The 72089-nt window shown below is 33.4% G+C and overlaps 3 protein-coding genes and 1 non-coding gene across 8 annotated transcripts; 1 reads left to right on the top strand and 3 right to left on the bottom strand.

Moving 5' to 3' along the window:
• Positions 1–2896: 2896 nt before the first annotated feature.
• On the bottom strand, positions 2897–3004 carry LOC141723069 (U6 spliceosomal RNA). The gene has a single exon (XR_012576062.1). It is a non-coding gene; the product is annotated as a U6 spliceosomal RNA (small nuclear RNA).
• A 13026-nt stretch (positions 3005–16030) lies between these two features.
• LOC141719444 (peroxidase 51-like) lies at positions 16031–17697 on the bottom strand. Its single transcript, XM_074521824.1, has 4 exons — positions 17227–17697; positions 16885–17085; positions 16612–16777; positions 16031–16540 (listed from the first exon to the last, which is right to left on the bottom strand). The coding sequence occupies exons 1-4, from the start codon at positions 17449–17451 to the stop codon at positions 16128–16130; spliced, it is 1005 nt and encodes a 334-aa protein (XP_074377925.1). The 5' UTR covers positions 17452–17697; the 3' UTR covers positions 16031–16127.
• Positions 17698–35627: 17930 nt separating this feature from the next.
• On the top strand, positions 35628–37708 carry LOC141719442 (uncharacterized). 5 transcript variants are annotated; one of them, XM_074521819.1, is made up of 3 exons: positions 35628–35960; positions 36860–36971; positions 37063–37708. In XM_074521819.1, exons 2-3 carry the CDS (start codon positions 36891–36893, stop codon positions 37576–37578), a joined length of 597 nt encoding a protein of 198 aa, XP_074377920.1. In that variant the 5' UTR covers positions 35628–35960; positions 36860–36890; the 3' UTR covers positions 37579–37708. The 5 variants fall into 5 exon arrangements, with proteins under 5 accessions (XP_074377920.1, XP_074377922.1, XP_074377921.1 ...); XM_074521821.1 differs by lacking the exon at positions 35628–35960 and adding an exon at positions 36431–36745; XM_074521820.1 differs by lacking the exon at positions 35628–35960 and adding an exon at positions 36431–36754.
• Positions 37709–39603: 1895 nt separating this feature from the next.
• LOC141719439 (uncharacterized) lies at positions 39604–42095 on the bottom strand. The gene has a single exon (XM_074521815.1). The coding sequence runs from the start codon at positions 41791–41793 to the stop codon at positions 39841–39843; it is 1953 nt and encodes a 650-aa protein (XP_074377916.1). The 5' UTR covers positions 41794–42095; the 3' UTR covers positions 39604–39840.
• Positions 42096–72089: the final 29994 nt, after the last annotated feature.

The raw sequence follows: 72089 nt of genomic DNA, 5'->3' as shown, positions 1-72089 counted from the left end.
CACGTATATATTAGGGCGTCCGCCCTTGTGCTTCACTCCTACTAGAGTGTCCACTCCCTCCAACTTTGGGGTATAGAGGCATCCCGTAAGGGGGTTAGTAGTCACAATTGTCGAGTACTTATACCAAAGGGGTTGGGAGTTCACAGGTGCATGCAGCTGCTGAAGTTGGGGGTTCGTCCCTTGAGGAGCCGGGGAATTCGTCCCTTGAGGATCTGGGGAATTCATCCCATGTGGCTGAGCCTCAGTTGCCCCTACTAGGGTTCCTCCTTGGGTGGAGGCATAAGTTGAGTGTGGTGGTACTTCCACCGCTGATGCGATTGTTCGCGATGGGACAGGAGTGTCTGTCCCACTAGTGTTTCTACTCCGTGTGTTCACCATGGTTGTTGTAAGTTTCCCACAGACGGCGCCAAATGTTGTAGAATAAGAACCTCAGTACTTTAATATCTAATGCTAGGGTTGGTGAGCTTCAAGCTTTAATGGCTGCTCTTGCGTTCGGGACTATCGATCCTTGCAAGATACCTACGTATCTCTGTGTTGTAGAGAATCAAGCCAAAAACGTAGTTCTAGATTGAGGGGTAGAGCCCTTTATATAGAGGTGAGTCTAGGGTTACACTTCTATTGGGAGACTTGGCGGACAAGTCTCCAACTTAGATGGTGATTAGGAGTCCTCGTGGAAAAGGAGATCTAGAACCTTCTATGTATGACTTTGAGTCTGTTTAGAACACATGTCTCTACTCTTCCAGCTGTATTGGGCCTAGTCCGTGAACAACTCATGTTCGTGGACTTGGACGACCTCAACTGGTGGGCCTTGGTTGTTTGGGCCGTTATAGACCTATTACGAAGCTTTGGACCAGACAGGCCTGCTATGAAGCTTGGACCAGACATGTCTGCATTGGACTTTTCGGACAAGAAGCCCAACTGCAATTAATGCAACATTTAATGTGTCTTTAGGATATGTTTTCTATCCATATCAAATCTGTTTTAGGAAAAATATTTTAAGTCAAGATATCTACAAGTCACAGATTTAGTGTTATAGAGAAGTCAATCGAGAACTCAAAATGACTTATCGAGAAGTCAGGAAAGGCACTAGAGAACTCATAGATATCGACAAGCCAAAGAAAATTTATGGAGATTGGAGATATCGACAAGTCATTTCTTCACTAGAGAACATAGAGTTATCGACAAGTCAACATTTATTAGAGAACTCTGAGTTATCGATAAGTCAAATTCCACTAGAGAACTCAGAGTTATCGATAAGCCAAAATTCACTAGAGAACTCTGAGTTGTCGACAAGTCAAATTTGACTAGAGAACTCTGAGTTATCGATAAGTCAATAAACCATTAGAGGACTCAGAGATATCGATAAGTCAAATTAAAGATATGAAGACTAGAGATCTCTACAAGCAAATTCTCTTATATAGAACTTAGAGACCTCTACAAGTCAAATCTACTATGGAGCATTAGAGATCTCAATAAGTCAATATACTTATCGAGGAGTCAAGTTCTCTATAGACCAAATGGAGATCTTGAGGTAAAATTTCAAAGTACAAAATTGCAGATGAGTTCAATATCCAAGATCAACAATCAACAAACAATCCAAACAGCTGGATTGACAAGTCTACAAAAAGCAGCCTGAAGGATGTGCAAGATCAATGGTGAAGATTAACTGACAAGGGAAGATCAAGATGATCACAATGCTAAAGATATGTTAAGCCATAAATAGAATATATACTTTTCTATAAATGTAAATGACAAGTGACTGTTTACAAATGCTAATAGCATGTCTTATTGTACACTGTGTAAACCAGCAGTTAACTGAATTATAAAGTTAACACTGGTCCTTTCGTTAGTTATAAAAATTTAGATAGAAAATCTTATAACTCTCTCAAGGAGACGCTAAGCTCTTTATCAATAAAGAGCCTAGAAATTTTGTAGCAAAACATTCTTATTTTTAATATAAAAATTAAGTGAGTTTTGAAATAATTGTGTTCTTATTTATTGCAAGCTTGTTCACTGCATTAACACATCTTCCCTACAAGATTTAATTTACTTTTTTCAACCATAAACATTCAAGAAAAGCTCAAAAACAGTAAAACACATTCACCCCCCTGTGTGTTATTCATTTCCTAACAAGTGGTATCAGAGTAAAATCTGAAAGTAAACAGATTCAAGATCTTGGAAGAATGAATACACAGAAAATCAGTAGCATCAAAATTCCTACCTTTGACAAAGCTAACTACACTCTTTGGAAAAAGAAAATGATGCTGTTTATCAGGATGGCCAATCCACTCTACATTCAGATCCTCAAGAATAGGCCCTTCACCCCTATGGTTAGAGTTGAGGAATCTACAGATGGAGACATGGTTATCCCAGCTCATTATGCTCCAAAAGATCCTTCTGAGTATACTGAGCCTGAAAAAGAGAAAGTTTCTCTGGATAGTGACTTGCAATTAATATTAATTGAGTCACTTAACAATGTGATGTATAACAACATTGTCAACTATGACACTGCCAAGCAAATATGGGAAAAGATTGAGATACTCCGTGAAGGAACTGAGGAAGTTAGATCAAATCAGAGAAGGATACTAATTTCACAGTATGAGGGTTTCATGGCTAAGCCAAAGGAAAGTATTACTGAAGTATTTGAAAGGTTTAACAAGCTGATAAATGACTAGCAACTTCATGATAAATATTATGAAGTAGAAGAAGTAAACTTAAAGTTCTTGCTTACTCTCCCTGATCATTTGGAACAGAAAATCTCAGCAATCAGGGAAGGAAGGATAAGCATAATATTTAATTCAAAAGAGAGAATTGTATAATTATAGTTTCATATTGAAAATACATCTCCAAAAGAAAAAGGGTGATTGTCAACTGCACATATAGCTCGTGATTTGATATTTAATGCATAAAAGTCTTGATTTGTGTGTGTCATCCTTGCGCAAGGGCCATGCTAATCTTCTTTTATTTTCAAAAAATGCATAAAAGTCTTAATAGATAGCTAAACTAGATCTTAGTCCTCATCAAGTCGAAGAGCAGTTTCTTTGGTGTTCTTGAATGTGAACTTGCCTACCATGGCAAGTCTTCCACTCTTCTAGGCTGGACTTCATCAGAAATTGCTTGCCTCCTTGGTTGCATAAAAGGAGACCTAGATGGCCTTCTTAGTTGCACTCCATCAGACCTTGCTTGCATAATAGTGGGTCCATTCCTTGTGCTCATTGATGTGTAAAATAACTGCAAGTGCACAGCGGTTAATTGTAGAAAATACAGGTCGATCCACAGAGACTATGAATTTTCAAAACCCTAACAATTTAAATCAGGCGAACTAGATAATAAGATTTGAGAGGAGTTTGAATTAACCTAATTAGCAAATAGATCAAATAATATAAAATACCTAGGAATCCGAATCCGTTAATCAATAACAATTAATATCAAACCGCCCTAAAATCGATTCTCTTTTCTTCATAAATAAATTTTAATTAATGAGACAAGCATATACTATAAAAATTGTTATCTAACAATAACCCATCAAATCTTCATGGAGCAAGCATAGGCTATGAAAAATAAATTAGAGAACCGTTAGCCTAGTCACCAATCCAAATTGTCCAGGTAAGTGATACACTTGCCTTGTCACCAAAAGTTCGAATAATTCAAAATTTACTTCCTCTTTTAGGTACCTTCCTAATTGGGCTCCAAATCCTATGGGCCAACGTCTACTTAATTTTATTAAGGTGGGTGAATGCAAGATGAAGGAATTAGTGATTTGTGGGCCAAGGAAAGGGTGATGAAATCCCTCACCTTATCTTGTAATGAGGTGGCGCCCTTAAGATTGATTAGATGATACAACACACAAAGAACAAGATAATAAACACTTATGGATGCACTACACTACGTGTATTATTCTAAATTGTACGTACCTTTTTCCTCCAGCAATCACCACAATTGTATAAGATGGAAAGCAATAAATACAAAAAGAAAATCTAGATGATGTGATCTTACGTGAGAGAATGAATGATGCAACAAATTGGTTTTTAACAATTAACTAACTAATATTTTTGAATTTTTCAAATTTTTTTTTGGAGTTTTCAATAATAAAAGTGAGAAGAAAAAAAAATAGAGAGGTGATACGGAATACCGAAAAGTGCTTTTAAAAATTCCAAATGAGACGGCGAGGCCTCCTAGAGATCTTCTTGTCCAAACTTTCCTCCGCTTCATGATTCCCTCAAAAACAAAGAGAAGACAAAAAACTAGTCCGAAGAATTAAATATCAAGGAGTGAAAATTAACAATAGTCCCCGGCAGCGGTGCCAAAATCTTGATGTGTAAAATAACTGCAAGTGCACATCGGTTAATTGTAGCAAATACAGGTCGATCCACATATAAATTTTCAAAACCCTAACAATTTAAATCAGGCGAACTAGAAAATAAGATTTGAGAGGAGTTTCAATTAACCTAATTAGTAAATAGATTAAATAATATGAAAAACCTAGGAATCCGAATTTGTTAATCAATTACAATTAATATCAACTTGCCCTAAAATCAATTCTCTTTTCTTCACAAATAAATTTTAATTAATGAGACAAGCATATACTATGAAACTTGTTATCTAACAATAACCCATCAAAACTTCATGGAGCAAGCATAGGCTATGAAAAATAAATTTGGTAACAATAATATATCAAAATCACTTTGTCAATTAAACAATTAAGCACCAAAAAAATCATGAGAATCAAATAATAGGAACGAGAAGATATCAAAGCAATTAAATTAACTTCATCTTCATCCTAGGGAAGAAATTTAGCTACACAGGATAAAAAGATGAACAAAACAAATAACTAATTGGGTGTCTTGGGTGTGTTTGGTGTTGGATGTGTAAAATACAAGAGGGGAGACCCATATATATAAGGAAAATATGAGGGTTTGGGTCTTGGAATACAAGTAGGATTCTTAAAGTAAATTCTTCTTCTTCTCCAATAAGGATTCTATTTATCTTCCAATTCCCTTGACTTCTAGAATAGTCCACCTCCTTCCTTATTTGCACATTTTCCAACTCAAATTCTGATTTTATTTTCCTTCCTATAAAACAAAGTAAAACAATTTATTTATTAATAAAATTACAAAAATGGATATAAAATTGGTATTAATAATATGCAATAATATGGACCTATCAAATGCCCCCATACCTATATTTTGCTCGTCCTCGAGAAAATCAAAAAGAAAAATGCCAACTAAGAAAAGTTCTATGCTCCTTTTCGTAGGCGTGACGGGAAATTTTAGGTTTATCAACCCGTTAAACTCATATACGATCTCTACAAGAGGAGTGTTGTCTCCTAAGGGTTTACAGAAGATATACCCATAAAATCTGTGAAATACTCTAGCAAGTGTCCAGAATCTATCAATAATAACATTCATCGGTGTCAACACAGGAATTTTTAGGAAAATACATGCCTTTAAGACTGTTCTAATTATAGCCAAGATGTAGGTATCAATAATTCACTTATATCGACTCTAAACCTTTACAAAAAATCCCAAGGTGTGTCGTGAAAATAGGTCACTAAAGAATCAATTGAGTACATACATTTCCTCTTTTTCAACCAATATTGAACGGACCCAATCTCTATCAAAACAAGTATCTAGCCAAAATTCACAATTTTTTCTTTTTCTTTTTTTATAATTGACTGTGCAATGTCCATTTTCTTAGGCTTTCTATGTTACCCATGTAGCGAGCTTTGTGCCAATGACTCCCAAACCAGATGGTCTTAGGGCACTAGGTTTTGAAATACCCCTATGGACTTAATTACTCGAGTAACAAAGGCCACAAAACAAGACTAGTCAGTTATACTACTTGTGCCCCTCATCTCAATTTTTTTCTTTTTTTTATTTGTAAGGAATATTGGGTATTGAAGTAGTTTATTCAAGCATCTCTTCTTTTTTTTTTTGCTTTTGCTTTTCTTTTTTTTTCTTTTTCCGTAAAAAATTGATTCGACATTGTTTCAACATGTGGGCTCTATCTCAGATATCGAAAACTTCCCTAAACAATCTTTCCTGCAAAGATTTTGTGCAAATGTGTCGTCTTGGACTCTTAAGCAAAAATTCGTTCGACACAAGTTTCATGAAGACAACCTTACTCAACTACGTTCAAATCATCTCAAGGCATTATATATATATGTTTTAAAAAGCTGCTAACACTAACTAGTATTAAAGTTCAAGAGTGGACTGGACAACTTAGATAAAATATCTCTGATTTTTTTGGATTTTTTCATTTTTTGAATTTTTTTGGAATTTTTATATATATGTAAGTACAACTAAACCCCTCCCCCATACCTAAATCATGCACTGTCCTCAATGAATGCAAATGAGAGAAAAATGACAAAGTAAAAAGACGAGAACACCTGATAAGGGCATGATGAAGAATCATAATTACCTATGACACACACAAATTCACACACATTCACTCACACATACATAATTACTCCCCCATACCTACACTTTATTATGGGAGACACACACAAAAAGCCGTTTTTAACCAATACCAGAGTGTGGGGAAACTACTTTCGTAACATAATCAACACACAAGTGAAACTCACTCATACGAACAATATTATCCACTAGAGAGATAAGATCATGCATCAAAATAAAAACTCATAGAACTAATATCATTCATGAACCAATTAGACGCTTCCTTATGTTGTTTAAGCAGATTAATGACTTGAAATTCTTGGTTATGAACTTTTCCACTAGAAATAACAATATGATGAGTTTTATTATTAACTACGAAGGATTGGTCAAGAGTGGAAAATGAATGAATAGGATCGAGTGTGGGTGGCTCACCAACAGAAGTATTAACAACGGTCTTAGGATCAAAATAACTAGCCTCAAGTTAGGTTTCATGATTAGAAAAAATGGCATTTATTTCCTCAAACATCTCATCACAAGTGAAATTCTTATATAACTCATGAAGTTCTCTATTGCTTTCATACTCACGCGAAACATCTTCCTCAAGAAGAGACTTAATTGCACTATCCTCAAGATTCGACCAAGACACAACCTTATTTATCAAATTAACTCCTACAGGTTGTTCAAAAAGCTCATTAGGTTGAGTTCCTACATTAATGATATTCAGATGTATCGACATGTTCCCAAATGTGAGTTTCATCGAACCATTTCTACAGTTAATAAAAGCATTAGAGGTGGCAAGAAAGGGCCGTCCTAAAATGATGGGGATTTGATTTTTGAGATTTTTGGCTGGTTCTATTTCTAAAACAACAAAATCAACGGGGAAGATAAAATCACCAATCTTAATCAACACATCTTCAATTATACCCTTAGGAGTTTTAATAGAACGATCAGCTAATTGAAGAGTGATACTAGTATTTTTCAATTCACCTAAACCCAAGGCTTGATAGACAGATAATGGAAGAAGATTCACACTAGCTCCTAAATCGAGTAAAGCGTTATCAATGAAGGTATTACCTATGACACAAGAAATGGTAGGACAACCAGGATCCTTATACTTTACAGGGATTTGATTTGACAATATAAAACTAACATGAGAGGTTAAGAAAGATTTTTTAGGAACATGAGTGGTTCTCTTATGAGTACACAAATCTTTTAGACACTTAACATAAGAGGGAACTTGTTGAATTGTATTTAAAAGAGGAATGTTGATCTTGACTTGCTTAAAAACTTCCACAATCTTATATAACTGAGCAGATTGTTTGTTTGAGATAAGTCTTTGAGGAAATAGAGCTTTTGGCTTAAAGACTTTTTTCGCTAGACGCATCAGAGTGGGGTTTTGAAGGTGGTTACTTGGATGGTGATGACTCATTAGATTCAGAAGTTTCAGGATTTGGATTGGGAGGTTGTTGAAGACTGTTGGGCTTGCTGAGCAGGCCTAACTCCACATTAGTATGATATTGTCCGCTTTGGGCCGAGCCCGCACGGGTTTGGTTTTGGGCACCTCCCAAAAGGCCTCATATTGTTTGGAGTTGTCTGGCTACATATATTCTAGCAAACTACCCCTCCCACAAACGATGTGGGACAACTCCTAACAATCTCCCCCTTCACACATCGGGCCCGACACCTGTCGATTCTGGCTCCTGATTTTGCGATCTGACTCCCCCTTGACCCATACTGGAAGTCCATCTGGCTATCTGCTCCCCCTAGGCCCATATTAGAAGGCCCGTCTTCCTTTTCCTTGAGCCCATTCTAGGGCAAGCCCATCTGCCTCTTCCTAGGTCACTTCTGGAGCCCACGGGAGATTGTTATGGACCGTCTCAACCATAGCTCTGATACCACTTTTTGGGCTTGCTGAGCAGACCTAACTCCACATTAGTATGATATTGTCCGCTCTGGGTCGAACCCTCATGGTTTTGGTTTTGGGCACCTCCCAAAAGGCCTCATACTAATTGGAGTTATATGGCTGCTTATATTCTAGCAAACTGCCCCTCCCACAAACGATGTGGGACAACTCCTAACAAAGACTAGGATTCAAGAGTAGAGGATTTGGTTCAGATGTTAGTTTATCTTCCTGATGAGTATTAATACTAGCATGATTGTTAAATTGATTGCCAGACCTTAGAGAGATGACAGAGTTTACAGTTTCATGAGAGTTTTGGTTTTGATGAAATTTAGGATTAGCCTCGGGTTGACTAGGGAAACGATTTTCTCTCTCGCACTGATTGTGTTTTCCAATTGACTAACTTGGACCTCTAGCTTAGATATGGCTTGTGTGTTTGAATTTAGTAACTGCCTATCTTGGGTCATAGCTTGCATGAACTATTGTTGAGATTTAAGTAAAGCCTCCATACTTTTTTCAATGGAATTCAATTTCTTATCAGATTCACTAAAGCCATGAGGGTTTAAGGGGACTGAGTTAGGATAATGACCAAGATTTTGAGTTGGGTATGGACCACGATTGGGCTTTTGAAAAGCAGGTTGAGAATTTTGATTAAACTGATTGTATTAACCTTGGTTCCATGAGAAATTTGGGTGATTCTTCCAACCAGGATTGTATGTGGGTGCATATGGATCATTTCTAACTCTAGGTTGAAACATAGCATTGACTTGTTCAATTTCAGGGCAATTATCTATGGCATGATTAGGAGAACTACAGTTTGCACAGATAGAAAATTGAGAAGACACATTGTTGGTTTCTAAGGCTTCTAGACGTTTAGTGAGTGTAGCTAACTTAGCTTCGTTTGCAATAGAATTACCAACTTCGTGTAAGCCCTTAGATCTTTCAGGTTCTGGATTAGGTTCCCTAGTTGACTCCCACAATGTTGTTTTTTTCAGCTAACTCCTTAAAACATTTCCAAGCTTCTTCCTCATTTTTATCCATAAATTTACCTTGGCACACAGACTCTAACAAAGCAGTGGTTTGACAGTCTAAGGCTTCATAAAGAATTTTACAAAGTCTCCATTTTTCTATACCATGTTGAGGACACTTAGACAAAAGCTTTTTAAATCTATCAAAATACTTCCAAAAAGACTCATTTCGATTTTGTTGAAATTGGTTGATTTCATTCCTAAGTCTGTTTGCCTTATGGTTTGGAAAATATTTTTTAAGAAAGATAGACATAAATCCATCCCACGTGGAAATAGAATTAACGGGTAGACTATACAACCATTGTTTAGCCTCTTCTTTTAAAGCAAAGTTAATAAGTCTGAGCCTAATGGAGTCTGAGCTAAGTTGTTGGAGTTTTTGTAAAGCACATACTTCCTCAAATTCTCGAATGAAAAGATATGGATCCTCTCCCTCTATCCCAGAAAACCTAGGCAACATGCTAATGTGGTGATGTTTGGTTTCAAAATTGTTTGCGGTTACTTCAGGTAGGACTATGCATGAGGGTTCAGGGGAACGAGCGAGATAACAACGGTCTTTAAGTGAGATAGCCATGATTACAGGTGGAATTTCTACTTCTTCTTTTGACTCAATTTTAGTGGGTAAATTGAAGTTAGTGGGTGAAGAGAAGTCGAGTTGCCTTACTACTTTAGGAGAAGAAAGGTTAGAGTGTCTTATTAATCTAGATGAATGGTCTCGAACCCAATTACTTTGCATGTAAGACAAGTAATCACGTAGCAGATAAAAGAAATTAGAAAATAAAAAAAAACTTAGATCTATGGGTAATCTCAAAAATTATCTAGACAGCTCCTAACTTTTGTACCACCAAAAAGTCTATAAATCTAGATTTATTCAAACCGATTGGCCAGGTAAGCGGGGGCACTTCCTTGTAAACAAGGCGTTGAATTAGAGAACCGCTAGCCTAGTCACCAATTCAAATTGTCCAGGTAAGTGATACACTTTCCTTGTCACCAAAAGTTTGAATAATTCCAAATTTACTTCCTCTTTTAGGTACCTTCCTAATTGAGCTCGAAATCCTAGGGGCCAACGTCTACTAAATTTTATTAAGGTGTGTGAATGCAAGATGAAGGAATTAGTGATTTGTGGGCCAAGGAAAGGGTAATGAAATCCCTCACCTTATCTTGTAATGGGTTGGCGCCCTTAAGATTGATTAGATGATGCAGCACACAAAGAACAAGATAATAAACACTTATGGATGCACTACACTACGTGTATTATTCTAAATTGTACGTACATCTTTCCTCCAGCAATCACCACAATTGTATAAGATGGAAAGTAATAAATACAAAAAGAAAATCTAGATGATGTGATCCGACGTGAGAGAATGAATGATGCAACAAATTGGTTTTTAATAATTAACTAACTAATATTTTTGAATTTTTCAAATATTTATTTTTTTGGAGTTTTCAATAATAAAAGTGAGAAGAAAAAAAATAGAGGTGATACGGAATACCGAAAAGTGCTTTCAAAAATTCCAAATGAGACGGCGAGGCCTCCTAGCGATCTTCTTGTCCAAAATTTCCTCTGCTTCATGATTCCCTAAAAAACAAAGAGAAAACAAAAAACTAGTACGAAGAATTAAATATCAAGGAGTGAAAATTAACAATAGTCCCTGGCAGCGGCGCCAAAAACTTGATGTGTAAAATAACTGCAAGTGCACAGCGGTTAATTGTAGAAAATACTGGTCGATCCACAGAGACTATGAATTTTCAAAACCCTAACAATTTAAATCAGGTGAACTAGACAATAAGATTTGAGAGGAGTTTGAATTAACCTAATTAGCAAATAGATCAAATAATATGAAAAACCTAGGAATCCGAATCCGTTAATCGATCACAATTAATATCAACTCGCCCTAAATTAATTCTCTTTTCTTCACAAAATTTTTTTAATTAACGAGACAAGCATAAACTATGAAACTTGTTATCTAACAATAACCTATCAAAACTTCATGGAGCAAGCATAGGCTATGAAAAATAAATCCGATAACAATAATATATCAAAATCACTTTGTCAATTAAACAATTAAGCGCCAAGAAAAATCATGAGAAATAAATAATAGGAACGAGAAGATATCAAAGCAATTAAATTAACTTCATCTTCATCCTAGGGAACAAATTTAGCTACACATGATAAAAAATGAACAAAACAAATAACTAATTGGGTGTGTTGGGTGTTGGATGTGTAAAATACAAGAGGGGAGACTCATATATATAGGGAAAATATGAGGGTTTGGGTCTTGGAATACAAGTAGGATTCTTAAAATAAATTCTTCTGTTTCTTCAATAAGGATTTTATTTATCTTCCAATTCCCTTAACTCCTAGAATAGTCCACCTCCTTCCTTATTTGCACCTTTTCCAACTCAAATTCTAATTTTATTTTTTTTCCTACAAAACAAAGTAAAACAATTTATTTATTAATAAAATTATGAAAACGGACATAAAATAGGTATTAATAATATGTAATAATATGGACCTATCACTCATACTTCCTCCTATATCCTCAGGTCTAACCCCTCAAGCATAAGTGGACATGCCACCTTTTAGTTTAGCCACCAGTATTTTACCATCATCACCAGATAAGCAATAAGGTTTTTCCTTGCTTTTGTTTTCAGAAATCACTTATTTTCCATTATTCTTTACAACAGGTGTTTGTGATGCCTGAGTTGTCACAATTCTGTCAACAGGTTCTCTAATAACAATTTCTTGTGCTCTCTTGATAGGCAATTTTGGACTTCATTTCATCTTTGGAGCATTTGCTTTCGCTGGTGCTTTTTCACTTGCTTTTTCAGGTGCTTCTTCACTTGGTATCTCCCTTGGATCATGATTGAATGTATCAGCCCCTCTCTTTCATCAGCATTGGTAGTGGTAACATTGACTTTGCATGTAGTCCTCCTATGTCCAGCTCCACCACATTTGCTACAGTGCATAATTCTACCATGATTGAACTTAATTTTTGAAGTGATTTGAGATACCTTTTAAGCTTGACTACCTCTACCTCCTTCCCATTCCTCTTTTCTTCTAAGCTTTTTTGGTCGACCTCTCAATTTTTTAGGCATGTCAGGTGGGAGTAATGGTTCTGTAGACTGCACCTCCCAATACTCTTCTTCTTTAATGGCTTCAAGTGAATACTTATAAGCCTTCAAGTACATATCATTTTTGTAATAATGAGATACATAGTCTATAGGCTACTGTCGTCTGTCGTGGATGGCTGCTATTGCGTGTTGACATGGGATTCCAGTCAAATCATAAACCCTACAATCACATAAACCCTTAACCAAGTCAACAGTTACAACTTTTGTACCTGACTTCACCTGGAATTTTTTTTTACCATCCCAACAGGCTTGCCATTCTCTAGATGCAGTTATAGCAACATCTAGTTTCTTTTTAATCACTGGACACAAGATCATATCAGTATTACTCATAACCTCCTTCCTTTTCTGCATCATCCTCTTCATTAATTTGAAGTGGAACTTCTTGAAACATGGTCAGGATAGGCATATACCTAGGTTATAATATCTATTAGCATTCTCACTTATACTAAATGGAAAAAAATATGAATTACATCAATTAAGGTAAATTTACCTTTCAGTAATAATCCATGCATTGAAGCACTCTAACATGTTATTTTCGATATTGTCAGCCTTTGAATATTCTTTAAAATAAGCTTTTGACCAACATTTAGGATCTAGCTTACTCAGGTATTCATGTCCACCTTTGGAACTCTTTACAAGTTGCTTCATTGCTCTGTTAAATGCCATTGGATGAGTAGAACAGGTTGCTGACCAAAATAATCTCTTTAACAAGTCAGATGGATACATGCACATTAAATTAAACACATGATATTACTGGAAACAAATATTGAATCAGTATTCTCAGAAATTTTTAGTATCTTACTTTTTCCTGAAATTTTTGTAGAGATGTCGTGTGAAAAACCTATGTTCAACCATAGGTAATAACTCCTTAACAACATTCTCTAAATCCTGGGAATAATTAAAAAATACACAAGTTAAAAACATTTATAAACTGCACAAAATATTTGACATATTCAATTACATACCTTCTATTAATCAGATATTATTATGTATCCACCTCCATCACTTAACTCTAAATCATTCTTAACCAAGTCTAGGAACCATCTCCATGAATCAGTGTTTTCATTCTCCACCACAGCATATGCCACTAAAAATATTGCGTTGTTACCGTCTCTCCCAACTGCAGACAACAGTTGACTCCCTGTGACAGTTTTGAGGAAGCAGCCATCCAGTCCTATTATTGGCCTACAACCCTCTTTCCAGCCCTTTTTTAGAGCATAATAACAAATATACATCATTTTGAACTTATTGTCATCACCTTCATTCAGTCTAGTGCTTCCAATGTTCACTGTGTTTCTTGGATTGGAGATTAGAATTTCATAACCAAAGTCTCTGACCTTTGCATAATGTTCCTTCAGCGTATCATGCACCCCATCTATAACAGCTTTTCTAATCCTCATTATCTTGATTCTTGGAACTTCAATTTATAATTCTTCTATCATCGCTTCATGAATTTCTCTAACTGTCCATGTGGGATTCTTTCGCAACCTTTCACCAGCTAAGTATTTTATAGTTGCCATCTTGTTTTTATAAGGTTTGGTGCATAAATGTTCATTTTTAAATGACCTTATCTGAACAGTTTCTGAACCTTCTATCTTTCTTGCCCAAATATAAAAAGGGCATTTATCTTCACATCTCACCTGACACCTCCTCCTATCATTATAACCAAAGCATATAGCCCTCCTCTTTTTCACACCATACTCCCTAACAACACTCCTAAACTAATCCATTGACACAAATTTCATACCAGGGGAAAACACAATTTCAACTTCTTTAGTGTTGTATATATTTGATTTTCTCTTTTTTTTTCTTGACATGTGGTGGTCCAACATAGCCTATACGATAATTCTCATCTTCACTGGATGAAGAATATGACCTCAACTCATCACTTCCAAAATCTGATTCTGCATTATCATCACCATCCATGTTATTTAGCTTAGACATTGCCTCATTAACTGCTTTTCAATGTTTCCTACATTCTAGCAATTCTTCATTTTCACTCTCACCTAAATAACCACCAACACTCTCATTTTCATCAGCTGAAACATCATTATCCTCACTGTAATTAAGATCATCACTATCCCAATCCTCAAATTCATCCCCCCTAAAATCAAAATCCAACTCATTCCACTGATTTACATCATCAACCTCATTCCCCTGATTCACTTCAGGCCCCCCCCCCCCCATTCCCCTCACTATCCTCATTATTAGACAAATTATCGACATAAACATCAATTCTACCAAGACTTGCAGACACATTAACCAAATCCATAACCAAAGCATCATCTCAAAGAAGCCTAATTCCTTATTTAAAAATACGACCATCATTTTTAAATTAAACTTTATCATTTTTATCATAATCAAAGTCTTTAGCATAATCCTCTAAGTCACGAAAACTAAATATATCTGGGTCTACATCATTAACTACATCAATCAATCCACCAATATAATCACAATGTGGTTAATGAACAAAGCGACCATGATGATGAACATATACAATTACATATTCTAATTGAAAAGAGAAGGACAAGAGATTTATCTTACAAAGTGAAAATCAACCCGCCCTTAACAAGTATGAGCAACGTATCTTCGATCCAAGCTGATTGAAAAGTTAGGGTTTCATGACCCAATTCTATTACCCCGACTAGTCATATGTATGTATTATTAATTTTATATGATAAGTTCATTTATGTTTGTTTGTATTATTAATTATTAACATCTGACTTGGAGACATGTAGGAGCCAGCCAGGTACTGATTTGAAAAAACTAGCAGTTATGCTGACGTGGCAAACAGCGCTTTTAAACTGCCCGTTAGTTTCAGGACGGAGTGGTGACGGACGATATTTATGTCTTTTAAAGTGTTTTAAATGAGACATCAAATTTGTCAGTGGTGAATTTGAGATATGCAAGTTTATTTAGGGGCGAATTTGATATTTAACCCATTATATTTGTAATTAGAGGTGGAGATAGATATGCAGTCGATGAAGTCTGTTGCTCCGTCAATGTTTATTTACTTTCTGATCAATGTACAAGCTTGAGGCCAATGCCCAGTACTCAACTCCTTCAAGGTCAGAATGTGCAATTATTTCACATTCGGGAATTGGTGGTACTTGAAAATTTATTTCCATTCAAGAATGAAGTGCAAAAAATAAAGTGGAAATAGGACCCAATTAAATATCATTCAGTACATTCTTTTTCTATTTCGTATTCTGGAATCGACTAAACAAAGTACAAACAATTTCCTCTACGTGTCTCTGATTATGTGTGAGGGTGTGGCCCTAAGTCGTCACATATTCAAGTGATGCAGTGAAGTTTTGACTAATGCAGAAATGCAGTTGCAGGTGATAAATATGTTTAATCTTTTTCTGCACTCTTCGGATAATTTTGCCTGACATATTCTTTTGTGGAAAATGATATGCTTCATAGTTCTTACTGATGTATAGATCATCCTAATGGTCAGGCATTCATTGAGGTCAATATTGTATAAGATAACAGAACTAACAACTTATTTAATGTCTGGATTAAGAAAAGATAATTTTGATATATTTTAACGAGAGGAGACAATTGTGCTCGAGTATTTTGTAAAGTGAACTCTATTTTTTTATTACTTTGTAAAGTTGAATCCAATGGGCATAGTTTACAGTAATGTTGTAAGAGATTTTGTTGTTTCTATTAATTAAATGCAGCACAATCTTGACGAATATTTCCATATCTGCTTCGGCCGGTCTTGACTCGAACGCGACCTAATTTGGTCATGCCCTCGATGAAGGCTCGTTCAAAATCTGCAGAGTTGCTAGCCCAGATGTTAACGAACGGCCTGGATCTCGGATCAGTGTAGAGAACCTGATCTGAGCTGAATAACCCCATGCCCTGCTGAAGATTCTTGTAGTAAATATTATCAAATCTTTTATGACTAATCGGGTCCATATCGACTGCTATTCTTGAATCAACGTCCACTGGGCATAGTGACCGCAAGTCAGCTGCATACGTCTTGTTTAGTACTGGGTCTACCTTGTTGTACTTGGTAAAATTGTAAATCCTATTTGCAAATCTGCTGCAATGAGAAAATCCAACAGTGTGGGCAGCTGAAAATCAGAAATGTTATTGAGTTGCAAGTTTAGATTCCAGAATCAAAGAGAGTGTTATTTGTTGGTACCTGACAGAGCAATCATATCTTTTCTGTTTAACCCAAGGGTAGAAAAAAAATTAGTGAGTTGATCCAGATTGAATGTAGGCTTGGGGAGACTTCCATTCACACTCGAAGAAGTAGATATAAGCCCATCTAATCTTCCAAGCTCTACTCGGTATGAAGGCCCACCAGACTGTTTAAAATATCAATCACATTTTAGATGTTCATACATGTTGTGTTTGTGAGTGAGTAATTCAAGAAGATTGGGGTTTCACTACGCTAAGTTGTTTATCGACAAACCAGTGAAACGACGTCTCGAGTGGCCATGGCCAGAATGTCAGCGCATGAGACCTTGTTTTTGCAACCTGGAACTTTATCAACTGCAGCTTTAGCTTTGTTCACTGTGTCAAATCCATCTCCAGCTAAAGACAGATTATCTAAGTGATCCTTCTCAGCTGTATTATTTCCTCTTGACTGAATCATTACTGATGCATCACAACCCTGCAAAAGTATAGATGTTACGTATATTATCACATCAGTCTCCTGAAAAGTTACATGATCAGTAACTTATATGCAGTCCCAAATAACTTTTAGGTGTGCAAAGTTATGTGTGTGGATATTTCAGGCACCATTTGATGTTACCTGGACTGCGCAGTCGTGGAAAAAGAGACGAAGAGTCCCAGGAATCGTAGTAAAGGTATGTTTAATTTTTGTTCTAACAGCTTCTCGAACTATGGATTCAACATCGGGACACACGTTGGCATAGTAGTTTGGCCTAAGAGCTGCGGATGCTGAGTTCAGGTGAGGGATGATCAGGCACAAAGTAACGCAAACCGACCACATGGATCCGAATACATGACCATCCATTTCAGATAAATGGAAAACAATGAAAGAGTGATCAAAATATTTAGTAAATATATGGACTTGAGTATATCATTGAGGTGCCAGATTCTGTCCGACTTGCTCTGTAATGAAACATGGAAAACCCTACTAATTACTGCAAATCAAGTTTGAAGAGAGCTAGTCATGGACCAAAAAGTTTGTTTAGGAGTTGATAGTTCTCTGATGTTTGAAACGAATGGTGAAGACAGCTTTAAACTTCACATATTCTCGTTTCGACGATTATAAGCTCTCTGTTTTCCACATTATCAAGCTTAAATTTTTTTAGTCGACCACCAAATAAAAGTGTGCTCCCTCGCTTAACTCATTTTCAGCATTTTTCATTGAAAATAGCGTATGCGTGCAAAATTCAGTTGTGCAAATGATCATTCCAGGACAATGCTGAAATGATTGTTTCCTCTTCATTATCGTTCTGTTGTTTTACATATGCTTTTTGTTTTCTTGCTTTCGGTTAACAAAGAAAGAAAATAAAAATCTTATTCCACAATTGGATATATATACAGGAACGGGCCAGTCCAGTTACTATAGCAAGCTTGGACCCTGAGGTCCACAGGCCTGGCTGATTTTATATTTTGTTTTCTGTTTTGATATTTTACAAGCGGCGGCGTCGGCTAGTATAAACATTTGGATTACATGTTGACGTTGTTGATAGGCTTGATGCTTGCACATCATAGATAATATGGAGAAGAGGACCATTGATTTCGCATTACAAGAAGAGAGAATCTGGATTTGACACTTGTCAGTTATCACTGCTCATAATAAAATAAAGAAATAAAGAGCAATATTGAATATCCCGGAATATATCCCAAAAAAGTATCAAATGACACTAGAGTTATTTGATTCGTGGGACTTAACCAACTTATGTTAATGTAAGAGGGTTTCATTTTCATTAATAAAAAAATAATCAACAATATTACGACAACTCAGCATTTAAGAATATTTTCCGGGAATGATTTTAGGGACCCTACAGTTTTTATAATATAAAAGGGGAATAATTAGATACATTATGTAGAGAGGACAATGAATGACCCAATTATTCTGCATCATCATCCATTATCACAACTTCTTTTTATCACCAACGTACGAAAACACACACTTGATCACAGGCCCCCCTGGGTACTACTACTTTCCTTTCAGTATAAAAGTGAAATCTAATTCGGTTATCTCACGTAAAAGTATTTAGTGCTTAGAAATTTGATAAGGATGTTTACAAGTGGACACTGCAACTACATATCCTTTTTATTTAATTTATATTTATTTTTGTCACTATATGTTTCTTTTGCATAGAATAGAATACATAAAGGTATAATTGTGCTCGTAAGCAGATGATTTGCTTCGTGTGGTCGATTATCCAGGGAGGCGTGTGTGAATGTAAAGTAAAGCAAATATTCAATTGACTCTATCTAGGTGGAAACCTGAAATTTATTTCAGACGGGTGCTATAATGAAAACTCTCCAATTTTTTGCAGTAGTAGGTTAAGGATGAAGGTACCTGAATTCTTTCTCAAAATATTTTTTTAATAATATACTATTATATTTTTTACGTTTTAATTTATGAATGCATGCAAGTTACTAATATGCATATATTACATCTGAGAACGTTTAAAAATTAATTTGAATATCAGAACATTATTAAAAATGCACCTTAATTTCAACCTCTCAAACCTAAAATCACAATACCATGTAATTCCTTACTAAAGACAGAATTTTGTAGTTCTTTACCCTCCTACTTCACAATTGATATATATGATCTATAACGAAAAATAGGTAAGTTTTTGTAGACACAAGTGATTCATGTATGTATGTTTTTAAATAATATCTTGTTGCTTTACCGATACTAGCTTAAATCCCATGTTCCCGTTAATTTTTAAATACTTTTAAAATTATATTTATTCAATTATATAATAATTTTAATTTTAATATATTTGTATTTACTTTAAATATATAATAATTGATAGGGGATAAAAATAACCATGGCTGCGTAATAAATAAGCGCATTAATTATGCCTGATTTGTCCCAAGGACAAAGCCCGGTTATTAAGCCCAGTAATTTTTTTTTACCGTAGGTAACCCGCAGCCGCTACCCTTCGGGTGCGCACTGGGTAAACCCTACGGGCTCACGCAATAGCCTGCAAACTACGTGAACCAAGGTAAACCGCATTTAAGCCCAGTAATTAATGTGACATTAATTGGGCTGTAAGGATCCATAGATTGAGGGATTATTATTAAATTCGTAGGCCTGATATCAGCCCAAGTTATATGTGGGAAACCAAGTTCAAGTTAGAATCAGACTCTTAAAAGAGTAATCCTCAAGTTATACAGTCCTATAGGAAAGTCAATCTTTACCTTTCGGGACTCCAAAATCTATCCAAAGTCTGAGACTTGTCCATCGAGTCTCCTAACTCTAATCTAACTCAAGGCATTCCATGCCTATATAAGGGACCTCACCCCACAAATCATAATTACGTTTTTTGACTTGATTCTTAGCACACAGCAAGGTACGTAGGCATGTTGTGAAGGCATAATTAAGTCACGAAACATGAGAGCAGTCAAATCTATTCTCGAAGCTCACGAAACCTAGTAATAAATACACCCTAAGTTTTCACCCACAACAATAATTATAAATATTTATAATTAAATAATTAAATAATTAAAAAAACCGTGTTTGTAATTTAGGTGGATAGGATAAGCCGTGCTAGTAGTTTCTAGGAATAAGGAGACTTTCTAATAATTTAGTCATTTAGATTTACTAGTTTTGCAAGTGTATAATACTATTAATTTTTATTTTTAATAATCAAAATAAGGATAATCCTTCAAGTAAATTATACATCATTCGGTTTATTATAGTTTAGTATAGATTTTTTAATAATTAAATCATGAGAATCAAGTTTTTTACTACCTTTTATTCTAAAAGAAAGTTTTTTACTACCATAATAATACACAACTTATTTAGCATATCTGTTATTCCATAATAAAAAATTATTTAAAATAATTGAAATTTTGTACTATATTTATTGAGAAAGTGAGCAACTCATTTGCACTCTCCTCGAAAGTAATTAAAATTTTATTTTTCGATACGTATAACGTATTTCAAAATATTTGTAATCATGTAAGAAAGTACTCTTTAAAATGTGTTTTCTAAAATCACATCAATTATGTAAGGCATATATATTATGTGATTACATTATTTTAAAGATTTATGATGTAAGTTGCATTTGCAATTTGCATGACAAGCTAAACGCTAAATGTTGTGATTTAATGTATTAAGAAAGGTTGATTCTTTTTTCCAAATAGAAATTGAGCAAAAATGTAAATATATTGTATAAATATTAATTTTGTAAAATTGGAGAAAGCTAAAATTTTAGTATTGTTAACTTATATGGCTCTTAGTATAGAGTACATGTATGCTTCCGGTTTGCAACTAACATTGCTTGCACGATCTTGACGAAAAGAAACCTTAATCGGGTTACAATATTTTTTTTAAAAGAAAAAAGTAATGCTATTATTTGTGCCGTGATCCTGTATGATTTTTTCTAAATTATGATGTATAGGGTCATCCAAAGTATACCATCCTTACTTCCTTGCAGAACCCTAAAATAATGTTTAAAAAATAAGATAAAGAACTAATAGCAACTCAAGAGACTTTTAAGTTTTTCTCTATAAATATTATAATCAATAGACTCTTGATTATTTAAGAGAGAAAAAATTATTCTTTCTCCAACAATTTTCTACAACTCACTCTCTATTAATACTAGTAGATAACCCGTGCGAAGCACGGACCGAGATCAAACATTACAAAAATGTATTTTATAATTTACAATAAAACAATATACGAAAAAATCAAAGATTACATTCTATAAGTATGAATCTAAAAATTACAATGTATATACGATTTTGTTTATATAAAAACAATATAAATATGTGGTATATAAGAATCAAAAAACGGGTAAAGTATTACATATAGAATTATAAGTCATATATGAATAAAAAGGAATAAAAATGATATATTTAGAGTTATAGCAAGATTTAAAAAAGGATGAAACCAAAAGTTCGTAAAACCGAAAAGAGGTGAAATCAAAGTATTCCTTAAAAGATGATTTTCTTATTAATTAATAATAACATTGTTTAAAAGATTCTATTTTATTATCTTAATAAAAAATAAAAAAGAATTCTACGAAAAATAGAAATATCGTAATTATAATATGATTTCAATCTATATTTTGATAAAAAAAACAATATAGAAGAAAGAGAACTATATGGATGAAACCAAAATACGGCGTAACCGTACTAAGATGAAACCAAGTACCCTATCAAGAATAATTTGAAGTTATACGAAAATAGAATTGTAATCATATTACGGTTTGAACAAATTTTATTATTTTCTAGTGGTGAAACTAAAATATAATTTTTTATAATATTCATACCATTTTATTAAAATGGAATTCTACCAACAAATTAAAAAATTCTAAATTAAAAAATTTCAATTTAAACACATGGCCTATTTACTTGGTCGTATTTTATATTTCTCAGAATCTATTTAGTTTAGCCAATTTATGAACTTATTTATTTTAAAACATAATTAAAAATAGGATTCAAACCTATAAAAATAATAAAAAATTACGGCTTATAAAAAATTTAAAAATGAGTAAAAATAATACATATACAATTATAAGTCATATAGGAGGAATAAAAAGGGATAAAAATAATACACTTGAGTTATAAAAGGTGAAACCAAAAGGTGGTGAAACTAAAAATAAGTGAATATGTTTCGTTTATTAATAAAGAAGAACGGGTAAAAATAATAAATAAAGAATTATAAGTCATATAGAAATCAAAAAAAGATAAAAATATTACGCATAGAGTTACATCATGAATCATAAAAACAAAAAAACAAAGTTATAAAAGGTGAAACCAAAAGGTGGTGGAACTAAAAATAAGTGAATATGTTTCGTTTATTAATAAAGAAAAACAGGTAAAAATAATACATATAGAATTATAAGTCATATAGGAATAAAAAGGATAAAAATATTACACGTAGAGTTACACCATGAATCAAAAAAACAAAAGGTAATAGAATTAAAAAATAAGTGAAAACAAAGTATCACTTAAAAAATTTATTAATAAAGAAAAATATGTAAAAATTATATATATATATATATAGAATTATAAGTCATATAGGAATAAAAAGGATAATAATAATACAATTAGAGTTAGAGTTATCGTGAAAAGTGAAATCAAAAGGTTGTGGTACCAAAAAAAAGTGAAATCAATTACCACTTGAAAGTAAGTTTCGCTTATTAATAAAGATTATTAAAATGTTAAAATGTTCAATATTCCACAATTAATCATCATGATTAAGCTGATTATCTATTGTTAATTAACTAATCGTGAATAGTTAGTCACTGCCATTTGTTTCAAAAATTCCACCCGTGATTTAGATCATGCATGCCCCAAAAGTTATCGAACACAATTAGCTGCAGACACACATACAGACATACATGGCCCTGACAGTGCAGACCCCAAAATAAACAATACTATTATTGACGAAGTAGATGTTCTTAAACATGCCTGATTTCAGTTTTATTATGATAATGGGATATAGAGTTCGGATTGAATATTTAAATGTAACAAGTAGTAATAATTAACAAACGCATCAAAACGTAAAAGGTTTAGGTATAGGAACATACATCAGTTAAACAAGGTTTCTTTATATGTTATGAGACGGTGTGGAAATATGGTGGCTCACCAGTTAGCTAGAATATCGTATTTATATTCTGATTGTAATTTTGATAGGAGATATGTTCCTATCAATTTGATAAATTTTATTTTATATTCTGATCGTAATTTTGATGAATTAATATATCTCTCCTTTTCGTAAAGAAAAAAAGGAACATACGCGCGTCGTATCATCAACAAAGATTAACTAAACAAGTAGGCATCTAAAATTTTTAACCTAGAATTAATATTCAAATCGAATTTGAACAAGCGTCATGGTCTCGTGGAGGGAGGGGGGACCAGGTCCGGAGCAAGGCCGTGGTTCACACACTTTGGAGCAAAGCCCACAAGCGGACCCACCACCACCATTCTGGTGCAGCTTCTTCTACCGGCAAAGCGTGCTTCATGTCTCCTCCAGGCTCCATCTCTGTGTCCCTCTACCATCCTCTTGTATCGACCCTTAGAATGCTTTGGGATACTCGTTTATATGCATTATGCATATATTTTACCCCAATTTCAAATTAAAATTTGCATGACAATCGGCATTTCTAATATTTGTCAAAACGCATTTTTCAAATAAAAAAATGAATTTTCTAGCATGTGCATATTTAAATAAAAAAATAAATTTTCTAACATGTTCTCATGCGCACATTCTAAGCGAGTAATCTCATCATTTTAATTTACTTTAATTGATTCATATATATTAAAAGGGTGTTTTTATTTGGGGAGAATAAAATGTGAAAGAAATGGAATGAAAATTACAAGCAAATATATGAAAAAAGAGAGTATGTATGAGAGTATAATTAACAAAAATCAGTAAGTAAAATTTTTTTATGATGAGGATTGTATAGAAAATGGCGTGAAAGAGGAATGGATCATTTTAAATTATTTGAAAAGAAATAGATGAAAAAATGAAAATTATAAACACATTCATCCATTTTTTTCAAAAAAATATTATAAATTACATTCCATTCTATGCTCATTTTATTTAATACAAGTGAACACAACCTAATAATAGGGGAACCAATTAAATTAAGTTAAACTCATCACATTTCATTTCACGTTTAGGATGTATCAAATATCTCTCAATTCCTATTAATTCGTCCGAATTTCGATTTTCTTTACCTAACTTTAGAATTCCAGTCCTTGGCCGAGTGGTCGATCAGGTACTATAAACAAAAAGCCCTCAATCACCTACCCCGTTCAAAAGCCTAATTTTGAGTCGAATAAATTTCTTAGACGTTCATTTTGTCGAGAATAATTAGTCACGGTGTAAAAATAATTCTTGCTACCACTCAGAATGTACTTGCGTACGACCAAATATTCGACTACATATTTCCTCCGTGATTTGATATTCGACCTAATATCTGATTATTTTATGCATAATATTGTATAAGATGTATTACATGTGTGCATGAATCGTTCTAGACTCGCAGGCTCGCAGCACATCCACAATGTAGTACTTCAAGCCCCCTGCCAAATGAACCTTTTTTTATTAGTTTTCCAAATAAGTAAATTCCTTGCTGGAGTTCGACGAGTATTTGATTTTGTAGCCACTACAAGGAACTGCCCCCAAACTGCTTCCGCACCTTTCATATATATAGAGAGAGATCGATTTGCTTGTCCCCCAACCAAATAAGAAGTCAATATTCGGAATGCATGCAATAGCAATATTGATAGAGATTGATTTATATAAAAATGTCAATCTATGATGCGTATTGGAGGTGCATGAGTGGCTTAACTTTTCTTTTTCACCTGATCATCTTATAATTAGTGGCGGGGATTATCTATCAAACTTTAACCATGCAATTTTAGAAAGTGTCACGTCCATATATGCATTACTATCAAGTGGAAGGAGTATTTACTAAGTAGATGGTGAATCAGCCTATATATTTATAAACAAGGAAAATAGTTAGTTAGGAAGTTAGGAAGTGTTGTAACATATCTTATCGAAGATAACTTCTGTGATAGGAAAACAATATCGGCCGATATATACTGTGTCATGGAAATTTTGCATGCCATATTTCAATCGGCATTATAAACAACTTGAAATATAATTCAAAATTTGAACATGTAAATGTAATGCAGCAAATGAAACATCTCTTCTCAACAAAAATAGTTTTTCATATATATAAAGGCAAGTCCTCAAATACAAACCAATATTAGAGTACAAACTACAAATCAATAAGATCCACATGTTTAATCCGTTTCTCTCTCTTCCATGTGCACTATGTATTATTTTCCCCTTCATTTTTAATTTTATTTTTCCCGTTAATCGATTAACTTTTTTAAAAAAATAATTTTAACATATTTTTCTCCATCTCCCACTCATCAATTTACATAGCATATTTGCTATATTTTGACGAGAAATCAGTATTTAAGTTTAACTGAATCGCTAAGCTGAAATCAGTACTATTTCAGGAACCAGTAGCTTTTAGTGATTCTCGTAATAATTACTGATTTATCGCCGAAATATATCAAATCTGGTATTCATACTGATTGTTGGAGGATTTAGAAAAATACAGTGAAGTTAGATTTTAAAAAGAATTCACTAATTAACATGAAAAATTCAATTAAAAATAGAGGGAATAAGGTGGAGTTGTGTGTGGAATGGTATAATTTGTAGTTTGTATTTTAATTTAGTTTGTAATGGAGTAAGACTATATATATATATATATATATATATATATATATTTATGGTGTACAACAATTGTGCTTGCTTATTTAATTAGATTAGATGCACTCTATATTCTAAAAATCGGCCGATTAGTCCGATTTTAATTAAATTTTGGATATGCCTTATTTTGATTAATCAGAAATTGGGTTAAATATTTTTAAAAAAGATTGACCAAAAGTCGTGCGAGACGGGATTAATCAATCCATACATGTCAAAAATCGGCTAAATTGGTCAAATGGTGAAAATTATTTAAAAATTAAGAAAAATTAAAATCCAAAGTAATAGTTAATAATCAATAATAACGTATTGACTTATGTTAACTATTTTATACCCCTAAATCCTCGTATAATTATACAAATCCTTAATAATTAAATTTGTTTCTTCGATTGAATAACTCTCGTATCTCTTTCAAATTTTCTCGATCGATAATGAGCTACTAAATTATATTAGCTGATCACAAATTTATATATAGTAGTAGGTAATAAACATATCACTTAAATATCAAATATGAACTAATATTTTTTTGTAAAAAATTTAACGCTTAAATATAAATATTGAACTAAAGATATTTGATTTTATTTTTGTAAATCTTATAAAATTTTAATAAAATTATATATAAGACCTCACGAACAGAAATATCCAACGCATGACTTAAAGTTAGCCGCAATAGTATTTGCATTGAAGATTTGGAAACACTATTTGTATGGAGAGAAATGCGATATCTACACGGATCACAAGAGTTTGAAGTACATCATCACTCAAAAGGAATTGAACATGAGACAACGACGCAGCTGGCTAGAGTTGATCAAAGACTATGATTGTTCTATCAACTATCACCCGGGTAAGGCCAGTGTGATAGCTGATGCTTTAAGTAGAAAGGAAAGACTAAATTTGTTAACTTAATCCGAAGAACTAGTGAAAGAATTTGAGAAATTGGAGATTGAGATTTGTGTTCCCGAATCAACCAGCGACATGATCTACGCAATGACATTCCAGCCAGAGCTGCTAGAGAAGATTAAGAAGTGTTAGGAAAGATTATGATAAAAGTTAGTAGGAGAAGAGCTAGGGGATGATAAAGGAATTTTGAGTTTCTCTTCTAGAATTTGGATACCTAATGTGCCAGAACTAAAAGAGGAAATTATGCGCGATGCTCACAACTCCAGGTATTCTATCCATCCTGGTAGTACTAGGATGTACAAAGATTTGACAGAAATTTTTGGTGGCCAAATATAAAGAAGGAAATTGCAAAATGGGTAAGTAAGTGTTACACTTGTCAGAGGGTCAAAGCAGAACACCCGAGGCCAAGTGGATTACTTTAACCACTAGAAATTCCAGAATGGAAATGGGAACATCCTACCATGGATTTCGTAGTGGGAAAACGAAGAACAGAGCTAATCAACATGCTATTTGGGTTATCATCGACATGTTAACTAAATCTGCTCATTTTCTCCCTATGAATGAGAAATTTTCACTAGAAAGGTTGGTTCAGTTGTATCTGAATGAAATAGTGGTACGACACGGAGTTCCGGTATTAATTGTGTTAGATCGAGATCCTCGTTTCAACTCGAGATTTTGGAGGCAATTTCAAGAATATTTGGGGACAAGGCTGAATATGAATACTGTTTATCATCCCCAGACAGATGGGCAAAGTGAAAGGACAATATAAATAATAGAAGATATGCTTAGAGTGTGTGCACTGGATTTTAAAGGCAGTTGGGATGACCATTTTCCATTGATGGAATTCTTTTACAACAACAGCTTTCATGCAAAAATTGGAATGTCATCCTATGAAGTTTTATATGGAAGAAAATACAGATCTCCAATATGTTGGGAAGAGGTTGGTGAACGCAAATTTTTGGGTCCAAAATTGATCTAGCAAATGAAAGAAAAGTTGAATTCATTCAAAAGCGACTGGAAGCCGCGCAAGATCGACAACGTAAATATGTTGATCAAGCAAGGAAATATATAGATTTCGAATTGGGAGAACCTGTGTAATAACTCGAATTTTTGAGACTTTGTAAAATGTTTGATGAATAGTAACCCTGAAAATCGGGGAAAATTTTTTAGCCCACACTTTGTTATGCATGAAAAATTTAGTTTTCGATTCAATATCGTGATTATACGTACCAAATGAGTGTATGTAAAAGCCGTTAGTTTTCAAAGAAAACGAACTTTGTAAAACGACCGTATCTACGAACCATCGAGGAACACGAGAATCACAATATAATTATGAATCTAAAATCCTACAAATTAAGACCCAAGTACAAGGCTTCAAAGCGTAAATGACGTATAAGAAAGGATTTACCCCGCGAATCGCTTACGAAGATTTATTACAAAAATGAATAAGCGATCAAGTAAATACGTAAGCGAACAAATGAAACGTATCAAGCCATGCAAACTATGCAAACTAATTATTAAGGAAGTAACCAAGGATTGGCTACCAAATAGTAACCAATCTAAGATGCATAGTAATCTAGCTAGGCAAATTGTAACATGAATAGAAATGGTGGTACTTGGCTAGCTAAATAGCTTTGAAAATAGTCAAGCTAGCAAGATATGATGAAGATTTATTTGTCTAGGATATATACACATATAATCATATCACTTATACAAGGAAGCAAGCCAAGCAACACAAAAAATTTCTCTCTTCTCTCACTTAAAGATTCCATTAGGCCCCTTGGAAGAAAACAAAGAAATCAAATTTTAAACTCCAACTTCTAGCCATGGATAAATTCTCCAATTAATTCATAAGCTTCCTACATATCAAACTAAGTTAAGATAAATTTTTTTAAAGTATTTCATTAAGGTTTGGATGGGTAGTAAAACCATGAAAGTAATGATTAATAGTGCTAAATAGTAACACTTCTTGATTTCTTGATTTTCATGGCAAGATTTAGGAACCTTTAGCACACCCAAGCCTCCCCAAGATTCATCAATCAAGAAAAACACCTCCCAAGATTTCAAGAAATGTATAAATCTTTATCCAAAATTTGTTTAAGGTTCAAGTTTTAAAAAAATCATGGATCTTAGTTGTAAACCTAGTTTATGGTTAATATGTTATTTTCTTGATGATAAGTTAGTTAGTTATTAAGATTGATGTTGTGGCCTCAATAACTTGATGTTATTGAGAGGAGTAAGTGTTAAGATAATGGTATGGTGATTGTTGGTTGTTGATTAATGATTTAGAGCGAAAATAAAACTCGAGTCGCGAGCGTAACGTCTATAAAATGAGCGAATAGTAACCTTAAGTTTTCTGTAGAAGTACAGAATGTATAAACTATGATTTCTTGAAAATTAATATTTTAAAATGATAGATCTTTTTGTAAGGATCGTTTAGGCACTTGAATCGCTTGATTTCGATTTACGGTTCAGAAGTTAGGCCCGTTTTAGTGAAAACGATTTACGCGATAAAAACTACTACGAATTACGAATTTTGGAAATAGAAATGATCGACTTAAAAGTATTCAAAAATCGTGAAATTTTTACAGAGAGTAATAAATGGAAACTATTAGCTGCCATAAATATTTCAAGTGAAAATATGGATGTTTCAATTTTATAAAAATATCGGAGCTGAGACCGCGCGAGTAAAAATCCTTAAAAATTGCGAGTGGAGCGAGGGATGAAATGTAAAAGATATTAACGGACGTAAAGGATTATGAAAAGAAAGTGAATTTGACAAGTACTCGTACTTATTGAAATAATGAGAGTAAAGTGAGTCGCGTAAATGAATAGTAAGTATCGCGTATGTACAAAGTGACGATAAATACGGACGGAATCTAACGGAATGATAATTGTTCATGATTAAAGATTTCCGGATGGACCCTAGAGCACCCTCCACCTCGAAGCACCCATGCAAGTTCATGGACCCTATTCTATATACTGTTGTGTTGTGAAGATTGTTTTACTTTTTTCATACAAATGTCATATTTGCTATGATAGTAAAATACGAGTTTTTACGTGTCAACACTAATTAAGTTTATAATGAATATATCGTAGAAAATTATAACAGCACGATAGAGTGGTGTATAAGTTGATGAAAACCCGGAAATATTCCAGAGGTGCTTTAAATAAGAATATTAACGCTAGCGAGTAGCATGACATATATTTAGACCAAGAAGCGCTCGGTATAATTATTTAAAAACCTGTAAGTATTCTGGAAATATTTTTGCACGAATAAAATCCGTAATTATTTTATTCCAAGGGACTCGATGTCCCTTTGCGAAATATTAAATTAACTCGAATATATTTAAAATAATTTCCAAAGATCGTATTCCCTCAGCTATATTTAATTACTCGAACAATGAATGTTATTCAGATATTCATTTAAATAGGAGAAGTATTCTCCAAAGATTATTTTATTTAAAATTCAATAATTTAATATTTTATAAATCAATTTAATTTATTAAACATAAACTAGTTGAGAAATATTATTTCAAATATCCTTTTAAAATAGAATTATTCGAGATTTAATTATTTAATAATTATTATTAATTATTAAATATTTATTAATATCATTTAAAAATCATAAAACCTATTTTAAAATATTTTCTCAGTTTCAGAAAATCATACTAATACTTGAAGATCGTTGAAGAATTTTATCTCGACATACTTTAAATAATTTGACTATAATATCAAAAGAATTTCCCCCTTATTTATTTATCTGTTGACAACGGTCAACTTACATTATATTAGTACTCCCTCCGAAAATTCTCGGAAGTACATATATACATATATGAGATTAGGTGTGCCTATCCACAAGCAAAACGCTTGGAAAACTTTGATATAGTTCGAGTTTCAGAAATATGATAGGATTCTTCCAGGAAAAGGGAGGGGTAGAGATCTAGTACTTTGTGTATTGGGGAGACTACTAGTACGTTAGGAGACAGTACCATGTGTATTCAAGGACCTACAAAGTGTGTGTATACCCAAAATGAGACACACAGCCCGTATGCGGCCAGTGTGATAACCGGAGTAAGGAAGTCGTCATTCTACATGTAGGGAATAATATTATTCTGTTGTATGACTGATCATCGTATAGTAGGGCTCCAGAGACTATCTCATTCTTCCAATTGAAATTGTGATGCAATACCGTAACCCAAGACTGTGTGCTGAGTTTACCATTAAGGTATTTGCAGACTAATAAATCAATCAAAGAATCGTTTTGAAAAGAGGTGTGTATCACCAAGAAAATCTATTTAAAAAATATATATCATATGCAGAAATCAGATATGAATTTCTTATACAGTCTTTACATACTGTACATTATTATGTTGGGATTATAGCTCACACTTATTTTTTCTTAAAATAACACAACACAATAGCGAATCAAGATGCTTATCATGAAACTCACGGCCATGAAATTGGTAGGAAACGACCAGTTGTTCCGTATGATGTTCAGTGCAGTACCCCAGGTCAGATCGTATAAGCTGGATTGGTTTTCAGTTATTTTTAGTCCGGGTTATTTATAAATATGACTTATGTAAGGTAATGTTGAAGAAATGTATATTTGGCCACCGGTCTAACCTTAAATAAAGGTTACACCTGTGGTAAGAATTAATCACTTTTGGTATGTAATAACTATCACTTTGCGGATTTGATAAACTCTAGTAATGAATTGTTCGTTTCCAAGACAATAACCTGTAAGTGTGTGTGTGTGTGTTGATAAGTGTGGGGTCATAGAGGTGTGAGTATATATATATATTGTTGTGCGAGATAATGTTAAACATGATTTAAGATGGCGTGGCCTCATAGAACCCTGACCCCGGATTTTGGGGCGCCACAACCTGTATTGTTAAAGATATCACTATGGAAGGGATTGTCAATATTGGAAAGAAGGGAAAGCTTAATCCAAGGTTCGTTGGTCTTTTTGAGATATTGAAGCGTGTGAGAAAAGTTGCATATGAGCTAGTTTTACCGCCACATATGTAGCACATTCATAACGTCTTTCATGTATCGATGCTGAAAAATTATACTCCATATTCAAAGCATGTTATAGAGTTTGAGCGGATAGAAGTTCCACCAGATCTGTCTTTTGTTGAGCAACCAATAGAAATCCTAGATCATAAGGAGAAGGTGTTAGAAATAAGTATGTGTCCCTAGTTAGAGTTTTGTGGAGGAATCTTATTGTTGAAGAGTCAACTTGGGAGTTTAAGAGCGAGATACTTGACAAGTATCCTCATTTGTTTTCTTGAGTTTGATTCTGGGGACAGAATTTTGTTAAGGGGGGAAGAATGTTATATCCGGGAAATTTTGTGACTATAATTACGTGGTTAATAAATAAATATATGTTTTTTATTCCAATTTGGTGCATTTTAATTTTTCTGAATTTCAAAAACGTAATTTAAAGCATTATTTATCGCTACGTGTTATGTGTTATACATTCTGTAGAATGTTATGTGTTTTAGCATGTTCTATAATTATTTTCGGGATTTTTTATTAGTTTAGAAAATATTTCTCTTTAGAAAAATTTATCGAACCGGGCTCCTATCGGGACGTCAGAGCCCTCAAAATTCTGGTTTTTATTTTTATAAAATCGTTGGTATTTAAAAAATCGGTTATATTAATATTTTTAAAATATTCATAAATTTTAGGGAATTTTGACATATATATTATATTTATTTAAAAATATTATTTGTAAAATTATTCCCCATAAAATTAATTTTGTGGCTAATTATTATAATTAAGGGATTAAAAACGCCCTTAGATAATTTTTGGGTATTAATTTTCCGATTAATATAAATAGCAGAAATTATTATTTTATTTACACAATTATCCTAAAAATCAAGAAAAAATAAGAAAATTAGAAAAGGGGTTAGGGTTTGTTCTTGAAATCGATGTAATCGTTGAGAGTGATAGACTTGGTCATATTTGGAGTTGAAGTAGCTGAATCAAAGCTTGTAACGAGTACTACAAGATTCTGAGTTCAGTGTTATCAAGGGTTAATCGTATTGAAATTTTGATTTTTTTATTATAATTGTCGAATTTGGGGTTTTCGATTTCCAATTACTTTTCATACGGATTACATAAATGATAGATCGTTAAATTATAACTCTATTTGTGCCTATATCATCGATTTTGATGTCGGTTTTTGGTGGTTGTCGGATATGGCCGGAATTATCGCCAAGTTTTGTTTCGGTTTTCATCGGAGATGGCAGGGTATTGATACTTTGGGATTGTTGTTGTGACACTATAATTTCTAGATTGATTTTGAATTCAGTCGGAACGAAACCGGACTGGAATCAAGGCGTTTGAGGCTTGAACGCGGTTCGACATAAAATCGGGCAACGCTGGATTCTGCAAATAATCCGGCGAGTTTATGAGATTCTTGGTGACCCATTTCTTGACCCAATAACCCGATTACCCAACCCGATTTTGATCCAAAATTACCCAATTCCATTTCCCCAAAAATGTTTGTATGATTTATTTTTAAAAAATGAATAAAATATCTATTCCTTTATTCAAAAAAAAATTATTTTGAAAATTTAATTTGGTTAATTATTTTAAATTATTAATTGAATTATTTTAATTTTAGAAAAAATATTTTCCTTATTATTTTCAAAAAACCAAATTTTATTTAATTATTTATAATTTGTGTTAATTTGATTATTGTGGATTTAATTAATTGATTAATTCATTTAATCACTTAATTTTATTTATAAATAGTTAAATAAAATTTAATTATTTATAATTAAGTCAAATAATAATTTAAAATTATTTTGAACTTTAAAAAATATATAATTGTATTGAATAATCAGTTAATATCAATATTAATAGATTTATTCTTATTTTTTCATAGAAAATAGATCATTTGTCCGTTTTAAACGAAACAAACGCGTTTAAACTCTGGAAAATATTCTGCTTCCAATAAAAATACTTTTGAGACATATATTCTTTTATATCGAAAGGTCGCTAATGTTTCAAGTCGTTCTAAGTCGAATATTGATCAATAAATTATATTTTTGACCCGATTTCAGTTTTAAAAGTACCGAGCCCTATTTTTTGACGATCTGACTTACGTGTTACATGAATTATATGTTTACGTGCTATGTGAAATATGTTTATCTGTTTAAATGATTGACTAGATATAAACGATGTGGTAGACGTTAGTCGTTAAGACGTATAATTACGTCAACTGAGTTTTGTCTGGTTTATTAAAATAATACTTTTATTGATAGAATCGAGTGGCCAGGATTTTCATTCAGGTGTTAGGAAAAGTTAGAAATCACGTTGTGCATACCAGGCAAGTCTTCTACCTTGATCGATATTTTTGGCAATTGCATTTCAATATTGCTTTCAGTATAGCTTTCCTTGTAATACAGATTGACATATACTTCTAGTAATTATTATGCTAAAATACATTAATGTTGTTAAACAGTGATTCCTTGGTTGTTTCTTGAACAGTGAGATATACTGTTTAATATTAAAGTTGAATTTGTGGCTACACCTGATAAATTGGAGTAGTAGTTTATTGTTATATAAGAAGTTTGTTTTTACTGAATTTTTATATTTAAGATTGGATGGTTTGCGTTAGAGGTCATGGTACCGGTCCAACGTGTGAATATATTACGATTTACTGTATGTGTGTATATTACGACGTACTGTAGTATAAATAGGCCAATGTGTGCCTAATCGCGCCCTGGTTGTTGGATATGCTTTGGCATACCGGTGTTGCATCGGGACTGATCATCGGAGCCAATGCATGCATCTTGAGAGATTTCAATATAATCATTGGCAATCATAAAAGACTAAATGAAAATTTAGTTCTTAATTCTTAAACAGATATTGGTTACATATTTGTGATAAAGATTTTTTTATTTATTATAGGCTTTATGATATAGATTCTTTTTGCTGTTTCATATTTTTATTTTGTTATATATTATTTTTGCTTGTTTACGGGATTATACTGCTTGCTGGCCATTTTATTGGCTCATATTTCTTTATTAGTCTGATTTTTCAGCTAGACTCGAGCATGATTATAATTCACCAACCTAAGGAAAGTTGTGGACCAAGATCGTCCGAAGATCCTTAGTTTTAATGTGTTGTAATAAAATCTGAAATAGTTTGTAAAACTAATTAGACTTTTGGATTGTAATAACTTATAGTTTGTAATAATACTTGTTTTATACTATAACATGTGATCGATTCAGTTACATGCATGGTCATATTTATTTTATTATTTTATTCTGTTATATAATAGATTATTATTTATTAATTAGTAACTCCCAAGTCTAGATCCCGAATTCGGAGGACGTCGCGTTATTGGCTGAAAGATAACGGTGTCAATAATTTCCGTTTTTATACAACAGTCCTGAATGATATATAATGCAAAATTGCAAACGTAAGGAGAAGGGGTGTGTTTGGCTGGCTAATTTTATTAATGTATAAATTATTTAGACAACTGTTCAACTCTATAGAAAATTCCTTGGGTTGCATGTGATTCACTTTGGCATGCTAAGCTGTTATTTTGATGATAAATACCGTCCAGGCCCTCTGATCCACATCTGTATTGTTACTTAATAATTTATTAATAGTATAAACTAAGGGGGAGAGACGGAGGAAATGGAGCAGTCTTGTATGGATAAATCTATATCTGTATATCTATCCAATAAAATATATGTGCAGTGCTGTAGTTGTCTGATGCATCTCTTTCACAAAACTTGAATTGCATTGGCTATTGGTGCACTGGGATTTGTTTGCTACTCCACGCCTTAAAACCTGATATATGTATCATTAATGCTTTAATTTCTGTGTCAAAAAGGAGATAATTAAAATAAAACCAAAAATAAATTCTTATTCAGTTTTTATTTATTTATTCTATCTTCTTGATCTGTAGTGGTGCTATTTTATGCAAAGGTCGTAGTGAGATCAAGGTGTTTCTCATTCAAACAAAGCTTTACTTACCTTTCTAAATTTTAGTTATCTCATAACCACCTCTCTCTCCCTCTCTCCCTCTCTCTCTCTCTCTCTCTCTCTCTCTCGCCATTCTTCCCTTTAAAGGCTTCTTCAGTTTTTCATGCCTTCCTTTCTTGTTTAAGGCAACTACTTTTGATCCATCTTCTCCCATCAGCTGCATGTGCCTCTTTCAGGTGAGACAATTCACTCCTTTTGCATGTTTGATCATCTTACATACATGTGTGTGTGTGAGAATAACTTAAAAACAGATGATGTTCTTAATTAATTAGGTAATTAATTCTTTTCTTTCTTTCTGATATCTGTGGTGTGCAATACAAGGATTTTGATTATTATGATTATTACACGCCATTTATCTTTCTTCCCTTTTAATTAATTTATTGCATGGGTTTTAGAGTTTATCTAGTCACATAGCTAGAGCACTTTGCTTACAGAATTCGACATGAGAGCGCTTTTACATAAATTTGCAATCAAATAATTTATATAGATATAAACAATCTTAAATTATAATTACCTAACAAAGAAAATGGTAATTCAGTTGTTGGTTTTCATTATCACCCCTATCAACTTTTTAAAATCTTGAACTTTATGAGTAATATTGGTCAATTAATTTGAAAAAGCTTTAGAGATGTACTGCTCTTGACTTGTAATGAAACAGAAGACAACAGGCTCATCCCTATCTTCTGGGGCTCCATATATCTATGGAGCATGCGCTATTATTGGAAGTCATCTATAATTAGGAAAACATCAACCACAAATAAAATATCTGTGTACGTTACTCACATAAGCCATATCTACAATACACATATTTTACATATATGGACAAATTAAAACTACTTCTAGGGTAGGGGTTCTCTAAGTTAAAGAGCTACATCAGTATTTTGCACTTGAACATGATACCATTAATACCAATTACTAAGATATTTGATGGTGAGGAGAACTAGACTTGTGGTCTAAAAACGTATGACAAGTAATGTTTCTCAGTATCGTAGAAAACGTCCCCGAACACTCATTGCGCATACGAATTATTTAAAGTTTCGTTAGTCTGAAATCTTTTTTGATTTTCTTTTATTAGGCAGCTAGCTGTTTATATTAGTGCATACGAAATGGAGAAGTTTCTGAATCCATGTGATAAAGAATACATGAAGACAGCAATGTTGAGGCAGGAAGAGATGTTCAAAGAGCAGGTATATATGTTTTTCCCTTATTTTGAATTATATGTATGTGATTAGTAGAACACCAGTCCTAGTGCTTATGTATACGAGATTGTTATTGCAGGTGTTTGAACTCCATCGCTTGTATCAAATCCAAAAGATGCTAATGAAGAACATCGCAAGCCAAACCGAACCAAATGGAGAAAAGGATGATCAGTGCATAAACTTTTCACGTGATATGCATCAACCACCAGTGCAAGTGTTTGATTTGGAACCGCCTGCTGAAGAAAAGATTGATGCACCAGAGGTGGAAGATGAGAGTGAGATAGAGCTGACATTAGGCCCTTCAAATTATAATCCGAGAAGAAAAGCAGCCGAGACACCAAGGACATCAGATTCTGGACTCAGTTTTTCTTCTTCTTCAACCAGCTCTAGCCATATAAAGAGGACAAATTCCAAGACTCAGAGAATGACAAATAGTAGAAAAGAGGAACAATCAGCACAAAAATGGGGACTTGTTGAGGTACCTAATTCAAACCCGAGTTTTTTGAGCGGGAGAAGAACCAATTCTGATATGGAACAAGATAGATTACAACAGCCCCCTTGGATGTTCCCAGTTCTAAGCCTCAATATGACTTAAAAAAATTTAGTACTACTTGGTATCTGAGGATTAACTTTAGAGTTCTGTATGTACATTACTAATTCTGTGAGTGATATATGTTTTTGTGTAAAATTCATTTAGTATCATGGGTTTCAGAGTTATGTGCGAAGATTACTTGTTTAGTTATTTCCCCAGCTTTCAGAACCCATTCCATTTAGTTAGTGACAGTGAAGTGTGTTTTAAAGAACTTCGAGTCAGACAGCTGTTTTTCTGCATTACTAATTCTCATTCTTTTGTGGTTTCGAATTCACGAAAATGATAGAATTAGCTGAGTGAGTAGAAAGGAGCTGTGCACCTGCAACTTAATCTTTGTCATATAAGACATTATGCAAGTCATCATCAATACTCTCTCAATTTATCTTCTTGATCACTTCACATAATAACTACTGGGCTTACTAAGCAGACCTTAACTTCACATTAGTATTTGATATTGTCCGCAATCTTCATCAGTAACAAGTCTTCTATCTGATCCACAATCTTCATACTGACTATCAATTAAAAAAGTGTGTTCTTATCATTGTTTTCTTTATTTCATTGGAGAACTTGTTTATAGTTGTACTTGAACCAACTTTTTTTTGGTATGTTACAATCTTTTTTTGTGCATCAGATTTTTAAGTATACAAGGGAAGGGGACTAGGGGAGTGAGGACTTGAAGGTTGTGGAGGAGGGTAAGATTCGTATCCAGTAACTATTGATTATCTAGGCTTTAATATAGTAAATCAAAGCAAGTGGTAGGACTATGATTTTAATACAATCAAGTGGCTTAATTGATCACATGTGGTGGATTAACGGTTCCTAATCTAGTCTCTTTGGTCTTCTTTACCTACCATTCACCATTGTGATTGGAATTTAGTACAGACCAACAGGCAACAGATCAGAACGCTTACATGCTTGTCTGCACTAAACCAACAATATATACTGAATTCCAACTAGATAGATTATGGTTTCTTGACTTGTATAGATAAGTTGTACTTCATTAAACATTACTGAAATTTGTACATGAAGCCTCTAGGCTCTAAGGGCTTAAGGTAATCTGTCGGTACCTTTCATGCTAAATAATCGATCCAATTTATTGCGACGAAACTGAAGAAGAGATAACAGGGAGATAAATAAATCTCTCAGTATGACCAAAGATCGCATGCAGTATACAACTCTCAGAGTTGTATTTCTATTTTTGTAAACTAAGCTTGGTAACTGTTTTTAAAATTGGTCCTGGTGGTATAACTTTCCCATAAAAAATATGTTTACATTTCGATGAGAATATATATATTGCAAAGTAATGGAGGGAAAATGCTAAGCTTGATATCTTATGGACTAATGGATAAAAGGCGATCATCTTGCTAGTTGCTAAGATAGGACTGAAAGATCATATTCATGGAATAAATTGTTAAAATTGTACTGCATTTAGTTCAGCTCCCAATTCGAACAAATCTTTCGATCTGTATACATACTCTACCTTGTGTACAAAACTAGTAAAATCCTAAGCTACAATTGCGGGATCATATGAAAGTGAAGTATCACTATGATCTGAATGACTTCAAACAGATTATTGTAGTGTCTAGCTATCTCGTCATAGCCTTAGAATTTTTTTAATTTTTCTTTTTTTGCTAATTAGCCTTAGAATTTTTTTATCATCAATTAGTACAACTGAACTGGTATGTGCAAAAGTTTTCATTTATTACCTTCATAGAAGAGCTACAAGAAGAGAGGGGAGGTGTGGCTTCAAGTTGTAGGGGCCTTAGAGATAAGGTAGCAGCTGTTGCTGCAAAAGCATGTTTTAACTGCAGCTCCAACTATAGAAAACGCTGGCAGTCAAACATTTTCTTTAGTTATGTTTGTGTTCTTATTTCGTGAGCCAACAATCTGATTGTGTAGAACTAATAAAGATGTATAACTGTATCGATAGGTTGCTTTCATGTATTGATAATTATCTACTTACTATTATCTACTTCTGCATCAGGATTAGACATTAAGTCTAAGGATAATCAACTCCCGGAACTTCTCATGTAAGCATTACTATCTTACCGTGCACCATCTTGCTTTAAAGCAATAGCCATTCACTCAAAAGAGGGTAAGAATAAGAAAAGGTTAAGAAACAGAATCGCAGTAAATCCCAACTTTAACTCTCTTTATACTCCTCCGTAACTGTATAACTGAGACTCAACCTACACATACATAAAGGATATCAGTATTATCAAAAGGGCTATTGTCAATAAACTCAAATTCTTAAATTTAGAGAATTTATCTCTTAAATCTGTACAATAAGGAATCTATAGATTTCTGTATCTTGGAGCTCTGTGCTTCGGCCGCTGTGTGAGCTGCCAGGCGTAAATTTTGGATTCCACGACCCAAACAGGCAATTGAATGAGCAGCAGGAAAAGATTCCACAGCACATTCAATTCCATCACCACACATAATCAAGCCCGTGCAGGTAGCAACGCTACCCCCGAAAGTAACCCAGGGAAGAAGGCCAATCGGCTTCACCCTCCGTTTTCTCATTATTTCATAGAAGGCTGCCCTCATAGCTGAGAAACTCGTCTTCTCAGCAGAAGTTATGAGACTGTGAGTCACGGCTCGGATTTTCTCTGCAGAAACTGTTGCCTTCAATGCAGACGTTTTTACTCCAGAACCAGTAAATGCATGAACCAAATTTGATGGACCAAGTGTCTTGCTGAGTGCCATAGCAAATACCTTTTGTGTCTGGGTAACCATAAGTTTAAGAGAAGCTGGAATAGTCTTCATGTAGGCTGACGCATGAACAACTTTTGAGAGGGATGAAGCTCCTAAAACTGCAGTTGCTCCAGCCCCAACAGCCACAACTGGTTTATCTGTTAGTAGTCGCCTCCTACCAACACCATTGTTGTTTTCCTCATCATGTTTGCAATCACCGACCAACTGTGCAACCATATCCTTTACCTCTTCAGGAACCGGAGTGTTCCAATGCTTTCTCAAGCCAGATAATGCACCAGAATCAATTATTGCCACAACAGATTTGAACTTCTTAGTTTGACTTTTAAGAGCATGTGCCAGAAGAGCATGTGATCTATCCTCAACAGGAAGATCTGAAAATACAGTTTGAGCTCTGTTGGGGTTCTTAATTTTTTCAACAGGGAGTCTTCCTGCATTATTTAGAGCAATTCTTAATCCTTCTACTGCAATTCGAAAGATATACACTTCAGAGAGGAGCTGGGAATCAACCACTTCCCCCCTACTCACATCATAAAGCATCTTCTGCGCATGAGCTAGACCTCTTCCAATTGAGGGTATATCAACAAAAACTTTATGCAGATCAACAAGCAAAGGATAAATGGAGTGAGCAAATTCCGGGGGTTCATAATCTGGTTTTAGATGTTTATCTACAGAACTTGCTCCCGGTGCAGGACTGGGATGAACTACATATGAAGATAATGATTTCACCATCTGCGCTTGAATATCATTCGTTAAGGAAAACCTCCTCACACTCGACATAGAAAAAGACCCCACCTTTTGCGAAACTAAATTAGTTGGTTTAAAAGTTAGACCTTGAAATCTGTTCCCCGACTCAATCTCAACCTCAGCCTCACCAGACAAATTCCCACTATCATTACATTTCACAATCGGAGATTCCAGCAACATAAACTCCGAACCAACTTCTTCAGCCACCCTTTTCGCAGTCACGAAATGCTTATTCCACCCAACCCCAAATATCTCCTTCAATACTAAACCTCCCGCCATACTCTCATACTTCTCTCTATTAATCTTATGCAAAAAACACCTCTTCAACACTTCAAACGAAGAAGTCGGCAAACTATCACTAACCTCCATAGCAATCCTCTGAACAAAAAACCTCTTCACTGCATTAACCGATGAATTCACAAAAGTTCCATCATCACCACCGCCTCCGCATTCATCATCCGTCGACTCAAAAACCTCATTCAAAGTCCCGTCCCCTAACTGCGCAATAACCGCTTGAGGCCTAATTTCTCTAATAAGACACTCAACATCCAAATTTGATCTCTCAGACAAATTCTGAGCACATAAAATATAAATAACAGCATCCGACTCAGGTTCTCGAATCGCAAAAACAAATCTTTTAGTGTGCTCAGGTATACCTAACTTACTAACTATTCTATCAGACTCTCTCAAATCACTATTCTGTAAAACACTCGAAAAGGGCCATATATTTTGCACATAATACAATATATTCAAACCCATTACATGAATTAAACTTCACTTCATCAAAAACCCAAATTTTAGGGTTTTACACAGATCAAAATATTAGGGTTCTTCTAATTCTTGAAATTTCATATATATTCAATCAATAATAATACACAAAAAAATGGTGCAGATAAAATTAAGAAAATATACATACACAGAGTTGTATCTATCAATAACAGGCAAAGGGTAACATGTAACTGAATGTTACCGGAAAACGGAGCGTTGATTGAGATTGGAGTAGTCGAGCTGCTGGTATTTGAAATAACCCGACTCGGTTACTTTTTTCACTAATATATGATACGGCTCATTTTTATTTTTATTTTACTATTTTATTTTGTGAAGAAGGATCAATTTTACCTTTTTATTTTGTGAAGAAGTATTAGCTATGCAACTTTTATACGATAACTAAAATCTAGCACAAAAGGCCCATCGGGTCGGATTTTGACCGGGTCTTATAAAATCTGGATCTTATTAGGCCGGACTTTTCGGGCTTTAACTTTGACCGGGCCGAACTTTTCGAAAATGTCAGAGTCCGTTTGGACCCTCGAAGCGGGCCTAACCGGACTTTTTTCGGGCCGGATCGGATCAGACCGGGCTTTTTTCTAATTTAAATCGGATCAAGTATTATTAGAGATTCCGAAGAATATATATATTAGCAACTAGATCATCGTAAAAATGTATTAGTTTACATTGAATATTTTATGAAAACATTACTTCGTTGAAAACATTTAAGTTCGGCAAAAAATAAACATGTTTATAGAAAAATATGTTTTATCATTGTTATGATAACAATGATATCCAAATATATATAGTGTACATATTATATCTTATTTCATTATTTATGCAACGAAATATATAAATAATATTATTAATCACAAATATGTAAATATATATGTGTTTAAAGTATTATTTATATTTATAATAAATGTGAATTTATAAATATATAAGAAAATATATTTGAATAATCAGATTATAACCGGGTTTTTTCAGGATTTTAATCGGGTCGGGGCGGGCCGAAGCTCGCGTTTTTAACCGGGCCGTGCCGGGTTTTGCCTAAAAATATAGGGTCCGTCGAGGCTCGAAGCCCGGGCCGGGACGGGGCCGGACTTTGACTGGGCCAGGCCGGGCTTGAGCGGGTTTTGACCGGATCGGGTCGGACCAGATTTTCGGGTCCGGGTTTTTTGTGCATCTCTATACTAATCCAATAAATTATGTAGATCGTGTCGTACCCATTTTATCCGAAACAAATTGATCCAGTTTCATATAAACAGTAAAATCTCGTTGGAATTAGAAAATGTTATTAATTGAGAGAAGTACTAATTGATCACTAAATTATTAATTATTAATTTATAAAAAAATCGATTTTAAACAATATTATTTTTTAATTATGTAGATTGAGTGAATTATACTTATGTATTATATCTAACCAGGGAATCAGCAGCTACACACACAGGTAAATTATGCAATTCTAACTAATATTGGACTAATATTATAAAATTAGAATAATTATATCTTTTATATATAATGGTAACTGACTTTTATCCAAAATTTTGGTCTTATACCGTCAAAACAATTTTAACAATTGATCTTAATATAATTAAAAATGACGGTCAAGACTTTATCTTATTAGAATAACTAAATAAGTGTTTTTTTAATACGATCATAAATTGAAAATGATTACATTGTTCAGATCATATTCAAACACCAGTTATGATAGAATGTCCTAATATAATTTTAAATAGAATATAATTAGAGATTTAACCAATTATAAATATACAAAAATTATACTGTTCTACTACTACTATTGAAACATTAGAATCTGAGACAATGACATTATAGTAGATAGAATATGATTAGATATTGTATTATACATAGCTGTAATTCAATTACTCATATATATATTTCTCAATATATGCATATTTGTCGTAACAATATTATAATAAACTATCAAAAATAAAAAATAATATTGCAACAACATCAGAAATATCGATATATGTGTACATTAAAAAATTTAAAAAATAAAAAAAGTTAAATTTTAGAAAATCGTGTAATTGCACGGATCATAAGCCAACATATAACAAGCATAAGTGACTTCTTATTCAAAACTTTGATCATGTACCGTCAAAATAATCTCAACCATTGATATAATATTTTTAAAAATAGACGATCAAGATTATATCTTATTAGAATAAGAACTTAGTACTTGAAAAGAAGATCAATTAAAAAAGGAGACCAATAAAAAGTAATTCTACCTTAATAAAAAAAACTAATTTAATTAAAAAAATTATATATAATATCATATTAAATTCTTCCTTATATATAGTAGAATTAAGAATTTGATGCTACCCCCTAAATTAACTTAGTATAAAGGCTTTTTAATGTTAATACGCGAGGGTCCATTTATAATTACACGATTTGATTAACAAATTATTAACTCTATCAGTAAATACACCATGTACTCATGTAACTTCTTAAATATGTACTTAAGAGCATTTTTCTCTAAAAGTAATTGGATAAATTTAGAGTTCATATTAAATTATTTTCTATTTATAAATGAAATAAAATGGATAAATCTAAAGTTTTACCTAAAAGTAAAGTTTGATACATGATACTACTCAAAAATATTAAAATAATAATTACTCAGTACTAATATACTATAGTATTAAAATTATATAAAATTAGTAAAAATTGTATGTATACACTGACTATATTTTAACTAGATTTAATTCGTCTAACGGGATTCGTACTAAAGGATAATTTTATATAAATAAAAAAAGCAAATAATAAGACCTCTAAGATTTATCATAAAAGGTTCATAATACAATCATAAATAGAAAAGATTACATTATTCTACTATTATTCAAACACCATAATGCGATACAATGTCCTAATACAATCTTAAATAGAATATGATTAGATGTTGAACCATTCATTAATATAAATGGCTTATATTTTTCTACAAATATTAGAACATCAAAATATGATATAATTATAAAACTGTAGATATAATATGATTAGATATTTGACTATATATAGCCATATAATATATATCGCTAAAAAGTAATTCAATTCTACAACCGTATATTTCTCAATATTTGCTACAACAATACAAATTATTAAAAATAATAATAATATTACAACAACATCAGAAATAACAATATATATGTATATTAAAAAAATATAAAATAAATTAATAAAATTTTGGGAAAAAAGTAAACTTTAAAAAATCGTACATCGCACGGGTTATAATTTAGGAGTTATATAATAACACAAATTTGTATAATAAAGAATTATTTCAAACATGAAAATGGGGTGGTGACAAATTTATTGTTAGTTGATCCAAAATCTTGTATTCCCATAAACTAAGAACATCTCATAAACTCGACCAGAAAAAAAAGGACATCTTGTAAACTTATAAACTTGTGAAATATAGTAGGTATGAAAATGATTTAAAAAAGTGTTAGGTCCCGAATTATCGTAGAAGGGGGGTTGAATACGATAATCACTAAATTAAAAATTCTTTCGAATCTTTAGCGGATAAAATATTTAGTGCTCGGTTAGTAATTTCGTGTTCTTGAGAGAAATAGTGTTTAGAACGATAAATACAAGGTATACAAGATATTCGGGGAAATATATATTCGTATATAAATCCTCGAGGGGTGTTGCTACACTCCGGTAAATAAATTAACCGACTACAATCTAAGAATAATAAAGTTCATAGCTACTACAAAGATTTATAAATCAAATCTTATACAATAATCTAACTTTTGTTTGTACTAGGATTTAATTACCGGGTAACGATTATAATGCCCCTATGAATATACAAGAATTGAATCCGGCATTATAACGTTACTCCGGTGAGAAGTTACACGGATATTCAAGGTGCCGGAGCTTCTCTGTAAATCTCTGCTTCTTGTTTTATCAGCTCTCTTTTTGTTGGAGAAGAAGATAAATAGAACTCCTTTAGATCGGTTGCAAAGTGTAGACTTTATACACAATAAAATTGTGTGGATGAGAATTGAGTATTTCTGTGGCGACCAAACCTTTCTGTGGCGACCAAGGGGTGCAGGAGGGAGTAACTTTGATTTGTGTGGCGACAGGGGGAGGATGGAGGCTCTCTGTGGCGACATGTACTCACAGGTACATGTAGTTAACCACCAAAACACATGACCTGTGTGGCGACCAGGGAATAACACCCTTGGTTGCTTTTTATTCCCTTTTTTTTTATTTTCTTTTCTTTTGTTTTGTTTTTCTCTTTTTCTATTTCTTTTTGTTTTTGTTTTTATTTTTTTTTGTTTTCTATTTTTGTTTTCTTTTTCTTTTTAAGTTTAAATTATAACTAAATTAATTTATAAAATAAACTTAAATATAACTTATATAAATAAACTAATTTAGATTTATAAAATAAACTTATTTAAAGGTTATAAGATAAATCATTTTAAGTTTATTAAATAAATTATATTAAAGTCCATTAAATAATTTATTTAATTTAACAATTAAACTTTGTGCTTCGCCCGTCCCCTGAGCTGTTGAATTGTATAACCCGCGCACCTCTTCTCTAACTTTAACATATAAACGTTCAATCCAAGTACGTTTCTCAACTTAACGATTCTTCTATAAATAATACCCAAATTCCTTTCACGAGCTGTTAACGCCTAGTGCAACTGGTCTGGTTCACAGACGACTAACCCCGATTCAGGTCTTCGTATTATAGCCTTGATTACATTGTTAAGCTTGCCTCAACTTTATTACTTCAGACACTGACTGTCAATAAACAACTGTACTTTCACTGGAATCCTTTCTGGTACTTTAGACAACGTCTTCATTAGCCTCTGTCTATACCCTGTCTTCAATTCTTCAGATTCAAATGCTTCATACACTGTCTATCTTCAATCAATGCTAATACACTGAAATCTTCCGATAGCACTTGTATACAGAATCTTCAACACCCTGAAAGTCTTTAAGCTTTGTTCTTCACTGAGGCATGATCATATTATTGAACTTCTCTCAGTGACCTGTAGACAGACTTCAGGCCTTCTTCTAATTTTCTGATTCTTTGTATATGCCTTGTCTTTATTCTTTCCGATTTCTTGTGTAGACGTAGTATTATTAACATGTCATGTTATAGTGTTGTTATCGTGTTGAGTTATCACATAACTGTTCATACAGCTATGCAGTCTCACCAACAATCTCCCCCTATTTGATTGTTAAACTTAACAAACAAATTAAATAGAGAGGATAACCCAACTAACAACTAGAAAAAGTAAAGTACCAGGACTTGTAAATAATGTTACTGGTTTTCTGGATCAAATACTGCATTTCCAGATTTCTTGAGTAACTGAAATGAAAGATGCTTGTTCCTCTAGCACTGAACTGATCTTCAAGTAGTTTAATCTTCATTTCCTCAGTCTTGAAGTAATCATCAGCAGCTTCTTTTGTACAACCACCTTTCCTGTTGAGAAGCGCATATCTCTCTTGCTTCTCCCCCTATGAGAATCAACTGCTTAAAGGAGATCACCTTCGTCTACCACCTCTCCCGTACAATAGGATCCGCAGATAAGAACTAATGGTACTCCCATTTTGGAAAACAGCTTCTCCTCTTATAAAGAATAGTGATGAACCAAATCACTTCTTCTGATTACTAGGAAATCACCTTGTGTTTTACCACCTCTCCCGTACAATATGATCTGTAGTTACAAACAACAATGGTGCGGTGTAGTGTACATATGCTTTACCTTTTCCTCCTTCATGCTATTTATCCCCCTTAGTTGAGGAATCCTCCAAACTATTATATAAGCTTTTATCTACCCCTTAGAGAAGGAATGTATGCTGTTATCTGAAGGAGTTCTCATATGTTACTTGGTTGGAAAAGAAATAACAATTCATAGTCTGATCAACCATGTCCCTTTAAATGCTGCAAGTATGACTTCACTGTTGATCATCCTGTTAACCAATCTTCCCAACTCCTTATAGCTCCCAAATGTGAGATCACCAAGTGTTACCAATTGTGAGCTCCCAAAGGTCCCGGAGTATTCTAATCCAATCTGTAAATGTTAGGTTCCTAAGAGTTAAGTTACAATCATAAACAGAATCGAGACCCGAAGTATCAAGAACCATGTTTAGGGATAGGGAATGAGATATGGTGTTTCTGTCTTTCTTCCTCACTGTGAGTGTGTGATTCTGTTTCGTGTACCTCACAAGTGTTTCACTCTTCTCTCCACTCGTATTTACACTCATTCTCACAAGTATATCACTCATCTTATAGCTCCAAAATCCAGCTGTACCTGCAAGGAAAATCACATTAGCCATCCTTAAGGAGGTCACAGATGGTGCAATGGGAGTTCGCAAATCCCCATCCTTGTTAGACTCGTCAGATGAATCTGAGTCATAATCTACAAGTTGCTAGTTTCCCTTTTAGGGTCCCAGATTTGAACTCTGGGAAGGTAAACAATGATCCAAAGAATTTAGCATAAAGATCATAGTTTCCTTCTAATGTCTGTGAAGACATTTCATTGTGACTCATCAGGTAATATCTGAATCATTGTCGACAAGTTGTCGATCTGCACCTATGTCAGATCCACTATCCGCAGATGCATCCAGGTTTATTAGTCCTGGGGAGGTAGACACTGACCACTGACATATGGCTATTGGATCAATATCCTCTCCTAATACCTATAAAGGCAATTGGTCCATTAAAGAACCTTGAACAATCGAATCTGACCATAAAATGGTCGAAACTCTTGTTTCTATCAACTCTTCCTTTGTGTGTGTAACCATTCCTTGTGCATCAAAAATTGTTTATATTTAAGGTGGTGACACTACATCGGATACCCTGACCGACATGCGAATTTCAATAGACGCACCATATTGAGAGGATGAATCTAGTAACTATTTTTGTGTCTTTTCAGCCATTACATCTTTTTGAGAAGATGTATGGGGGCTAGCAGTTATCTCGGTTTAAATACTACTCATCTTTGTAGGGGACAGAGTTGCTGGGTTAACTTCAGAACCTTCCTTATGTGGTGCTCTAAGGCACTTTCTCCCTCACGCTCATTCATACTTCATTTTAGGGGTAAGAGAGTGTTGGTTGATTCTGTTTCTATGTTTGTCTTTACAATCTGGGATAGAAGTTGTGGGTTTTCAACCTCATGACTATCAATGAAAGAATGCCATTGGAGGCTGAACCTGCATCACAGAGCATATGGCAATATAGAGATAAAATGCACTTAAGATCTATAATGAATAAAAATTATGCATTTGATCTTTGAGAGAGCTGATGTACACTAGTGATTTCAAAAAGATTTTAATGAAATAAGCAATCACCACTGTAGAAAGAAGTTTGATTTTTATCCTAAAACTGTTCGAGTGCACAAGTCTGTTTTTATGCCTAAAAAGATAAATGATTTGATAAGACACAGACTGATGACCTAGCAGTATTAAGAAGAGAAAGAAAGATTTTGTCTTTCAATATGAATGAGTTTTTGTAAAAGAATTGATCACTTAGGGTAAAGTCTAAGCAATTCTCATTCATATCAAAAGCTTCATAATCTATCTTTATAAAATTATAATTAACAACATTGTGTATTGATAAATAATCTTAATAAGACTGACTATGCTGCTAATTTCAAATTGTAGTGAATCTGTTTGATGTAGTAACTCATATAAATCCACTAGAACTTAAAATCTCACAATTATCTGCAACAAAATATTAACAATATATCATTATCTGATACTTGTCAAGTACTTTCGATACCAATAATTATGTTGCATCCTATTTTAAATATTAATATAAGATATCAATGAATTAGATAATCAAAAAGACATCAGCATTCAATTTTATATATCGTACAATTGTTAACTCCTAACAACTGTAATATCTCAAACAATATTGGTTCGATAAATAAAGCAAAATTAACCAACATTGACTTGTTTGCAATATTAGAATAATATTCTAAGTTCCATATACTTTGATCCATTGAGTATTGCATCTATTATCAAAGTGTTTAGGAATTTGCAAATAAGTATAAAAATTATTCTAGGTGAACAACATATGGTTACTTCTAATAAAGCAAAATCTTCATTGACCATAGTTGTACTTCAAGAGATATTTTTACACTTTTTATATTAGTATAAGTGACCGAGGAAAAACATTGATTACTTAGAGGAGTTCTAAGTAATGTCACAAATAATAATACTTCACAATTAGTTTATAGTTAAACTCTTAACTAAGTATCATTAACTCATATAAGTCAAGAAACTACACACAACTAATCATGCTACAATTGTGATTCTGATTTCAGTGAATTTTTGAGATTTAAACATTACTAAATTCACTAAAACCAAAATGTCATAATTAACTTATAACACACAAGTTACAATCAATATACTAGATATTAATTGTTGACAAATTTAGTTATAATCAATCATGCTGCTTATTTATTTTAAGTTAGTTTGAATTATGGAGCAAATAAAATCATTGAATTGCTTCAATTTCCATAATCCAAACTACCCAAAATAAATATTAAATAGATAAATACTAAATATCTATGAGTTAGATACTAGCACTTAAATATTTTCATAATTATCCTTGAATAATCACCAATATGATATATGACTTATATACATGGCAATCACTCTCCGGAAAATTAGTAATTTTAGAAATACTTTCTAAGCATATAAAATATTGAGAGTTTTATACACATAACTTAGAAAATACTTCAACTTTCAATATCAGTGACTTTAGAAATAAGCATTGATTACTTAGAACAGAAATTCTAAATAATATCACTAATACTAAAAATATCACAATTATTCGTACAAGATACAAATAACTATGTTGCATATTATTTTAATATAATTTAAATTATGAGACTGATATGGAATGGAATTGTCTACAGTCATAATTTAAATCAATTAAAATAATATTTAAACTTAATGCTATAATACTAACTACCACAAATGTATATCATATTGTAATTTTGATAATCAAGATAGTAGCACTAAGTACGAGATACTGGATTACTGATAAATTCACAAGTCCTTTAAATATTGAAGATTTAATACTTGTGAACTTATATGAAGAATTCCTTACATATGGGATTTCCAACTAATATGCAATGAATGATATCCCACACTTACAAACCAGTCTTGAAAAATTAACTTTATCAAGTGATTTAATAAATGTTTCTGTCAGTAACTCTTTGACTAGAAGACATGCTCTCGAAATAAATGAAACCTGGTGTGAAGGTGCCTTGTCATAGAGTATTCCACAGTGTTGTTGGATTTGGGGCTATTTCTTATTATAACAAGAAATCAATCTTCTTCCACGAAGTTGATAGCTTCCTGAGAAGCTTCTCCTGTCACTTAAGTTGACAACTTCAGAGATGCTTCTCCTGTCTTTGTTACAACCTGCATAATCTATATCTATATAGCCAAACATGTTAAGCACAATATCTTTAGGGTACTTTATTCCAAGAGTTGGTAGTCCCTTAAGATATCTAATAGTCTTGTTAATAGCTATAAGATTGGATTCTCTAGGATCCACTTGGAACCTTGAACATTGGCATCTTGAGAACATTACATGTTGTCTATTAGCATTTGAGTAAAAGAGTGAGCTTGTCATACCTCTATAGCTCGTCATTATACCTGAGTTGCACTGATCAAGCTTTAGTGGTTTCTGTTGGTAAGTAGTCTTGGCATGTTCAGAATCTTCCAAATTTTTCATCTTCAAAAGATCCTTAACTTACTCGTATTGCCATCATCCTTTTGGTTTACTTGTGCTCCTAAAAGAATTGTTCTTTTGGCTTGCTTGAGCTCCTAAAAGAATTATCCTAATGGCTTGCTTGAGGTAAACCAAAAAGAATTGTAACCTTTCGAACATGCTCCTCCATACCTACTCTGTAATTACTTAGCAAATAATCTTGCACAAGTTTTTGTTAGTAGACTAACATATAACATTATAATTATATCAGAGCACATATATAACATTATATTTGTGCCTAGTGATAAGAGAGTTATTAATATGACGACTACTAGTTTATATTAAACTGTAACTTCAGTTAGAGTGTCATACCATGTCCTTGATGATTGCTTGAGTAGTATACTAGTTCATACCAACCTGAAGTGAGATTGTGAAGAAGAGATATACATTGACTTCCTCTTTTGACTCACCAACTAGGATTGCACTTGTACACATCTACTAGAGTCCAATTCCAAGTGTAATGTGCATCAGGTGCCTGATATGTCGTAATCATGTCCTTGATGATTGCTTGAGTAGTATACTAGTTCATACCAACCTGAAGTGAGATTGTGAAGAAGAGATATACATTGACTTCCTCTTTTGACTCACCAACTAGGATTGCACTTGTACACATCTACTAGAGTCCAATTCCAAGTGTAATGTGCATCAGGTGCCTGATATGTCATAATATATTCAAGTCTCGTCACTGGTGATATCTATTAGATACCGCTTCCTGATAATAACCTAGCATCCAGTTTGGCCTTGTCCCTCATAACAATGCCATTGTCATCCAGTTTGACTTCTGGTTATCCTTGTACCAATTACAATATTGTCAATTGGTTTGGATACCAGCTTCCCTTCAATCTGCTTGCTGACTGATTGAGTTCATCTTGCTTTGCAATCACCCTATCAATTTGGATCTATCAGAGCTTCTGTAACTTTCTTAGTTTCTTCTTCAGATAGAAAACTAGAGAAATAATCATTCACACTCAGTAGCCCTGCTAATCATTACTCCACCATCTGTATCACTTAAGAACTAGACTCTGAGAATAGACTTGACATCAAACCCTTTGTCTCAGCAGATATGTTCTTGTTGTGTCCTCTGAATTTTCAATGTGGTGTTGTGTCTGACTAGTTGATCCTTCTTATGCTCCCCCTAAGCTGTTGCTGGGATTTCCTGAAAATTCCTTACCCTTGCTGTCTGGCTTCATTGAAATAATGAGTTGTGTATTACACTGCCATTCCATTGTTTGGGTATGAATCATCAATACCATTAATTTCTCCTGTAACAGCTTGGAGCATGGAGTTATTGAAATATGCATTTAGACTTTCAATCACCTTCTGTTGATCAACCACAAATGCCCTGTAGGTTGTAAACTCCACTGAGTAGCCATGGAAAATATTCTAAATATAGAACATTCTCTCCAAACAGTTTGAGGTTATCCAGTGTTTACTTCTGTTGGCCATTAACTCATTAGTGGTCTTCATGTATATATCCAGATCAAGGCTTGATATTACTTGTTGCAAACTATTTTGACTGCTCCAGCTTTTTGGTATTTAGAAAGTCTTGATTAGCTTGATATTTCCCTTGTAGCTTTAATCAAGTTCGGGTTCTTCCTTTGTACCACTCCATTCTGACACGGAGCTCCCAGTGCTGAATATGTCTCTATAGTTGCTTCCAGTTTGATCTCCTGATATGATCAATCACCATATGTGATGTCTTGTCTTGAGAATGCATGAACAACAAGTTTGTTTCATAAGAGTAGTCAACCACCATCACTAAGGTATATCTTTACTTGATGTGATGTTGTCTTTAACTTCTCTTTCTGACATGCCTCACATTTACCATCTTCTGAATTCTAGATGAGGCAGTCCTCTCACAAACCCTTTTCACAAAAGAGTTCCTTGAGTTGATGTTCAAGGGTGAGAGCTTCTAATGCCATAGCTAAACTTTTGTAAGATGAAGCTTTACAGTAGAAACCATTGACTTCACCTTTACAGAGTTTCCAGTCTAGCCACGAGCATATCCTTTCCTTACTCTAAGAAGAGCAAGCTTCTCAATCTTCCTACTTCAGATGAGACACTAATCCTTCATTGAATTGACACTTTTGTCCTTTGATGCAGAACTGTCTGATAAGAGGATTTGTGCCTTGATTCTCCAGCAAGGAAGTTGCTTCAACTGTTATCAATGACTCCAATGAGTAGTTGTTATCAGTGACAGCAATTGTTGAATCCATGATGACATCCCTTTTCTACATAGCTTGTCCCGTAATGAAAACCTTTGCTGTCATCTCCAAAGATTACTGACGGAATAACTTTTGTTGATCACATTTGATTGTGAGGCTCTTTCTTTGATCATATGCCTTGAGTATGAATTACCAAGAATACATATGAATCAATTAACCTGTTTTATCCTGCACTCACAAATTGATTAACAGTTCTTGGTACCCAACTTATCAGTTTGGGTCCAGTTGGATTAGAGATTTTATTATAAACAGAGATAACAACAGTTGCAACCTTATCATGCTAATTCTTATCTTTGACTGACCATTTTCTCCATTTTAATATCCTTGACAAATCTGTCTCTGGGCTAGGGGAAAATGGTTCCAACCTTACATAAGGAGGACTAACAGTCTTTGCCCTATTATAATTCTAAACATGCTTTATCTACAATTAATGCAAGTACTAAGAGATGCATTCATGGCATAAAGATAAGCAAGCATTGCATTAAGAATACATGGCATTCATTCAGAAACATTACACATAAGAATTAAACAAGACAGACATGGTATGGAACAAACAGAATTAACAAATAAATCACTAATTCTATCTAGTCCAATCCTGTTGATGTATCTCATCTAGCTATCTCAATCCAAATATAGCTGATGCATCTTAACAAACAATTCAGATCAAATGAATAATTCACATTGTATTAGGATACAGGAGATAAGCATTAACAAAGGTCTTATATGCTAGAAAAACATATACCTCACTAAAGCAATTAATCATGTTCAATAAATATTCACACATATTTAAGATCATCTAAAGCAACAAGCACAAGTTAAACATCATTCCTAGTTACCAGAAAAATAATCTAGTATACTAGTTCAGCATTATCTAAGTGTGATGCTATCATACTTGTGCGAGTGTTAAACATTTAAACACTATGATCTTATCATGCATTAAATATTGAGAGCAAAATATTGCAGTGGTTCAAGAAATTGAAACCTGAGATATGTAAGTTGGATCATCTTCAGAGATTACTATGAGAGCAAGATATTCATGATTCTCGTCATCTGATCCATCCCAACTCTTTCCCGTGCACTATAAGTTTTGACTGGTTGCTTCCCTAAGAAAACATTCCACCTTTGTCACTGCTCTTTAACTGAATCCCTACTCATCCTTATTTGTCAAGCTTCTTGTTCTGTTGTAGCAAAATCCCTGATAGTTACTTGACACATATTGCTTGTCAAACCTGTAGCTATCAAATCTTGTTTTATGTCCCAACCTCAGTTTGTAACCACCTCTTGAACTGAATCTGTAAGAATCTCTGCTTCTGAATAGATAGGCTTGATCCTTGGATATAGCTTATGTACTCCTTGTGAATCTGATGCGACTAAACTTCCCTGACAAGTGAAACACTACCCTGACGTCTAGTCCCTCAAGTACTTCTACCTGAGCTTCTTTTGATTCAGCTATCAGTAACTCTTACATTCTGTCCCGAGGTTCTAACCTTAATGCATGTAACTGAGATATTTGTCTTTCCCCGCTATTCTCTCTGACCTCCACAATTCCTGTTCTCTCTGACCTCCACAACTCCTGTTCTCTCTGATCTCATTGATTCCCGGATAAATATAGCATTGGTACAAACCATTGCGTGACTGTATAATCTGGAATCATAGAGTTGTCTTAAAATCTATGAGAAAAATTGTACACGTAGAAATTTCATTCAATTCCCGCGTCTGAAAACCCAGTGGTATCATATGGAGTATATAACAACCCAAATCCGGGGTCAAGATTTGGTGTCACTAAACAATCATTACATAAAATAAATAAATAAATATATAAATAACCCCTTGAATTCGGATCGTTTACAGGTTATGGTATGAAACAAGAATCTAATCTTATAACCACTAAGTTACAATTGTAAATACCTTTGAACTAATGCTCGAATCATATTCTTCTAACTTCTTCAATCCTCTCGCAGCGGAGATTTCTAGAACTTCTGCTGTCTATCTAAGCTATTCATTTTTTTATCCTTATCTGTTTCTGGCAGAAATAAGAATTGACAAAGCAAGAGTGAGCCAAAAATGCCCAGCAAGTATATAATTTGAGTTTCAAACATTAATATCAAAAGAAAACTTCCGGACAAAATCTCAAAACAATTTTAAACAATTCGATTTATTTTGAGTGAGTGAGCGAATAAACGTTGGCTGTCATCAGCCTTTAACTAAAATCCAAAAATGCCAAGTGATTCCCCGATTCATCTCCTGAGTCAGGGTTTTATCCGGTTTTGGAATCATAAAATCATTCAAGAGAGAATACCGTTAATGGCGATCAACAACAAATTAGACTGAACACTAGTTCGCATCTATATTCTGCTGATCAGTCAGAATATAATGCAGATCTATATCTCAATATATAGATCTAGTCGGGTCCCCAGGCACTACGGCCCATCTCGAGGCACCAGTCATCCCGGTCCTCAGGATTAAGTAAAACTCAATCCCCAAAATATCATTATCCAGCTCGTAGAGTGTTTTGATGTCAAATCATTTTGAATTCAAAACATCCCAATTCAGGGTTCGCAAATAACCCGAAAGAATGGGTATTTGCTCAAGAGAGCAATCAAATTATCAGAACAAGAATAACTGAACATGCATAACCAGAGTAATTCCAGCGAAATGTAAAACATTTAACTATTCTGAACTTAGAATAGGAACGAATAATATTTGCAGTATTTAAAAGAAAATCAAGAATACTTGCAGTATTTAAAAGAAAAATCCAGAATACTTGCAGTATTTAAAAGAAAAATCCAGAATACTTGCAGTATATAAAAGAAAAATCCAGAATACTTGCAGTATTTAAAAGAAAAATCCAGAATACTTGCCTCAATAAGCTTTAACCGCTATTGACTTTAGTTCGACTTTAATCGTTCAGATTTATCGTCAAATTACTATCCTATTCTGGATACGATCCCAACATTCAGACCCTTCGGTTGGAACTTCGTTGATGTTGACGTCTAATCACTAGATCGTTCCTAGTTCGATGTCAAATCTTGGGTCTTCCGTCTAAAACCTACAGGGTTGAAATACCCTAATTCAGATAATCGCTTAAGCTTAACATCAAATCACTATTCTATTCTACCCGTACGATTTCATAACTGATTTCATATTTATATGTATTATCGAAATACATATAGGAATTATGGTTCACATTTTCGAAATCGGTTCGGTATTTAATTTTGGAAAATATGTATGTTTGTCATTTTGAAAAATAGGGTAATCGATTATTCACAAAATATCTTGTCACGTCATACAAATCGGTTTCATAAAGTTTAATTATATCCTTGTTCGACGTCTCCGACAATTATAGGTTACGTTTCCGTATTTTCGGAATTAGTTTTCCCGAAAATCGGGCAGCGTTTCCTCTATTTATCGGCATGCCCGTCGAATCATTTCGACGTCAACTTCACAACAACAACAACAACAACAGCCAATCCAATCCACAATCCGATTATCAATCCCAATCATCGATATAACTTCAAGATTAATTCGTTTTTATTTCGAAAATCTTATTTTACAACTAATTTTATTTATTTATAATTTAGGACTCAGAATTTATTCATCACGGTCCACCGTCGACTCGCCGAGGCTCATCGTCGACGGCGATAAAATTCGCGGGTTCCCGTTTATAACGGACGTCCAACACGAATTTCACCGATTCATCGTATTATTTTTCTGCGAAAAAAAATCATTATTTTAGTATCATGAAACGAGTCAAATAATCCCTGCAGTAAATAAATAAAATATTAATGAAAGTCCAATTAAACAGCCACGCGCCCACACACACGTAGCCGGAAAACACAAGTATGGAAACAGAAGCCGGAAACAGGAACGAGGCAGGAAAACCTCCGAACCCGGCGGAAAAATTCAGAGAAACCACAACTGAACACAGCACAACACCAATATTACACGCATATCTATATACACATACGTTTATATATTGAGGGAGAGGAGAGAGAGAGATTGCAAAGAGGAGAGCAGGGAGAGATTGCCTCGATGAGGGAGAAGAAATAGGGAGAAAACGGGTTAAACCCGATTAATACCCGCCCCTCCTTTTTTCCTTTTTATTTCAAAAATTCTGATTTCGTACACCGAACTTCAAAATTTAACGAACATTTTAACGGGTAAAATCATTCAAAGATTTTCGGAAATATATAAAATAATTCAAAATATTTCTTAAATCTCCAAATATTGAAAATTAATAACATTTTTAAGACATTTTCAAATCGTCGATCAAATCCGCATTTAACAATTTAACGAATAAATGTGTAGGTGAATAAAAGATAGAAAATTTTCAAAATGATTTTAAAATTCTTGAAATATTTAAAAATTAATAAAATAAAATTTTCATGATTTTTGGAATATTTTGAAATTAAATACTGATTTTACGATTTAATAAAATCAGAAAATCATTTAAAGATAAATAATTAATGAAATATTAATTTCTAAATTTTATAAACTCCTATAAATAATAAATAAAATTATAAAACAATAAAAACAATTTTATAAACATTTTTAGGAATAAATAGTCAATAAAATTACCTTAAAATGAATCAAATGCATACAGCTCGATAATTAATTATAAAGTAATCTTCGCGTACAACCAATCAAACACAATTAACAATATAGCAACTCAAGACTGACAGAACCATCACATATCTTATTTATTGAATAATTCGATAGTTACATTTAAAGATCGGTTTTGAAAATAGGTTACTTAGCCGCTAAATAACTGGAAAGACGATACGATTTTAATACCAGAATTGGATAATTATCAAAACAAAGCTTCCTCTAAAATACTTTATACAAAATTAAGGTAATAATGTCTTGCCTTTTGAGAATATGGATTCTTAATGATTTGCGTATCGAAAATTTCACACCGGGACTCGTACAGGTCAAACCGTACCCCGGATCGAAAAAGTCAAAACACGAAAAGTGTTCAGAATTATCAGATTAGGTTAGGAAGGAGTTTTCAGAAGAGTTTCGGGTTGTAAAAACACAAAAACAATTGAAGTGGGACAATTTCTGATTCTAAAAATTAAATTTATAATTATCTAAAATAATCATTATAAATTCTATAAATCCTTATAAAATCATATGGTAATCCAAAAATTACCAGAAAAATACCAAAATTATCTATATTTAATTCTGGATAATTGGAAATTAGAATATCTAAATTTTATCAAAAATAAACATTCAAATATTATTATCCATCATCAAATAATTCACCAAAATTCACATAAAAATCACAGAATAATTATTTATTGATAAAAATAATTACATAATATTTCCCGGGCGTTACATTCTTCCCCCCTTAAAAGGATTCTGTCCTCAGAATCATGCTAAAGAACAGACACTGCTACCTTTCGAGTATCTATTTAAAACTTCTCAGGACTCACTACTTTAATCACGTTCTAACGGTCTCCTACCGTCATCAGATTTATCAGTTGCTCATGCAACCTCTAACTCAATCTTTTACTTCACATATTGGGAGCTAAATTACTCCTCGCAGTCAGACACCTGAATGTCTTATGGACTCGTTATACCTGTGACAGCAAGACCAACTCATTCACAATCGTTCTATCTGTCTTACTGTTTCAGAAGACTAACTTAATTTACACTAACCTTCTTTTCTTTCCACTTCTAATAGTTCGTGTTCATGAACTTTCTATTTCCACTGACTGTTCTACTCTACTTTTCATGTCTCCTTCTGTTTGATTAGCCTGACCTATGATCGTTTCCAATCGTATTCAAGAATCTTTAATCGGTCTCTTGCACTTCCTATTCGTCTGCACCCGATGTCCATTTGGTAGCATATTTCTATTTCTTTTCAATCACTATCAAGTAGCTTTATCAAGCGAGAATCCCTTAATAATCTGAAAGAAAGTACATTAATTGGGAACAGAATGAATTAGAACTTGGTTCAAAATCCGGTCTCTTGGTATTAATACTCATTTTGTGGTCCTATCAAATTAGATATCAATACGAACTTTGATGCTCACATCGTTCCATACTGAAGTCAACATCAATCATCTGAATTAATAGCACCTTTGATATTCAACAACAAAGTAAGTATTAGCATAACCCAGAAGACGGATCAAAATCTATTCTTCAATTTCTAACTTTTTCAATTCTTTTAACCATTTCTCAACAATCTTAATGGTATTCCCTCTTTTCTTTCTATTTGAAACATCTGTTCCTAAATGGATTTTTTTCCTGTTTGGTATTTACTCACACACTGGAGCTCATAATCAATTATAACCAGAATTCATATCCTTGAAGCTGAGAATGCAGCTGCTATTTTCCAACTTTTCGCAAGCATATATTCAGGCGTTCAACTTGGTCCTCCTTAATCCTTAAGTTAGCGATGATCTTATCAATAAATACAATCAAACTATCCCAATACTCCTGGAACATTGTGTTCACTTAATCTTCAACTTACAATTTCCGATAATCAACGTGTAACCTCATATCTCCATTCTCTTTTTCCATGAGCGCTTTTGTGTGTAGCGCAAAATACTCTTTATTTCATTATTCTTTTTACATTTCTGAAGTTTTCCTTCACTTATTACTTCATCCCTATTGAGTTGGAAGATACAGGGTTTTTGACATCAGCTTGACTCTGTGCAGTAACCGACGAAAAATTCTCACCCTATTCTTTGAGGTAATCTTGGTAAATCATTTGTTCGAACTTGTGGAACTTTATTTTAATTTTAAAGAATTCTGACATGAAATTCATTGCAACATTTTTCTCTAGCAATTTGCCACCAATACCTTTGTTTAATCATCCTTGTTTACACGCACTTGTGGAACGAATTCCTATCTCCAACGATCGGCGTTTCGCCTCATTCTCCAACAGTTCTGGCACAACCGACGTTCCCCACTTGCATATTTTCTGGATTATTTTATAAAATTTCTTTATCATCCTTTTGATTCCATTTCTTGTCTTGATTAGTTCTTCGTTCTCATTATTCATTATTATTATTTTTTTTTCATACATAACAAATTTCTTTTATTCAGCAATATTACTCTATTTATTATTGGATGAGTCATTCTTGAAGTTCACGCTGGAATGAAGGCTTTTATTTGTACTATTTAAATTCTTACTAACAAAATTATCGAATTTCCTCGGTAGCTATCTTCTTAGCCTTGCTTGACGTGTCACAGATCGCGTGTTTGACTTCTCTTCATTGACTATTATCTCTTTTTCCTGAGTTCGCATGCGAACTTCACCAATTTCCGTCTTTCATTGGGTGTTTAAATTTGCGAGCTTTCCATTATTCTATAGCAACTTTCATTCAATCGCCGTTCAAAAGAAGTGTACCTTCACCTTTTCCATTAATTCGTCATTCAATATGGGTATACACCCAAGTCCATCCTGGAACGCTATTGTAGATGATATAATCCCTTTTCTTTATCTTGACCCTTCAGTTCTTAAAAGAATTCTTATTACTAGCATGTACCGGTAATTTCATGTTCCTCTTATTCATCGAGAAGAGTGTATTCTTCTGGATCAACCTTGCATCTGATTGCAGTAACACTATATTAATTGAACTAAGCCTTCAATTTACGTTAACGCCATTACTTTTTCTCAAATTTCTTATCGCTTTCACTTCGGATCTGGAAATCATGTTAGAGCTTGACTTAATCTAATTGGAATCGATCTCCATTTAACTAACCATTAGTTGGTAAAGTTGATCAATTAACTTCTGTAACTGATCACTTAATACCAAGTGCTGACTAGCTAACTAGAATCAAAGACCAATTATATAAAGTCGGTTTGGTCATAACAACTTTCTCAAGAACCGAGATCGTAATTATTTGGAGTGCTGACGAGAACGATAATATACTTCTTTATTCTTGAACGTAAGAAATTTCTGAAAATTTGGGCAGCACTTCCCCTACACCATTGACTACCAGTCGGACTTATGCCGACACCATCAATCAACTAAATCCTCCCCAATCATGTCCATCTACTTTCATCAACCCAAAATTATCAATTCCCATAATTCACCTTTAATCAGAATCTGACTAGCATAGCATATCTCTTTTTAATCGGGGTTGGGTCTGAAACCCACAATGATTAATATAACCACACATTTCTCAATTCTTTTTAGAATATTACGAATTGTCCTTAATGAATTTAAGGTTTAATTTCATGATTCTGTTAATTTATTTCTGACCATTATTAATCGGTTTATCTTTTAATAACTGTGCATGGTCTTCATTATTACCGTCGTAATCTCGTAGATTCTCAATCGTTAGATCATTATTTCTTGAAAAAATTTCACAATCGAGTCACCATTGCTTCATTTCCACTTATGGCTTCGCATCGAACTTTCGTCACTGACCCGGGTATGAGCATTGAATTTACAACCACTTATTTACGTAAATTAGAAAACTTCACAATTTCTTGAAGAACACGTTCGAAGTCTGATTGTAATTAAGATTCCTTCTATCTTGAATCTTCCCAACAAATATTTTTTCATGACGAGGGATGCTTCACGTATTAATTGCCGGTTTAAGTCATTGTTCAGAATTCCCTTGATCTTCAATTGTCGTCCCGACACTCGTTTACTTCGTCTGATGCACACCACCTTACTTCCTTATTTTGCAGTTAATGTACGATTCGCTAACCATTCATTTCGCGTCGAAATCCTCTAATTTGAAGTGCATTACATTAACGCAATCTACCATACTGACGAGATCTTCGTAACATGAACAACTGTCTGACTTGATGTCTTCGTCATGTCCACATTTGTCGGTGCATTCATTTTTCCTCGCTCGCAGATGTCCACCATTTATCGATTTGCAATCATATTCTCTTTTGACACGTAATTTTACCTGTCGCACGTAACTATTCTATTTCCTTTTGTAATCATTAACGAACAGACTCGATGCAAGAGGAGAGTTTATGAACATGATTTTGATTGAAAAACGGAATAAGGGATAACAATGCAACAAACGATTGGGAGAACTTGTAAATCAGAATATTGAAGGAAGAAAAATGAGTGAAGAATGAGACAACCATATTCGTACTCAAGATGGCCAGTCTTTCATACTATATGGCATGCAACACATGATTAGGTGGCGTCCCACCCGACTTTTCGTCATTTCGACAAAACGTCATATCACAACACCGCTGTCTCAATCAGGAATCAAGAAATTGGAGAAGAGAAACAATTCAAAAGGAATATAGGAAATTTTCTTTCATTTTTGCATCATATAATTTATCAACAGAAGAAGCTCCTACGTATTAAAAAAAATCAAGAAAAACATATAATGTCGTATTAGAAGAAGGAATATCAATGTCGATCACTTCCACGCTTCACTTACATATGCCTTCAGGATTGTGTGGATACAGGTTCATGATTCAAGTCACATCATTGCTTCGAAATGCTGTCTGGAAATGCCTTCACATCAACTGCTTCAATGATTTGATCTTAATCGCGTCCTCCCGAAATTTATAATCACGGCTTCAGATTTAATCTATGTCGCGTAAAAATACCCATTGATCACGCAATGCCTCAATTTCGTCGATAGAGATACGATTCTTTTCCAATTATCTGGAAGATTCTTTCTTTTTCTTCAATCATCCTCCATCCATTCGAACCACGAATCTCGTCAAAATTTTAAAAATTGGATAAATAATATTTTAATATGTTGATTCAATTATTGATTTTATTGAACAACGTTTACTTTCATTTTTCGCAGCAACCTTTAAACCTTCTCCCTACTGGTGGGTCTACTTGGTCCTTTGAATAAACAACACTGAATCTAATTCCATTCTTTTTTTTAAATCATTTTCTATTTATAATAACAAGAACATAAATAGTAATTCAACAACCAATTTGTAAAACTCATTTCATGCAAAAATCCTCTGAAAGTTGATGAAGAAAATCTTTTCCGAAATCTCATTTTAAAGTTTTGAAAATTAAATATTTGGTCGTCATTACTATATAAGTTACTTGCTATTTTCTTGATTTACCAATGAAATGTCTAGTTAAAAGAATGCCCATATAAAGGTTTCTTCACTTTGGTACCTCTTCCATATTTCCTCGAATTCCGCTCGTACTTATTAACCGACAAAACTCCATTCACCGTTATATGCCATTTTATTCCTAACTCGGATCCAACGCTGACGTCTGCCGTTGTCTTTCTTATTCTTGTCGTCGTCCTTGACGTTATGCTTACAACTACGCACACAATTCGATGTTCTGTCTGTAGAGAGGGTCGCATCTTCTTGCAAATCTTACCTATACCTAGTAAGGTAGATATTATTCCTTGCGTAGCTCCCGATGGGGAATAAGAATCTTCTCTCCACGGGGTGCCTTCGAAATGTGCAGCGTTGGCTCTTCATCAGCTTCCATCAACTGGTTACCTCCGGCGTGAAACTCGTCCTGCGACCTAATTCTAAGTTAAATTGTAGCTTTTCTTACACAATTTCTTACAAGAATCGATCACATATTCTTCAAAACCACATGAAAAATAGGGTAACATACCCCATCTCCATCGATCTGCCGATTCCTCATTACTATAGGATCTGAGAACTCAATATACCTATAGCGTTGTGACATTCGCCTTGCACTTTCTCAGCAATCCTATCTTAGCAACTCCATCTCGGATCTACTAACCCTAATTCGCACTCAACTCAATTCATCCTGAATATGCCTAGGGTCTTTCCTAGCCTGTATGACCTATCATTCCTATCTTACTCTCGCCTATTCTTATTTCAATGACCAATAACCTGCAGCTCTGATACCAAACTGTAACAACCCAAATCCGGGGTCAAGATTTGGTGTCACTAAACAATCATTACATAAAATAAATAAATAAATAACCCCTTGAATCCGGATCGTTTACAGGTTATGGTATGAAACAAGAATCTAATCTTATAACCACTAAGTTACAATTGTAAATACCTTTGAACTAATGCTCGGATCATATTCTTCTAACTTCTTCAATCCTCTCGCAACGGAGATTTCTCGAACTTCTGCTGTCTATCTAAGCTATTCATTTTTTTATCCTTATCCGTTTCTAGAAGAAATAAGAATTGACAAAGCAAGAGTGAGCCAAAAATGCCCAGCAAGTATATAATTTGAGTTTCAAACATTAATATCAAAAGAAAACTTCCGGAAAAAATCTCAAAACAATTTTAAACAATTCATCTCCTGAGTCAGGGTTTTGTCCGGTTTTGGAATCATAAAATCATTCAAGAGAGAATGCCGTTAATGGCGATCAACAACAAATTATACTGGACACTAGTTTGCATCTATATTCTGCAGATCAGTCAGAATATAATGTAGATCTATATCTCAATATATAGATCTAGTCGGGTCCCCAGGCACTACGGCCCATCTCGAGGCACCAGTCATCCCGGTCCTCAGGATTAAGTAAAACTCAATCCCCAAAATATCACTATCCAGGCCGTAGAGTGTTTTGATGTCAAATTATTTTGAATTCAAAACATCCCAATTCAGGGTTCGCAAATAACCCGAAAGAATGGGTATTTGCTCAAGAGAGCAATCGAATTATCAGAACAAGAATAACTGAACATGCATAACCAGAGTAATTGCAGCGAAATGTAAAATATTTAACTATTCTGAACTTAGAATATGAACGAATAATATTTGCAGTATTTAAAAGAAAATCAAGAATACTTGCAGTATTTAAAAGAAAAATCCAGAATACTTGCAGTACTTAAAAGAAAAATCCAGAATACTTGCAGTATTTAAAAGAAAAATCCAGAATACTTGCAGTATTTAAAAGAAAAATCCAGAATACTTGCCTCAATAAGCTTTAACCGCTATCGACTTTAGTTCGACTTTAATCATTCAGCTTTATCGTCAAACTACTATCCTATTCTGGATACGATCCCAACATTCAGACCTTTCGGTTGGAACTTCGTTGATCTCGACGTCTAATCACTAGATCGTTCCTAGTCCGATGTCAAATCTCGGGTCTTCCGTCTAAAACCTATAGGGTTGAAATACCCTAATTCAGATAATCGCTTAAGCTTAACATCAAATCACTATTCTATTCTACCCGTACGATTTCATAACTGATTTCATATTTATATGTATTATCGAAATACACATAGCAATTATGGTTTACATTTTCGAAAATCGGTTCGGTATTTAATTTCGGAAAATATGTATGTTTGTCGTTTTGAAAAATAGGGTAATCGATTATTCACAAAATATCTTGTCATGTCATACAAATCGGTTTCATAAAGTTTAATTATATCCTTGTTCAACGGCTCCGACAATTACGGGTTACGTTTCCGTATTTTCGGAATTAATTTTCCTGAAAATCGTGCAGCATTTCCTCTATTTATCGGCCTGCCCGTCGAATCATTTCGACGTCAACTTCACAACAACAACAACAACAGCCAATCCAATCCACAATCCGATTATCAATCCCAATCATCGATATAACTTCAAGATTAATTCGTTTTTATTTCAAAAATCTTATTTTACAACTAATTTTATTTATTTATAATTTAGGACTCAGAATTTATTCATCACGGTCCACCGTCGACTCGCCGAGGCTCATCGTCGACGGCGATAAAATTCGCGGGTTCCCGTTTATAACGGACGTCCAACACAAATTTCACCGATTCATCGTATTATTTTTCTGCGAAAAAAATCATTATTTTATTATCATGAAACGAGTCAAATAATCCCTGCAGTAAATAAATAAAATATTAATGAAAGTCCAATTAAACAGCCACGCGCCCAAACGCACGTAGCCGGAAAACACAAGTATGGAAACAGAAGCCGGAAACAGGAACGAGGCAGGAAAACCTCCGAACCCGACGGAAAAATTCAGAGAAACCACAACTGAACACAACACATCACCAATATTACACGCATATCTATATACACATATGTTTATATATTGAAGGAATAGGAACGACGAATTGAAGCATACAGGCGAACCTAACCAGAATCAAACGACTGGAAAACAGAGGCGGCGATCGGAATAATCGCGGCAGCATAACCAGAGAACGGGGAAGAACCCGAAGAAGAGGTGAATAAAGCGAGAGAGAGATTTGAGAGAGAAACAGAGCGAGAGATCGATGAGGGAGAGGAGAGAGAGAGATTGCAAAGAGGAGAGCATGGAGAGATTGCCTCGATGAGGGAGAAGAAATAGGGAGAAAACGTGTTAAACCCGATTAACACCCGCCCCATCCTTTTTTCCTTTTTATTTCGATAATTCTGATTTCGTACACCGAACTTCAAAATTTAACGAACATTTTAACGGGTAAAATCATTCAAAGATTTTCGGAAATATATACAATAATTCAAAATATTTCTTAAATCTCCAAATATTGAAAATTAATAAAAATAACATTTTTAAGACATTTTCAAATCGTCGATCAAATCCGCATTTAACAATTTAACGAATAAATGTGCAGGTGAATAAAAGACAGAAAATTTACAAAATGATTTTAAAATTCTCGAAATATTTAAAAATTAATAATATAAAATTTTCATGATTTTTGGAATATTTTGAAATTAAATACTGATTTTACGATTTAATAAAATCAGAAAATCATTTAAAGATAAATAATTAATGAAATATTGATTTCTAAATTTTATAAACTCCTATAAATAATAAATAAAATTATAAAACAATAAAAACAATTTTATAAACAATTTTAGCATGTTTAGGAATAAATAGTCAATAAAATTACCTTAAAATGAATCAAATGCATACAGCTCGATAATTAATTATAAAGTAATCTTCGCGTCCAACCAATCAAACACAATTAACAATATAGCAACTCAAGGCTGATAGAACCATCACATATCTTATTTATTGAATAATTCGATAATTATATTTACAGATCGGTCCTGAAAATAAGTTACTTAGCCGCTAAGTAACTGAAAAGACGATACGATTTTAATACCAGAATTGGATAATTATCAAAACAGAGCTTCCTATAAAATACTTTATACAAAATTAAGGTAATAATGTCTCGCCTTTTGAGAATATGGATTCTTAATGATTTGCGTATTGAAAATTTCACACCGGGACTCGTACAGGTCATACCGTACCCCGGATCGAAAAAGTCAAAACACGAAAAGTGTTCAGAATTATTAGATTAGGTTAGGAAAGAGTTTTCGGAAGAGTTTCGGGTTGTAAAAACACAAAAACAATTGAAGTGGGACAATTTCTGATTCTAAAAATTAATTTTATAATTATGTAAAATAATCATTATAAATTCTATAAATCCTTATAAAATCATATGGTAATCCAAAAATTACCAGAAAAATACCAAAATTATCTATATTTAATTCTGGATAATTGGAAATTAGAATATCTAAATTTTATCAAAAATAAACATTCAAATATTATTGTCCATCATCAAATAATTCACCAAAATTCACATAAAAATCACAGAATAATTATTTATTGATAAAAATAATTACATAATATTTCCCGGGCGTTACAGAGTATGCCTTTGAGGATGTTACATAATTTTCATCTGTAGGTCTTGAAATCAATTCCGTTGGAGTAAGAAAACCATTATCTATAATTTCCGTATTCGGTAATTTTCCGTCTGAATAGCATATGGTCTTCGTTTTCTTCAAAAGATTAAAATCCACTTTAAAAGCCCAGAGGAATCCTGAGTCTACCAATTCTTGAGTACCCTTAATTTAATATTTAAGAAAAAATTTAAATTTTCAAAATTTTTAAATTTCGTAGAAAATAAATTAATCAAAAATAAATATTTACGTAAAATCTAATTTTCAAGAATTTTGAATTTTCTTAAAAATTAAATAAAATGTAAATTATTATCTAAGAAAAAATTAAATTAAAAAATTTTAAATTTTTAAGGAGTAATAAATAAATCAGAAATAATTATTTGGGGTTACAGAAAATTTTCTAAGTCCGTGTGTGGCGACTACAGATGACTACTTTTCTACCTTAGAAAAATTTATCGTGTGTGGCGACCTCTTCTACCCCTCTGTTTTGCCTTAAAAAATTGTTTGCCTTCAATTCAGTGGCGACTACAGGTAACAGCCTGTGCGCCGACTTTTTACTTAATTGTGCGGCGACCATTCGGCTGTGGCGATCAGCTGTGCGACGACAAACTAGCTCCTGTTTGTTCCTCGCGTGACACGTTCACTTGAAGTTTGCACGTGCTCAGCTGCCAGCTTGTCCGCGTGTTTATTTTTCTCAGAAGTCCGCGCGTTCAAGCCATTTCCTTTGTAATACAAACTGGCAGCTACAAGTGAGTCTGAACTTTAATTGCCAAGGCCAGCTCGAGTATCTCCTGAGGTAAATGCAGCTCAAACAATTTTTGATTTAAGCAAATCTACGTAAGCTGCCAAACCAAAACAAATGATGTGCTTTGAAAAAAATGGCAGCTCCTTTGATTACAAATAATCCGACATACAGTTGACTTAAAAAATACCGATAATAATTAACATATATTATTAATTTTATTTTACTAAAATTTAAATAATAAATTTATTGAAGTCAATTTTATAAAATAAATTTATTTAAATTGAGTTCATAAAATAAACTTATTAAAGTTTAAATTATAAAATCATTTAAATTAAATTTATAAAATAAATTTACTAAATCAAATTTATTAAATAAATTTATGTAAAATTAAATTAATAAAATAAATTTATTTAAGGATCTTGATTTGTGTATTAATCAGTCAGCTCTGATACCAATTGTTAGGTCCCGAATTATCGTAGAAGGGGGGGGGGGTTGAATACGGTAATCACTAAATTAAAAATTCTTTCGAATCTTTAGCGGATAAAATATTTTGTGCTCGATTAGTGGTTTCATGTTCTTGAGAGGAATAGTGTTTGGAACTATAAATACAAGGAACACAAGATATTCAGGGAAATATATATTCGTATATAAATCCTCGAGGGGTGTTGCTACACTCCGGTAAATAAATTAACCGACTACAATCTAAGAATAATAAAGTTCCTAGCTACTACAAAGATTTACAAATCAAATCTTATACAATAATCTAACTTTTGTTTGTACTAGGATTTAATTACCGGGTAACGATTATAATGCCCCTATGAATATACAAGAATTGAATCCGGCATTATAACGTTACTCCGGTGAGAAGTTACACGGATATTCAAGGTGCCAGAGCTTCTCTGTAAATCTCCGCTTCTTGTTTTATCAGCTCTCTTTTTGTTGGAGAAGAAGATAAACAGAACTCCTTCAGATCTGTTGCAAAGTGTAGACTTTATATACAATAAAATTGTGTGGCTGAGAATTGAGTACTTCTGTGGTGACCAAACCTTTCTGTGGCGACCAAGGGGTGCAGGAGGGAGTAACTTTGATTTATGTGGCGACAGGGGGAGGATGGAGGCTCTCTGTGGTGACATGTACTCACAGTTACATGTAGTTAACCACCAAAACACATGACCTGTGTGGCGACCAGGGAATAACACCCTTGGTTGCTTTTTATTCCCTTTATTTTATTTTATTTTCTTTTCTTTTGTTTTGTTTTTCTCTTTTTCTATTTCTTTTTGTTTTCTATTTTTGTTTTCTTTTTCTTTTTAAGTTTAAATTGTAACTAAATTAATTTATAAAATAAACTTAAATATAGCTTATATAAATAAACTAATTTAGATTTATAAAATAAACTTGTTTAAAGTTTATAAGATAAATCATTTTAAGTTTATTAATAAATTATATTAAAGTCCATTAAATAATTTATTTAATTTAATAATTAAACTTTGAGTTTCGCCAGTCCCCTGAGCTGTTGAACTATATACCCCGCGCACCTTTTCTCGTACTTTAACATATAAACGTTCAATCCAAGTACGTTCCTCAACTTAACAATTCTTCTATAAATAATACCCAGATTCCTTTCACGAGCTGTTGACGCCTTGTTGTGAATATGTTGTGTACTTGATGATTACCTAAACAAAACATCTAAGTAGATTTTACTTAGTGAAATAATGTAGCACTCGACGGATAAGAATTTTAGTCCCGACGGATAACTCATTATAGTCCCGACGGATGATTAACTTATTATCCATCGAGTGAGTAGCTTATGTAATAATAAGTTTGTAGCACAGTGTTGTATGCACCTTTGTATAGAATCTGGAGTAGCATATAGGTCATATTGACTTTAACTAGATATGCAAAATAGGTTGATTAACTGTACATAAGCAATGTCTTGTAATTCTGTATAAGTGAAATGAAGTCAAGTGCCAAAATAGCTACCAATGGATGCTTAACAAAGCTTCAACGGATGATCAAATGACTATCAACGGATGTTTAACATAGCAGTCGACGGATGATCAATTAAGTCATCGACGGATGATCTGAAAGTTGACAGATGATCATATCAAGATTCAAACATCAGTTGAACAGTGAAAGCTGACACACAGCCGTTGAGTTGGATACAAGTACACTGTGGAAGCCCATTAACTGGGTAATAGAGGACGAAAAGCAGCAAAGATCAAGACTGTTAGATTTTATATTTGTTCAGTTCTTTTGACTTTGTAATCTTGGTAATATATAAACCAATAGAGTAGCAAATAGAAAAATAACTGAGAGAGATAAAAAAACAACAACAGAGAAATCTTTGTAAGCACTATCTTTAGCATTTCCTGTGTTCTTAGCAGTTCTATTTGTGTAAGCAGCTGTGAGCATTTCTGCACACAGAGTCCTCTCGATATATTAAATATATCTCTGGTGGAATTGTTTAAATCCACCAGAAAGTTTTTAAAGACTCTTGTTTTTAATTACTTATGTTTTGATTCATTCAAGTGTACATTCTGCATTGTGCTAATCAAAACAAATATATCCATAATCGAGTTGAACATTTTTATTTCAAGAAAAAGGTTCAAGAATTCCTTTTAACCCCCCTTCTGTAATTCTTGCTATATTGTTAAGGGAATAACAATTGGTATCAGAGCAAGCTCTTAATCTACAAAGAGTTTAAAGATCAAAACAATTCAGCAAGATGAACAAGAAAGATGTTGGAGTCAAGATTCCTTTTCTTGATAAAAATAATTACCATCATTAGAAGGTAAAGATGCATCTTCATATGCTTTCTCAAGATAAGGCATATGTGGACTGCATAGAAAGAGGCCCTCATGTTCCAATGAGAGCTGCAAAAGGAAATGAACCATCTGTTCCAAGGGCAAGGCATGAATGGTCTGATCCTGATATTGAACAAGTCAGGAAAGATAAAAAGGCCATGAACATTCTGTTCAATGGTGTTGATGCAGACATGTTTGATAACATCATCAACTGCAAGACTGCCAAGG

The sequence above is a fragment of the Apium graveolens genome, chromosome 4 (assembly GCF_009905375.1).
Source record: "Apium graveolens cultivar Ventura chromosome 4, ASM990537v1, whole genome shotgun sequence".
In the NCBI taxonomy this organism is placed as follows: Eukaryota; Viridiplantae; Streptophyta; class Magnoliopsida; order Apiales; family Apiaceae; genus Apium; species Apium graveolens.
The sequence above is the reverse complement of the archived record's forward strand: the minus strand, read 5'-3'. Positions and strand labels throughout refer to the sequence as shown.

Coding starts and splice junctions, on each gene's coding strand:
- LOC141719444 (XM_074521824.1), bottom strand. CDS start 17,451: ATGGATGGTCATGTATTCGGATCCATGTGGTCGGTTTGCGTTACTTTG. Junction 17,086..17,226: donor TCCACGACTGCGCAGTCCAG/GTAACATCAAAT, acceptor ATACTTTTGCAG/GGTTGTGATGCATCAGTAAT. Junction 16,541..16,611: donor AGATATGATTGCTCTGTCAG/GTACCAACAAAT, acceptor TCTGATTTTCAG/CTGCCCACACTGTTGGATTT.
- LOC141719442 (XM_074521819.1), top strand. CDS start 36,891: ATGGAGAAGTTTCTGAATCCATGTGATAAAGAATACATGAAGACAGCA. Junction 36,972..37,062: donor AAGAGATGTTCAAAGAGCAG/GTATATATGTTT, acceptor TTGTTATTGCAG/GTGTTTGAACTCCATCGCTT.
- LOC141719439 (XM_074521815.1), bottom strand. CDS start 41,793: ATGGGTTTGAATATATTGTATTATGTGCAAAATATATGGCCCTTTTCG.